Here is a 72,089-nt window from a genome sequence, read left to right as displayed (position 1 = left end):
GATTTTGTCAAAGAAATGATCTAGACACAGATGTAAGTAAATCAACAAATAAAACGGTATTAAATCAATTCAGAATAAATTAATGAGCTTCTGCCAAATCAAAGGAAAATCTGGGTCCCAGAAAGAATGTCCTCCCAAGAAAACATGCTTGATTAGGCACACAGGCTAATCATACAAGCCAAGACCTGGTTCAAATCCAGCAAATTGCTTAGCTCAAGGTGAACCATGTTGAGGAGCAATATGTAGCAACATGAAACAGCTCTTACTTCAAAGGAAATATGAGTCTATTCTTGAGAATCTATTCTTGAGCTAAATATGTGTGACCATGGCCTAGGAACATGGGTTCAGTTTGCCCCCAAACAACAGGTTTCTATATGGAAATGGTTTCATAAACTTTTATAGAACAAAAAGATAGTAATAAACCAAATTATTTTTCAAATACATAGGTGGGTATATCATGCATGTAAATGGAGATTGCACATTCATTTCCCAGCAACCCAGACCCAAATAATGACACAGAAGCTCTATTAATTACAACACTGTTGGTCTATCAACTCAGGCACTTTATTAACTTTTATATCTTAAATTAACCCATTTCTATTAATCTATGTATCACCAGGAGACTGTGGTCTACCAATAAGGTTCCAGCATCCTTCTCCTTCAGCAGATACATGGTGTCTCCTTTATTCTGCCTTCTCTATCCCTACATTCAGTTTAGTTTTCCTACCTAACTGAGGCCAAAGCAGCTTCTTTATTAACCAATGGCAATAAAACATTCACAACATACAGAGGAGAATCCCACATCACAAGTCAGTAGTTATAACAAAGTAGGCCAGCTCTCCTTTAGGTCTCAGAGCTATTTGACAACATTCTGAGATGTGGGTTGGTAGATGGCAGATGGCTAGTTTGATTCATTTTGAAAGATGTTACATGGAAATCTCAAAAATGTTAGGTCAGATGTAGAAATCATCAAGGAATGGCTTTTATGAGGGACCATAAATGACCCATAAGATAATTTGGTTGTGGCTCAGCCATACTAGGACTCTCCATATTCATGAAGTTTTAATGTCAATCAGCCCTATGGAAACCTTAACACGGGTGTGACTTTTGCTGGGGTTTGGTTCAAATTTAGAGACTTTGGATGATGAAGTGAATTATATGAAGAATGATTCACATCACCATCAGGAACAGGAACAGGAGGTGATTTGGGCATCTCTGAACTCAGGTTTTCAATTAGCAGGGAGTTACTTTACTGTGCCTATTGAGAGCTTGCCTTACAGCAACGCAAATGTATTTTTTTATAGTTTTGATGATATCAGTGTATTCCAATTAGTATGACCATAGACCTACACTTTTGGAACTCAGATATCTGAAATCGGATTCAGTGGATGATATTAAAGCAGTGGTCAGTGTGTGTTCTCTTCAGGACCTCTACCCTCTACCTCTACCATACCCTTGCTTTTTGTAGTATATAGAGCATTGCTCATGATGCTCCTCGGCTCTGGGCATCAGCTACCAGCTTCAACATCAGTAGCTACAGAATCCAGACTCTTTCTGAATTTTTCGTTTTTACCTGGCTTTTTTTTTACTTTCTTTAATCTATGATTACCTGTACTCTGTCTCTTTAAAGACTTTACCCCTTTTTAAGCATTAACTTTATTTTTTTTAAGTAAATTTTATTAAATTATAAAAGTTTCCATTTCCGCCCCCCCCTCCCAACACCCTCCCACTCCCCCCACTCCCCCCTCCTCCTCCCTCTTCGTCCCCCAGGGCAGTCAGGGTTTCCTGCCCTGTGGGAAGTTCCAGTTCCTTCCCCCTCCCTCCAGGTCCAGGAAGGTGAGTGTCCAAACAGACTGGATCCCCAAAATCCAGTATATGTAGAGGAAACAGGTCCCAGTGTCATAGTCAATGGCTTTTCAGAAAGACTTCGGGCCAGCCACAGTCAGAGAATCCGGCCAAATTCCGAGAATCTGGCTAGATCACGCATTAACTTTATTTTATGACTCTGTATACTCTTTATCTTTTCTCTTCCAAGCCTACATACATTTATTCAACACTGTGACCCATTTAGAGGTCTTTTATGTCTGAATCTGTCCTATTGCATTGTTTTTAATTCTCTACTGCATTGAAGAGCTTTTGAAATGCTAACCAGCTTGGTTGCAGCTGCTCTGGATGTTGGCTCCACCTCTCTCCTATTTCAAAATGGTGGACGTACCATTTCTGCTAGCTCTGGGGCTGCCAGGTAGGAGCCACACTCAGCACTTTAATTCTGAGAATGAGCGTGCAGCACATAAACTCTTTTTATCTGAGTTACAGTCAAATCTGCCATGCAGAGCACTGCCCGCATCCTGGAAACATCTCTGTGTATGGTGTCGGGAATCAGCCATGCTCTCCCGCCTGCCCAAGCCTGATCCCACCAGTTAGTTGCCCAGGCAGGAATTGCTGAGCCACAGGCATGATCTCAGATACTTTCCTCTCGACCCCGAGTCGGCACAGAAACACCCGGGTCCACAAATATCATGGAAATGCTTAATAGCTAGCATTCACACTGGCATCACAGCCCAGGAAGCCATGTTTTAAAACCACTCAGCTTTTGTTGTTGTTGTTGTTGCTGTTTTTGGTACAGCTGCTGAGTCAGGAAAAACTTTCTGTGGCACACCACCAGCTGTGCTAAACTCTATATTTGTGTCTAGAATTCCTTTGCAAGCCCTCTCAGGTTTTACATGGAGTTAGTTTATCACATTAGAGCACCAATTGTTACAAGGAGAGAGGGCCTTCTTTTGTCCCAGCTGCCCAGCTAGCTTATACCTGAAATAATCACACAAAAACTGTACTAATTAAATTACTGCTTGGCCCATTATCTCTAACCTCTTATTGGCTAACTCTCACATCTTGATTTAACCAATTTCTATTAATCTCTATGTCACCAGGAGGTGGTGGCTTACCAGAGAGGATTTAGCATGTCTGACCTGGTGGCGCCATGGCAGCTCTCTGACTCTGCTTTATTTCTTCCAGAATTCAGTTCTGTCTTCTCTGCCTACCTATGTTCTGCCCAATCAACTAGGCCAAGGCAGCTTCTTCATTCATTATCCAATGAAAGCAACACACAAACAGAAGGAACTCCTACACCATTTGCTCTTTTCTGTTTAAACAAAAAGGAAGGCTTTAAATTTAACACAGTAAAATTACATATAACAAAACAGTTATCAAGCAAGAATTACAGTTACAATATTTATAACTATTTTATCTTTTATCATAACAAAGGAAAACTATATCTATCTATTCTTCAACTCCATCAAAGACTTCAGAAGGATATAATATTACCTATGTAAACTGGAAGTGCATTATAAACAGCTTCCAAAACTCTAGAATTGACAGAGACATCTCACTGTCTGGACAGTCATCCAAAGTTTTTCTGTACTGTTGGGGCATCCATCTTTTGCCTACAGGCCAATAGTATCCAACAGACTTTTCCATGAAGCAAGAAATTTTAAAAATAGTTCAGTCATTTTCTTCTGTGTCCTGTAGACTCTAGGCAAGTTCAGCAGTCATCTCTCTGTGGGTTCTTCATGTCTAGTTTATGCATCAGTCCAGGAAAGAGCAGTTTCTTACCCAAATGGCTAACCAACTCCATAAGGAGTCTCTTCAATGTTCATCTTCCTCTTGAAGTAAATTGGTGCTGCCAGGAGCAGACATGTCTCATTGTCATGAAAAGTCCTAAGTTATTAAATCAAACATTTAAATGCCATGTTTTGTAGTCTTTGAAAGATATGAAGAATGCCTGTCTAACTGAAATATATCTCTATATATCTAGAAAATCTTACTAACATGACTACAAGCTTGACTATTGTCAATGATTATCCATTAACAACCTATATTTCCTAATTATACATCACATATTTAAATGAACTACAAAATTACAATACCTCAATCAAGATCAGAAATATACATATAACAAGATTGATCTTAAATTTATATCAATAAGGCAAGATCCATACAAATGCAAATTATTCATATCTATAACAAGTAGCACAGCATGTCCCTTCACTGGTAACTTTGCCTTTCCCTGTTGTAGTCAAATCTCTGCCTCTCTCTTATCAATTATATAATGAACACTCAGGAATATCATCTTAAGATTCAGAATCAAATCTGAAACTTTGTTTACCATTTAACATTTCAGTGATACCTTTGGAGTCTTCATTCAATGTAGGAAAAATATTAAGTAGATGATAGATAGATGGGTAGATAGATAGATAGATAATAGATAGATAGATGATAAATCATACCATTTTAATCATGCATAATTTCAAGACATCAGAATTAACATTGTAATAGTATTTCTTATCTCTGTGATCCATATCTGACAGAAACTGATCAAGGTCAGGAATTATTTACTTCGGCACTAGGATTTCAAAGCAAAGTTCTTGGTTTCATTGATTCTGGATGCTGAGGGAGAATATCAACATAGCAGCAGGAATGTGGCAAAGGAAATACCTCACCTTTTGACACAGAGAGGAGAGAGGACCAGGGATCATTCCAGAACTTCCTGCAGTCAGACTCAACTTACTGAAGTTTTCAAGAACTGCCAGCCCCCACACACGGAGCAGTGTCAGCACCTGGAGACTAAGCGCTCACTGCACATACTTCTGGGAGACAGTTCATACCCCAAACATAGCACACACTGGAGCTGAATTTCAACCACGTGATGCAACTTTACATACTGGTTTTTAGCTAATTTTTAAAATGCCCATGGCATTGGAGAGATGACTCAGTATTTAAGAGTGCTTACTATTCTTCCAGAACATGAGTTGAGTTACCAAGCAGATCTAATATAGAGTGACTCAAACTCACAGGCATAAGGGCCCAAAATTGCAAGGTGTTGGATGAGAGGACCTGTAATGAGAAATGAAAAAGACAAAAAGTTAAAAAAAAAGCAATACCTGGGAACAAGAGGCCTTGCATAAGTTGATGCCTTATGCCAAGCAAATTTATTAATATATATTATTGCAGAGAGTAAATGTCAAAGATTAGCAAAGGACTAAGTTAGACAATGTTGGAAAAGAGGACACAGAATACCTCAGACATCTCTGCCTAAGGTCTGATAACCACAGCCCAGACAGAAAAGTTGGTTCCCCAAAGCCTCCACTCCTCTGAGGCAGTTTCCAGTCAGAGAAACTGGCCTTGCCAAGTCAACTGGACAAAGACACAGAACTCAAGTTTCCTTTATCCTTTCACCAAGGGTTCAGAAAAAAAATATCCAGAGCACCATCAGGGGAACTAAACAAAGGATTTCAAATAAAAAAGCAGAAGTCAAATTATTATCATTTGTGGGTAACATGGTTTTGTAAATTTAAAAATATAAAGACTTCACTCACATACACACACACATATGTATACACACACAGATGTACATACACAAAAACACAATGAAAAACAAATTCAGTCAAATTACAGGATAAATTACAGGATAAAAATTCATATGGCTATCAATAGTAACTTTATATTATAATGAACTTTCTGAGAAAGAAATTATATTTGAGTTAGACAATATCAAGCCTTTTCGAAAACCATCTGTATCCTCGTCACTTCCTGCAGTCATTGGTCTCTATAAAAAGCACCATGGTTTATCATCCCACCTGTGCTTGCCAGTGTCAGTTATGAGGTAAATGTTCAGCAGTGCATGTGAACATTTATCAGATGTACTTTTGTGCTCTCTGGTCAGTACATAGACTCAACTAACCTTTATTGTAAAGGTAATTTTAAAAATAATCTATTTTAACATAATCTTTCTAGTATTACTCTTTGATAAATTTATAGTCCCTAGTAAATATTAACCAAAGTTGTCCACTCACCCATTTTCTAATTTGTAGGTAGTAGGGATGATTAATTTTTCCTCTCAAAGACCTTTGAAAAAAATCAGCCTGGGATTGGTTCACAATATGTTCACAAATCTCCGACAGGAGATTGCAGAGGAACTTGGGAAATAAATCCATTAATGTTAATTGCCTGCAGTATCATGATGATCTGGGTGGGGAAAAGACCCAAAAGAAGCTTATGATTCTGAAGCTTGAACTAATCCTCCAAGATCACAACATTGATGAGAACTCTTTCCATCAAATGGTTTACTGTGAGATTTGTAGACCTAATAGATCTTTATGAACCCATCTCCATGCCTGAAATTCTTGTAAGTTTTTTCAGAACACCATGCTCATCATGAAGTCCTTGCACTCCTCCCTAGAAGTTTGCTCTGTTCAATGGGTCATGTGATTCCTTTTTAAAATCCAACTCTGGGATGTTAATCAACCTGACGAGTAATTTCCAGAGGTTATAACTTCTAGCAATCTATCTCCAGGAAATATTTATTAAGGTAATATATTTTCATGCCATCTTTAATACAACATATTCTTTTAATGACACATGCCACATATCATTTGACCATAAAAGTACATTTGTAAAAAAATCATGAAATCATATTGACCTATAGAACATGCAGTATGTGGCTATGTATTACAGTCTATTGTATTTTATTTTCAAAACGCTGTTCTTAACCCATTAGACTTGTTCAATCCTTTGAGAGAAAACGTTTCCTTGATAATTACTTTGATCATTGAATTAATCAGTTAAACATGGATGCTCTGTGAAAAAAATGCAATTATATCCAACAATCTCAGGATAAACTAATGGTCTCTCTAACAAGCAAAGGCTAGACCCCCAGAAACAACTTGCCATCACAACACCACATGAGAAGACAATGTGTTTAGCTGTATACAATTGATTCATTTTTGTAACTAAGTCCAGATAACTCTTATGGTCAAGATAAACTGCCTTAAGTTATCAAAGCTGTCATCCTAACACATCTCTCACTTCAAAGGCTATTCTTGAGTGAATCATGAGTGATCATGGTCAAGGAGCATGAATTCCACTTGCCCCCAAATAACAAGCCTTTTTTGGAAATATTTGCAGGAACTTATAGGTATATGTTGTAGAGAGTCCATGAGAGATCATGTAGACATCACCGATGTCCAACCTGGTGAACCATTGGGTTTCATTGGATTCACATATAGGAATGTGGTGGGAGGTTACATACAAGAGTATAAATGACTCACAGACAGCTTCATCACCAAAGTACACCATAGCATGGATGCCAGTTCTCCAAGCTGGAAGCCTAGAACACACCGCATGGTCCATAGCCAGTTTAACACAATGGAAAGTGCCCTTTCCAAATGACTCAGTCGGTCTTAATCTCTTCCAAGAAGCTCAGTTGGTATTTGCTTCTTCTAAGCATTTGGGTTTGTGTCAGAGTCTTCTTGGCAGCTTAGCTTGTCAAAGAGTGACTGAATGTTGTATTGTTAACTCTTGGCAGGGAGGAGTTTGGTGAATCTAGTGAGTTTCAGGGACTTCCTGAAGATATCTTGAGTGTTTTTATCTTCTATCTTAAGGAGATTCCTCGCAGGATGGGATGTTTCATTCATGAAGGAGACTGCTACAGAATAATATAAAATAAAGTCACAAATCAAGGTATTTTCAAGAACATTGATTGGTGTGCTGTTATAACAAAGGGGGAAAGCTCTTCAATAGGTCTCAGAGCTATCTGATGACATGCTGAGATTTGAGTTGGTGAAAGATTTAATCCATTCTGAAATATTACCTCAAAATCTCAAAGCTATCAGGTCAGACTAGGAGGTTGATAGCATATGGTTCAAAATATTTGATATGGCTATGCAACACTGGATTTCTCCATGAACCATTTTTTTTTCTGTCAATCTGTCCTATAGACTATTTAACATGTGGGTCTTATTTTTGAGTGTTCAGTTCATGACTTCAATGATATTAAGAACGACACATATCACTATCAGGGACTGGTGTCATTTGGGCATCTCTGAACTCCAGTTTCCATTTAGTAGTGTGTAATTTTCCCACTGCTATTACAAGTTTGTATAAAACCAACATAAATGTATTCTCGTAATTTTTTGGTTATATTGGTGCTCTAAAAGTGGTATGACAGTACAGTTTAAAATTTTGGAACTCTGAGACCTAAAATCAAATTCAGTAAAAGATACTAAAGTGGTGAGCAGCATCTGTTCCCTCCAGTGGTTCTAGGTGAGAAACCCTGTCTTTACCTCTTCTATATTACACCTTTGTGTTTTGTGTTCATTTCACCCCTTTGCTCTTCACTCTTCAACCATCTTCAAAACAATAGCCCAACATTACCTACATTGGTCATTTTGCCTTTGTTTACAATAGTTAAATCTCCACCTAACTCATATTAAAATGTTTGCAATTACATTTGGGGCTATGGTTGTTTTAAAAGACATGGGCCCGTAGGCTCATATATATGAATTTGGTCCCTAGTTGATGGGAAAGATTAGGAAGTATGGCATTTTGAGGAAGCATGTAGCTTGGAGTGGGCTATGAGGTTTCAAAAGCCCATGCCAGTTTTCTTTAGTTCAGTTGCTTCCCCCAACTCACCCACAGCCAATACCTCATAGTTGTTGTCTCATCATGTGAACTCTCAGGCCATGCTCCAGCAACATCTGAACTTTATTTTAGTGGGAAGTTTCTGTCCCTCCCAGTCCCCCAGCTATTTAGTGCCAAAGAAACACACAGAGGCTTATATTAATTATAAACCATTTGTCCTATAACCACAGCTCATTAATAACTAGCTCTTACAACTTAAATTAGCCCATAATTCTTTTCTATGTTTAGCCACATAGCTTGGTACCTTTTCTCAGAAAGGCATTCTCATCTTGCTTCTTCTGTGTCTGGTTGGTTACTGAGTCTCTGCCTTTCCTCTTCCCTGAATCCGCCTAGTCTAGTTATCTCTTCTATACTTCCTACCTAGCAAGTGGCCAGTGTTTTATTAAACCAATGTGAGTAACAAATCTTTATATTATACAAGAGCATTATCCCACAGCATCTATAAATTGTCTGTGTAGTGGTATTTTACACAGCAAACAAAAAGTAGCTACTACAAGGTTTTACTCAGAATACCCAGGAATGTCATCTCAAGATGCTGACTCACATTTGAAAACGTTCTTTTACTATATAAAAATCACTTTACAGGGGACGGGGGGAAATAACTTTGGGCCCATCATTCAACTTGTGGAATATATATATATATATGTATATATATATATATATATATATATATATATATATATATATATATATACTTTTGTTGTAAATATATATATTACAACAAAAGTAAATTCCACTATGCACAATTTCAAGATACCAAAATTATTATTATATTGTTTGTTTTCTCATCACTGTAACCAAGTATCTGACAAAAGAAATTATTTGTTTTGGCTCATGGATGCTGGGACTTCAGATGACAATAATTGATGCTGTCCAATTATTCTGGTCCATGGGAAATGAGATTAACATACTAGAAGACGTGTAGCAATGGCGGTTCTTCATCTTTTCATATGGAGAGAGGAGGGACTATTAGCCAAAGATCAGCCTTCTTCCTTCAGTTAGACTTCAACTGTTAAAGTTTTCAAGTACAGCGCCTGGGGAACAAGTATTCAACCCATGTGTTTTTGGAAGACAGCTTACACTCAAGTCAGAAGAGACAGTGAAGTATAATTTCAGTTGGAATGAGAGGTAAAAACATAAATAAACCACCAAGTTTAATAGATTTAAACACTCACTTTGGGTTGAGTTTAAAATTCGGCTATGCAATTCTACCATTTGAGTTGTATATTATTTTCCACTGATTTTGTTGTAGATGTTTCTTCTGATGTGTGAGTTTAATGGTAACTGTTGTCTAATTTACTTTTCAGAATTTGAAGGCTGCTTCTGACTAAGTATTGACTCTTAGGACTCACCTGATGTCAGAAGGCTCTAACCTCAGATGCACTAATTCAGCCATTTTATGAACAGCATCTTCTTTAGTTATCTCTTTAGTTATCTCTAGTATCTGAACCCATGACTTGAGTTTGCTGACCTTTTTTTCAGTTTTCCAGTGATAATGTTTTCTGGCAAATGCTACAGATCAGTGCTCTGAATTTGTGAGTTTTCTGTACTTGAGCTGGGAAACATCACTTGATATAAACACAAACTGCGTGAGCTATGATTCTGCTTTTTGCTGAGTAACTCATCATCCATCTGTGTGAAAAGGACTTTTCTGTGATAAAGCTAAACAAGAATATTAAACTGGAGCCCACACTTTCCTGGTTGTAGACAGAAGTGGCTTGTTTGTTCCTAGCTGCCCAGACCACAAAATAATCACACAGAAACTATATTATTTAAACCACTGCTTGAACAATCACTAAGCATATTGCTAGCTAGCTCTTATCTCTTTGGTTTACCCATTTCTATTAATCTGTGTATTGCTAAGTGACTGTGGCCTACCAGCAAGGTACCAATCCATCTGTCCCTGGTGGCACCTACATGGCTTCTCTCTTACTCTGCCTTCTTTGTCTCAGCATTCAATTTAGTTTTCCCTGCCTATCTCTATTCTGTTAAGCCACTGGCCGAAACAGATTTATATTCACCAATAAAAGCAACACATAGATTGAAGGACTTCCCATACCACCTGGCGAAAATGTTCAGATGTATATTTTATTCATGACAAGTCAAATAATCAGAGATTAAATGATTGGATGTCTTTGAGGTTAGAGTGGAGGTAATTTGAAGGAATGGGAAAGGGTTGACAATCCCACGTGAGGACAATAAACTGTGAAACTCTGACAGGCTTCTGTGTCCATGTGGTAGTTATTTTCTTTTCTCATTTTATAGCTTCTTACTGGTCTGCAGTCTCAGGGCTTTTAAACATTCTATAAATGGCACATTTACATATTAAAGAGTTTGACAAATCATAAAGGATGGGAAAAGACCACTATTTCTACCATGTCTTAAATTCTCATTTCTGACCCAACACTGTTTCCTAGGCTCAAGCCTGATGCCACAAGCACTCAGTACTTCACTCAAATGACTGCAAAAATGTGATTTAAGTTTTGAGTCAACTGGAGAAGAAGAATTGTTTGTAGTAAAATGATAAGCATGTTGAAGGGCAATCTATGCATGACATAAATGTAGGAAGCATTAAGCAGGGCAGTTGCCAAATATCTTAAAGTAGTTCTAAGCAGAGTGTGCCCAGTGTTTTTATTTTCAGTCTCCACTATCAGGAAACAAAGCAGAAAGTATAGACAAAACACCAAGTGCTTTGTTGGCAAGCTAAACCTTATGGGCCAAGGATCTTATCTTATAAAGTCTTTAATCCACAGTTAATTTTAGAGAGCTTACTATCCAGCAAGTGCTCCGGTTGCATCAAATGCCAGGGCTACATGTCATACCTTAGTTGCATGAAACAAACAGGAAAGCAATGAAGAGTATGCAAGGAGCCTTCATACCTTGTCACTGTGGGCTAGGATTTCAGCATGTTCCTTTTGAGAGCAAGTCAAGTTTCAGTCAATTGAAGAAACTTTCATCTCATCATGCAGTTCATTTTTGTTACCTGATCTCAATTTTATTTGAATTATTCATATTAGGGAAAGGTTTAGCTACTCTTGTCAGGAAGAGATTTTCATCTTATCTAGAAGTCGTCTTGAATGGAGTCATGGACAGATATGCAGTCAAATGAAATTGGTTTCAATGATGGCAGATGTTGTAGTTGGTACATTTCTTGGGCTAAGAACAGACTTATAGACTGAAGATATGGCTCATTGAACTCCAGCACCAAGGGATCTGTCACTCTTTTATGATCTACTGCAATAACTGTACTCATGTACACAACCTCCCTCCTAAACTTTCACGTAATATTTTTTGTTTAAAAATAAAACCAAAAGAAGCAAAAAACAAATATTTAAAATAAAACAGCCTTGTGAAGAGCTAGAGGCAATCACGTAACTATTATCTTTTTATTCTCCCTCAGTATATGTGTAGGTATATTTGATAAAGCAATTTTACTTGCCACAGAGGAAGAAATGATGAAATATTCTCTGCTGAGGAAACCACATTAAATCATTAGCTCTGAAATATGTTGAAAATATCCAACTGTGACACTAGTCTAGACGTAGCCCTACCTAGAGCCCATCGTCTTACCAAAGCTAGTTTTTCCCTTATAAATGAAAGAGGGAAAGAATCATCTTTTACTTGTGATTCCATTCTGAGAAATGAGCATTTCTAAAAAACCAAGCCTTCAAAATACATCTATCAGTCTTGTGGTTTCGGGGGGGAAAAAGGTTAGCTCTGTTGATCTGTTGTGAAAACTTAAGAATGGCTGGTGCACATACGCTGCTTAGTAAATACTTGGGAAACTAAGTGGGCAGGCACGCTGGCTGTTTCCAAAGTGCCCTTTAGCTACCCGTATAATGCTTGATTTGAAGAGCACATTATTACATAATTATCCAAGAAAATACAATGAATGATGTTGCCCATTCAGAGAGTAAGGGGGATGGCATGTCAAGTATGTTGTGCAGTCTGTGTTTTTCCCTTTCTAGACACCAAATGAACCAGTTTTGAATCCACAAACAACTGTGACTCGGCAAAACACAGCTGTTTGGGCTTTGGCCTGAGCACCACTCTGTGTGTTATGTAATAGCTGTTGAGCAATTGAACCTTTAACTCAAAAAAGCATTAGTGCAAGAGAAAACAGTTCAATTTTTTCAAAAAAAAATCTATAAGGAGAGAGAGAGAGACGACAGAGAGAGCGAGAATACTTAAAGAACACAGAAGTTCTGATCCAGATTCAAGCAAGATGAACAGAATACTCAAGGACTGCTGAACCTGGGGAGGTGGTCGGTGTCATGGATCTGGATGCCTCCTTATTAACATGTGCAATTCCATTTTGAAAAATGTGCATTTATTTTCTTGGCATCTGTTGCTCATTTTAATTGGCATAGAACATATTGAAACAGAATTGGTATGTTCCGGAAAGATGAAAATCCTTCCTATCTGTTCCATGAGGGAATGTTTGCCAATGCCAGGATGAATAAAGGGTTAAACATAATTTCTGCGAATGTAACTACTCAGAGACACTAAGCTGATCATCAGCCTATGTGGGGATCATCTTATGGTTATGAAGGTAGAAATAGAAAGGAGGAATAACAGACCGGGATGCTTTGCCTGGAATGAGATTTCAACCTTATACTGTGAGGTCTATGATTACTCTCTGATTACCAAATGAGAAGCTCGAGTCAGGGTCAAAAGAGAAACAGATTCCCAAGCCCCTGTTCCTGCCCCTAGCTAAGTCCCCATGCAGGGGAGATGGCAACTTTACTACAAAGAGATTATCACTAATTCTTAATAACCAGAGCATCCAAAGAATGTTATCTAGTTCCTTCCATATCTTGTGCTGGAGCGTCTACACAGAGAAGCATTGTCTTCAAAATGAAAACACTAGAGGTCAAAATGGTCCTTTACAAAGTTCTGGGCCCAAACCCTTCCAAATTTAAACTCTTTGGGAGTGATATTTACATTCTTTCCTGCTGCACTGCTTAGAGTAATGACTTACAAACGTAGCCATTTCCCAAATCAGATGCTACTTTCACTTTAAACAAATTTTCACAGAAGCCTTGGCCATAACGCTCTTTGAGGTTCTGTGACAGTGACCTCTGATTGAGACGTCCTTCACAGTGTGGGAGTGTTCTGTTCCCACCGAAAAGACATAGACAAATTGAGGATTCTGATATGAGATGAGGTTGCTGATTTTTTTTTTTTTTTTTAAGTCTAGAGAGGTGGCGTTTCTCTTTAACAGCACCCAGACCTTCTGGGACAAGAACAGATTTGCTAGCAGCCATGTCCTGCAGATTCATGGTCTCCTGGACCCTAGGGAGAACAGATGTTGTTTTAGACTCTTCTTCATTTCAAAATCTTTGATATCCAGAATGTTAGAGAAGAAAAAGTTACATAATAGCATAACAAAGCATGAACAGGCAAGGAAAAAAAATAATAACTGACTTCCAGCGTCAGGAGCAGCTGAACACACACCCTCAGCACAGGTTTGGCTTTGTAAACTAATTCATCTGTAAATAGTGAATAGTCTCCAGATGGAACCTCAGGGCTAAGGTGCAGGTTCCTTAAGGATTCACATTTAAAGGCAAAGGCTCCCTCCCAGCCTTAGTTGTTACAAGAGAGTAGAGTCCTTTCTGCCCTGCTCCTAGTCTGCCCATCCAATCATATCCTAATATGCAAATGACCCTTAGTGCATGCAGATAAAAAGGAGCAAGTGCCCTAACAGAATCAAATTGCTGAGCCTGTCACCTGTGTTCCAGGAGCCAAACCAGCAATGTCTTCCCCTGCACAACCTGAAATCCCTGCCCCGCTGGGCAACTTGAAGATTCAATATACCAAGGTAAGAAAGACACTTGCTGGTGGGGCTTTCCCTGGGGACCTGGTTAAAGCATGGTCGATTGGGGCTTCTTTGCAAACACAAGACAAAAAGCTTGCAAAGCCAGTGGCCTGGTTCCGTGGTGAATTTTAGATCATATCAGACAACTTCTCAAAAGTTTGTATCTTGACATACATCCAAGAGAAAAGAATTTTGCTCTGTGTGAATGGTTCTTGTGCCAGATTGCAGTGAACCAGAGTGAGCAGCAGGTTTATTAACTCCGTCAAGTGAGCACTTATGGTGAGACAAACAGAGGAACTTACGGGAAGGAGCCAGGCATGTAGAAACAGCTTTTACCCTCGCTCCCTCCTCCACTCCCTCTCTTCCTTCCTGTTTCCTCCCTTCCTTCTTTCTTTCTTTCTTTCTTTCTTTCTTTCTTTCTTTCTTTCTTTCTTTCTTTCTTTCTTTCTTTCTAAAGGAGACAAAGCACTCTAAAACGGAATAACATGACCGTATGTTTGATAACAGAGTGCTGACATTGGAGGACTTAAGTCTGAGCATCAAAGAGAAGCTGTTGCCAAAACCTCCAAATGGACTTGAATTATTTGTTTATTTTGAGATAGAAACTCTGCTTATTTATTTCTCCAGGAATGCTTGTTATTGTTGGAGTCTTTTGGAGAAGACATGTGATTGTAAGCTGATAAATATTTAGAGAGACATGACTTCAAAAACTTCAGCTGGGGAGCGTTAGAAAGTGATCAGGCTAGGATTGTCCTGAAAGATTCTCTTAATTTTTCCTACCACACAGTTTCATGCTTACTTTTGTCACAGATCCTAGGGTTCCAAAATTAAGATATGTCACACGCACACCACACACACACAAGCTATTTAAAATAGCTGTGTGATATGATTCAAAGAATAAAGTGAGAGACATATTGCTCAGCTCAGTGGGGAGTCATGTTGACTTCTGAATTAGAAAATGCCAACCAAGAGTATTAAAAGAGATGACAAGGGCTCAAATTGTCCGTTTTGTGCATTTATTTCCTTATGCATGAACTGGGAGGAGTGGCTTTGAAACACGGAAGCCTTTGAATTTTTCTAAACACATCAAGTGTGGGAGCTGCCTGGTTTATATATGCTTTTTTCTTAGGACAAGGTCTGCAGAGAGGAGTGAGCCTTGGGTATGGCTGAGTAGGAGGTAGAACAGCACAAGCTTGCTTTCACAAACTTTTAAAAGAAAGAACATGCTTTACAATTTAGGATTTTTTTTTTGTTTTTGGATTTTTTTTTATGTTTTATTCCTCTCTTTTTTTTTTTGTTTTGCTTTTTTTGTGCAAAAGTCTAGTGAGTTCAGAAGCTCCAGGCCCTTATAGATGTCAATTTGTGTACATACCACCCATTTCAATCTTCCTGCCTCACCCAGTTTTTCTTGTTTGGAAGAAATTTTTGTCAAATCTGTACACCCAGTGTTTCATAAAGATTGGTTTCGTTGACACTGTTTATATTGTTACAGTTTAATCATGATGAAGAGTTTAGTTTGCATGATCCCACTGGGAATAGATTTTGTAGTTGTGATGCCCTATCATTCTTTACTTAATTTGTTTTTTATGAACTTTACTGAGCCTTTGTGTGTGTGTGGGTGTGTGTCCCAAGAAAAATAAATTTTAAGTATTTTTCCTCTGTTTTAAGTTTAATAATACTTATTAAGGAAGCATGCAAACGAAAGGACTAGAAAAATGAGTTATTCCTTAAAGTCTCAAGTACAAGGGACAAGTACGGGACCAAAAATCCCTTAACACAGATGTTTCCAGATGGGAACTTCTTCACTGCAAAGATTGCATAAGAACGTCTGAGGGAGAATGGTGGGCCTAAGGATTTAAGAGCCTAAGAATGCATTTGTTTGATGTTCATATACTTCTCTAGTTAGTAATAAGCAACACAACTCAGTGAATTTTGATTTTTTTTTTATCTTCAACATAAGTCTGGTCTACTCAGTAAGCATCATACCATTTGATGTGCTGGTTACAGCATTTTCACACTTGGGAGGACACCAGTTATGTATGCAATTAAACCTCCATGGGAGCTTTCTCTACGCCTGTGCATGTTCCTTTACTGTGTCCCACTGAAGAATTGTACTGGATTTGCACTCCCTAGAGATTGAAACAATGACTGTTAGTTCCTGGTTGCAAAGAACGAAAGGCAGGGGTTTGGAGTATTTTCAAATTACCTTTCCTTACCAGTATCTCAATTTATGTATTATTTTCCCAACTGCTTCTTTCTTTATCTTTATTATTATCTAAAGCCGGTTGATGGTTGGGGCTAAGGGAGCAAAGAACAATAAACAATAACAAAAATAAAACAAATATCAGCTATAGCTGAACAGCTGCATAATCTTAACTTCAAGAATATTCTTAGGTATATATGTGTATAATTGAGAAATAATAAAAACAAAACAAAATTATTTGAAAAAAATTCAAGCCAAACAATTCAATGATACATCTAGGACTATTCTCTAGTTTAGTTCCTTTATGATGAAGTACATAAAATGAAGTTTGGAGTTTATGAACTATCTCGCAAGGAGATACAAAAGCCCCCATCACATCCCTATCTTCGTTACCCCCTTGGGAGTTGTAAGCAAAAGCCACATGTTCCCCAATACTGCTACAGAGCTTTTGCATGAAGAGCTCCTATTAAAGTTACAGGACCCTTTGTCAAACTTAGTCACCTCCACCTACCTCTGCCTTCTGACCATTGATATGGGGTGATGAGGAACCCCTTTCCTGAGGGGTGTAAGCCATCCCAACATTCAGGTGTTACGAAGCACATGAGGCAGAAGCTGGCTCCTGGGGAGTGGCTAGCATTAGCAATCACATCCTGTGCATTTCTTTGGTCCATTGCCCTGGTCCGTTGCCCAGGTCTGTTTTAAGAGTACCAGTCCCCTCCTTTGTCTCTCCCACTTTTTCTGTTAGTCTGTCTTACATTATTGTTCCACCCGAGCATCAGTATAAGCCTCCCTGGTGTACCCAGGCTTTTGAGGGGGTCTAAGATTTTTCTCTCATAGGATTTGTTAATTCCAAATTTTCTTTCTCATGTTACACACCTTCCTTTAAAAACAGATGATAGGAAATTCAAGAAGACAAACATCTTCACATATAGTTCAAACTTTATTAATAATTAGCATAGTTATTGAACTTAACTCCTTAACTTACAGTTCTTTAATGCTCAAAAGACATTTTCACCTGCTACTGATAGTTCATACACACACTAAATAATAGCAATGAAAGCGAATGATAAGAATTTTATTTATTTGTTCATAGAAGCCCTAATGGAAACTATAATTTTTTTTACATAGATAAAGAAACCAAATGGTTGAGGAATATAACCTTATACAGCTTGTAAACAGGAAGTCTAGATCTTGAATGCTGACTAGTCAAGCCCTCATGCTACAATGGTCACTACCATGACTTAGGGACATAGAAATATCACAGTGTGCAATTTTTTGCTTTGACTTTTATCTACCCATTCCTAAGTACTGGAGGGTGTTAACTGTGAAATTTGTTGGATGCTTCTTTCAGAACATAGGAAACTATTGAGTACCAGTTTTGAGACAAAGGAAGCAATAGGGAAGGCAGACGAAAACAATTCTGTTCACTGGAATGAAAAGCAAGGCTTGGGTTGGGAGAAATTGTGAGGAAGAAGTTGAGACATGGGCGCACACTTTATATGTGAACTATATTACTTCAAGCACTATGGATTAAATCTTGGCTATAACAGGTGATTTCATTCTTAGGTGTCTGGTTTCATTAACCTCTATCTCTCATCAGTGTATATGTATGTGTATTTGTGTGTGTACGTGTGTACAAAAAAGTATGGACAATTGAATTTTCTGTGCTAGGCACAATTTGAATATTGAGATTTTTAGTAACCCCTACCTTTTATCTCTTTTAAATTTTTTAAAATTAATTTTTATTGAGCTCTTCATTTTTCTCTCCTTTAAAAGTCTTACAATTTACAGAAGCAGGCTACTTGGGATTTCAAATAACTCCTCCCTGCTTTCCTTAACTTCTCCCATTTTCTCATCTATTCTCCAATGCTTCCCTTTCCTTTGTTTAATCAGTTTGTTGTATGATTGCTCCATATCAGATAATATAATGTTAATATGACTATTGTCTCAAGAAATTATATTCTTAATGGATTTATTGGGCAGCAAACAATAAAGACAGAATACATTAAATAGAAAATTGTAAAATGTTCTTAAAGCAAGAAAGTGGAAAGCTGAGAAGATATGTCAAAGTGATAAAATGGAATAGAAAAGTACATGAACTCTGAGAATGCCTGCTTGAACCACACTGGCTGATGGAGCCTGGTGGAAATCTTGAAGATACTTAAAGGAGGGCAGAATTACCTTTATGGTACAGCTGACTGCGCTATGGTTGCCTTCATTTGCATAAATCTTTTCTAACTTCTGACTAAAACTATATTTTATTTTCTCAGGGTTTGGAAGCAGTTGAACAAGTAGCTGAATTTCTATGATGTATGGTTGTTTAATAAGACAGACCTGAATTCAATGTCCAAAGTTTGTACTTATTTCATAACCTAACTTGGTCAAGCTGCTAATCTACATGGACTTAAGTTTTTCTATCTATCTATGAATGAGCATTTCCTAAAGATGCTAGTTGGGAAGTGGCTATGAGAATTAAGTAAGTACTTTATGGAAAGTGGACAGTGTCTAAAATTATTATTTGGTATGCATAAGTCTAATTTGGTACTTAGAAATCTATCACTTATTATTGGTACCTTCCTAAACTATGCTTTCAAAGATTAACACTAGAGTCCTGAAATAGTTCAACTTTCAATGCTAGTAAAATCTGTAATTTATTACTTAAAACAGTATTTATCTCATTTGAGATTAATAAGTAACTAGTTTACAGAAACTAGATAATATTACTATGGTCCTATTTTCAAACTTTGGAAGCTGAGCTCACAGAACATGCAAAGGTTACACAGCTCTTAAAATACAAAACCAGCCAGGCAGTCATGGTGCTTGATTTTAATCTCAGAATTTAGGAGGCAGAGGCAGGCAGAACTCTATGGACTTGAGGTCAATCTGGTCTACAGCTGCACAGAGAAACCCTGTTCTGAAAAAACAAAAAGAAAAAAAAAAGAAAGAAAGAAAGGAAGGAAGGAAGGAAGGAAGAAAGAAAGAAAGAAAACCAGAATATAAAGTTGACAGATTATACCATTTTAGACGATGTGTTTCTATATGCCATTCTTTTCTCCTTGATTACTAAAGACAGTGATATTACAATCTCATTCAAGGAAATCTCAACACAAATCCTAAAGTAAATAGCACAAAACCTTTGAAAGTTATTGTTCCCATTTCTTAAAGTCTGTATATTCACATGGCTTTTCAAGCATAGAGCATACCTATTGAATTTTTCACCTTCCCCTTTCCAGAATGACAAGGCTATGTAAGAACATTCAGAAAATGTGGTGGACCCATCTGAAGAGCAATCCAACTTGGGTTAATGACTTTGCTCTATATTGGTGTTTTCTTTAGAGCGAAGAGGGCCTAATACTGCTAAAGAGAAAAGATAGAAAGAAGCTTTAGTGCTTCTACAGATAAATTCTGATCCAGAACATATAAGATGCATATAATATATATTATTCTCACCCATTGGACTTAGAGATGATGTAGCTCAAAGTAAATGCAGCATCATCTTTCCTTTCTCCTTGACTTAAAGGGCTTTAAAGCAAGGGCAAATGACCATGCAGTTCCATAACTGGTAAGGGAATAATATAAAACAGAAATAACAGGAAGTCTGCATTTCTCCCCATATCTCTCACTTTGTTTCCACTGCCCCATGACTGTAGATAGTTTCCTATCCTATGGTATTTCTTCTCTTATTTCCTTTACCCTCTTAGTTTTGAATCACAAGATTTTGCTTTGTTGACTCAGGACTTAGGTTAAAACTAGTTGTGAGTAATCTAGTCTTGGTTTCTTTCTTTCTTTCTTTTTTTTATATCTTTAAGATCTACGTGACATGTTCCATTTCTCATACTGTTACCTCTGCCCTGACTTTCATCTTATTTTAAGGATTCCCAATAGTCTTGGTATATTTTCAGGTTTCTAATGATGAGAAAATATACACATTATTATATATATCATTCCCAACATGTTGTCACCATCAGCCATCACTCTCCATGCTCTGTCCCTGCCATTCAGAGTTGGTAACATGCACAGCTGATCTGGCGTTAGGACTGACTTTTTTTCAGCGTTTCTCTCCCTTAGAAAATCTTAAAATGCTTTGTATATTGAAAATGTGATTCTTACACACTCTTAGCAGCTAAGAAAACATTGACATCCATTATAAGAACTTTGAGCTGATAGCCCAGTTACACTGTGCAGAGATAATTTGAATTTGGGATACTTTATTGAAAGGAATTGAAACCAATAGGTCATCAAATCTCATATCACAGATAAAAAGAGAAGATATTAATAAAACTCATTTTGTTCTAAATCAGAAATGTTTTGAAGACATTTTATATTTGGTAAAAGGAGAAAATTTTATAAGGTAAGAAGAAAAACCAGATTGTATAAATTTCTTATTTAGAATTGTTTATCACCAAATACATGAAGACTTAATAACTTTGACTCTGAATAGGAATCTTTGTTTTTCTAACAATTGTAAGTTGGTAGAGTAAACTACACCCAATAAACAGGAGGGTAGTATGTATATCATTTTTAATTTGAAATATAAAAAGTGCAAAAAGCAGAAGTCAAATTTAAATTACCTAAAAAGCTATTATTGGTTGTTTCATCAGATTGAAAAATACTAAAATAAAAAACCTGAAATTCCTAGATTAGAAATGATATCTTAAAAATTGCAGTGATTTCTGTGAAGTTCGGATTAATATCTATGTCTAATACATACAAAATATTCTAAAGCACTGTGAGTGCAATCATAATTATAATACAGTTAATGACTAAATGTGACAAAATATTTTATTTTAATAGTATCAGCCCTGTCCCCCAAACTTGTCAACAGCAAACAGCAAACGGAAAGCATAGTTCTCTTCATGATAGGGCATTCAGTAAGCTCAAATGAGTTTAATAATTACTGTAATAAACATTCATTGAACTAATTTTCTCCATATTCCCATTTAATATAATTATAGGAAAAGTAGTTATTCAAATATATTTGTTCTTACAAGTAGTTATAAGCCAATAAGAGATGGCATAAGAGAGGTGAACAAAGAGTCTGGGAGGATTAGTGGAAGTGGAGGTTTTAGAGAAGTGAGGAGAAGCACTAATCAGAATATCTTTAGTACTTGTACAAAATTACAAAGAAAACAACTCAATAACAAAAATTTAGAGTGCTTATTCCGGAACTGGTTATGTAAATAAAACTAAACAAACACTGGGTTTACAGTTTTCTTTGGTATTAAAGGTTAAACCTGAATACTGCTGTGTCACAGTCGCTCACAGGGTTATCCAAAGCCTACCTCTGCAGTCACCTGATGCCTACCAGATAATCCTCAATATATTCTGAAGCTTCTACTGCCTTTAGTATGAAAGAGCAGTGTACAGGTTACCTGCACAATTCTAATATCAAAATGACATGCACATTTTGTCATTGCTCTTTCACCAAAAGAAATCTTGGGCCATAAGTCACATAGGGCAGGGATATTACTGAGAACTCACAAAGCTAAGGACATGGGGACTCAGGCAAGAACTAGCTAGTTTTTACAATAGCATAACAAAATGTGGTCAGGTTAGTATCAAACTTTTCCTCTCTTTCTAAGTGAAATTACAAGTTTCAAAATTATGATACATTTGATCTCTTGGTTTATCTATGAAAATATGAAGTATAACACAATTCCTATAGCAGAAATAAGACAGAATTATTGATGACGAATAAATTTCTTGATAATTTTCAAAGCCAGTTATAATATGTAGGATGATTTATAATCTCATAGACTGTGAGTAGCTAGTTTTAATACAGAGCAGAATACACTAATTTTGTAGTAGGAGACGTGTGTTATTTGGAACAAAAGAAAGAACTTTCAGTTGGAGCAACCACTGAGCAGGTCATGAGGAGATGCTGCTTAAACTAGTTAGAAGTAAAACACAAAGATGCTAAGGCTGCAGCAGAAAAGAAAATTGGAGCAGAGGAGGACCTGGTAAATGAAGCATAGAGTGTGGGGAACTCATGGGCTGAGCTCAGGGACTGTAGGACCAAAGGTCAAGATGAAAAAAAAAAAAAACACTTGTTTTTTTTTTTTAACTTAGAATGCACAAATGTTTGTGTTTATGCTTATTACATGTTAACTGAAACAAATGATGGCATTTTGAGACAGGGAGAGCCATGCAATATGGAGACATATCATACCTCAACTCTAGTTTTAAAAAGCCTCAAACTTAATACATATTTATATTTAAGTACCTAAATCTGCTTTCTCTGTATCTCCTCAGATCTTCATCAACAATGAATGGCATGACTCAGTGAGTGGCAAGAAATTTCCTGTTATTAACCCTGCAACGGAGGAGATCATCTGCAATGTGGAAGAAGGGGACAAGGTAAGTTTTCCAACACCCACAAGTCCAATGTATACCAAGATTCTTTGCTTCTCACCATCATGAGCTCAAAACCCAGTGTAAGCTCAATGAAAGACACGAAAACATGGCTGCTCTGGAAGTTGGGTAAATATTCTATTGTCCTTGACATAAGACACCATCAAAGGATGCCTTGGGTGAGGTGCTAATTTTTTTTCCAAACTATTTTTCCTTGAATTCTTTTCACTTGGTATAGTATCATGGTTTATTATACAGACAGACTCATAGAAAAACGTTTATCAGGATAAAGGAGAGAGAAGTCTTTTATAAGTTTACAGTTGTTCTTTCACATCTGCTAAGCAAAGCAAAAGGCTGATATAGAACTCTTAGAACAATTTATTACCAAGTTATTTTATTGAAAATCATTGATTTGGGAACAAGGAGATCAGGGATCTTCATGCTATACTGAATATTGGCAAAATCGTGTTTCCACTGCACTACGGTATATATGGATTTCTTTTTCCTGCAGTCCCAACAGTACTGTACACATTTTGATTTTTGTTTAGAATGCTCAGGAGCAGAGTAAGAGACTATCAGTCAATTACCATTTTGTTTGGAGTTTGTTCAATAGCTAGCAAAGGAAGGAAGTTTCATATTCTTGCCGGCCATTTACACATCTTAAGCAATGCTTTTTGAGATAATTTCTATTTAAATTAGATTATTTTGAATATTTTTCATTATATTAGTTCCATATAAAATCTGGAAACAAAACATCTGTCAGATGAATAGTCTAATGTTTCCCCCTGTAAGACTGCCTGTACACCCATTTGTTCCATAAAATAATAATTTGACACTACACTGATTTATTTTTTTATTTGTTTTAATGATTGCGCTTTGGGAACTTCTCCAGTCACTGTCTAATTCAATATCTTGAAATGAGTTTTGCCGATTTTCCTTCAGTAATAGCATAGGTTTGTACTTTCCTTTAGGTCATTGCTCCATTTGAGTTAATTTAAAAAAGAGAAGGATCCTTCACACTAACTTTTCTTTGTGTGGTGGTTCGTTTCTCCGTAAGAATGAGGCTGGCTCTTCTCCAGTGTATGTTTTGATGCATTTGTTGAAATGGTTGCCGGTGTACAACGGGAAATATGGATCTGAAGTAGTATAAAAGTAGGATGATTGGGACAATTGACTTGACCGGAGCATCTCGATGAATTGCTAGGAAACCAAACTTAGGCAGAGAGATAATTACCATCCAAAGCTATGTGCCACAGGTGACCCAAAATCCTCTGAATTAATCTCAGAAGAACGTAAAAATGTGCTTACTACATTTCCTTTTTTTTTTTTAGAAAAAGGAGGAATAAATGTTTTATACTTAAGACTGAGATACAACACACAGAATGGCTTTACCTCAAATGCCAACCTCATTCACTGAGTATCTCCAACAAGACTAGGAAGGAACAAACAGAAAAACAATTCACACATGCAGTAAGACATAGATATACACAAACTAGGAGACCATCCACTGCCTATGCCTTCTCCATATAGGTAAAAATGTGACTCAAGAATATAAACCATTAGATGACTGTGAAAAGAAACATTGTTGCTGCTTTAACAATGAAGCCTTGAACATTTAGCTCCAAGGGAACATCTTGCTCTGACAATGGAGTTAGTCCCAATAGGAAAACAAAACTCTCTGCCTGGGTTCAGTAGAAGCCTTCTCAGGCAGAACTTTACCAGTAGAGTCAGTGAGGTTTACCGTCTTCCTCAGGCACAGAAGAGAGAGCCAGTGACCATCCCAGCACCATTGTCCGTGAGCACTGATCTGCTCTGTGCTTAGTGACAACTGCCCCTCCCGTAGAAAGATCAAGGAGACTAATTCATACCCAAGCAAGTTGCAGGCTAAGTCTCTGTGCCAGTATGGTTGGCTGAACAAATGAGTCATCTAAAGCAATTGTAAGTCATATAAACTATTTGTGATAAACCAGTGCTGGCTTCATGACTACATTCCTGTCTCTGTTTCCTTTAAAAAAAAATTAAACACTGTCTTTTTAGAATTATTTCTGTTCACACAATTTGTGAGGAATCTAATGAGGAGCTACTAGCATAGCTTAGCCACGCTAGCATAACCTGTTTAAAGTTCACAGTCACAAGAAACCTGATAGGGCTGGAGTGGCTCCTTAGGTCAAAGGCTAATGGTCTTAAAGATTCATTCACGAGCAGAATGGGGCTGCCAACTGGCCCTATCCTGCCTAACATGGCATCACAAGTGTGGGGCAGCGGCCAGAGCAAATGCATGTTAAAAAGCAGACTGCCCGTGGGTGGGAAGTGTTTTCTTTTCACTTCAGTGGCTCCTTTAGGAACTGCTCACTAATCCTGGGCAGGAGCTAACAGATAATCAGAGGGATGAAACTAAATGTCTGTTAAAGTAAGTGCTTCAGAGAGGTGTGAAAGGAAACTGCTCTGATTGCTATTTTCTCCATCTCTGACTGAATTTAAGGTGGGGCACATAATCCTGGAGAGATGGAAGCATTGGGACCCTCCCTCACTAGTCTTAGAGGTCCCTGCTTTCTCACGTTCGTTCAAACCACCTGCACACATTCAGCCTGCAGGCTCCAACTTCAAAACTGGAATATCTCACTGTCCCTAAGCCATAGTATTTGGTCATAGAAAATTCCAGTTAATCTCGTGTTGTAATTTAAACAGTATATCTTGCTAGTCCTTGAATAAAAATATACAAAATAATAACTTTTTGACAAAACACATTAAAAATGTGATTAGTATATTGGGTAATACAAAAGTTTTATAACATAATGCAATTGGCTAAACCATAATTATTACATAAATATTTTAAAATAGATTACATAAGGCAAAATACACACCTCTCTATGGCAGTAGCATAGCCTGTCAGATTATAATAAAACTAAAAAATGTTAATATTGGATGTGTATTAAAAGACTAGCAAGAAATCTTGCCGTCTGTAATACAGTGAGCAATGACTATGCTACTCAAAGCAGCTTTGTTAGACTGTCTGTCTGAGATACAAAAAGTAAGTATGGCGGTAAGATATATAGTATCAAATGTCTCTACTTTCTGCTGTGTTTCACACCCATAGTATGCTTACCTACAAAACAAGGTCCATGTTACTTAATTGTAGTAGTAACTTGGGGTATACAGATCCTGTCTGCCTTTGTGCTGGGAGCCTAAAGCCTCTCTTTTTCGTAAATCACTTTGTTAAAATGAATTTACAAAGCAAAACATCACACAGCTAGATTAAGAAAGTCCGTCAAATAAAACTTGCCTGCTCCCACACTGTGCATCTCAATGAACTTCTATACAATGAGAAGGACTACTCTGAAGCCCCTGAACTTCACTTGAGGGTTCACACTTTCACTATCAACTTTATTTTTGTGGCCTTAGCCAATACAACGGACAATGACAGAGTTGAAACTAAGAAAAAGACTTAGATTTTATCCTCTTTCACAAGTCCTGTGTTCGGTGCCCTCATTCACTGCATTACTCTTCCTTTGTCTCCTTTATCAATGTTATTCTATACAGGCACAACAGCCTGCATATAAACATTAAAATTATAGGCTAGGATCTGTACATGAGGAGGAACATTTGATTCTTTGCTGAGCCTGAGTGACCTTGCTCAATATTATACATATTAAGTCCATTTCTTTTCCTGAGAATTTTTTATTTCATTTTTTTTACAACTGAACAATATTCTATTTCTATGTGAACCACATTTCCCTTTATCTGTTTGTGAACACAAAAGTTTCTTCCATTTCCTTGCTATCATAAATAGAAAAAGTTCATGATAACTATCTATAGTAATAACTTATGGCAATAAAGAACTTAAATTCCATCCAGGAGATCAGTAAGAAGCTCTTAATTACTATATACCACTGAGATGTGGGCCTGGTGATGATTGCGGTAGGTTAACACATTGAACCAGGACTTTGAACGTAAATGGACATGCTGTTAGTGCATTCTCTATCAGGAGAATTTCAGGAGCCAAGATAAGAAGGGAGGGCTCATACAGAGCAGGTGAAAGGTAAACTGGTAATCTTAGCAGGTAAAGTGGAGCCAGAAAATGCTGAACTTTGAAACTGAACAAAGAACCTTGACCTTAGGATTGTGGATGAAGCAAGCAGGGGTAAACATGAGAGGGAAAGTGGTAATATTAATTACATGAAGGATATGGGCCTTCCTTCATGTAAGGAAGGCTTAGAGAGACAGTGGGGAGGAAAGATGAATGGGAGGCTGGGGACAGTATGCAACGAGAAGAACAGTGTAGAAGAGGACAGAGAAAGGTGAAAGAACTTGCTAGAATGGACTAGGCTATGTAGTCACTTTGATGTTGGTCTCGTTTGGACCACAGCTGTCTCCCTCTAGTGAACATTCAGCATGTCTTTGGCATAGAAGCTGTGAGACAACTGCTCTGAACAAGAGGAATGACTTTACTTTAGCACAGACTGGACCATTCGCGTCCATGAGTCCCATGTTGGTAAATTAAACCGCCCTGAGATAAGAAGGTGTAGCTGCTGACACAGGCAATTTGATGTGATGTGGTGTATCACGGCCAGATGGACACTGAGTTCACAGGCTTCTTTTAGCCCTTGTTCTCTAACTACTATTTACCTTGTTTTATGTATCAGAAATAAACTAGATTTAACCTAAAAGGTCTGTGGGTTAGATGCAAATTCTATGTCAATTTGACACCTATGATTTTTGGTGTGCTTTCTAGGACTTGGGAACTGGTTTTTTCCTGGATACTGAGAGGAGGCTGTATCTATAATAGGATAAGATGCTGTTTGGTTGAATGTTCCTCCAACTTAGTAAATGCTTCCAAGCAAAATCTTTACCTCAGTGTCCTATCATTAGCTGACCTACAGTTAGAATGCTGTAAAGACACACAGATGCTTGCGTCCCTCAAATCTTACATGGTTAAAAGGAAAAATCAGGATTCAAAGCTGGGTGTTTTGTTTCACTAAGAATTCGTAATCCCATCTGGGCGGTGGTGTCACATGCCTTTAATCCCAGCATTCAGGAGGCAGAGATAGGCAGATTTCTGTAAATTCTAGGCCAGCCTGGTCTACAAGAGCAAGTTTGAGAAACCTTGTCTCAAAAGACCAAAAAAATAAAAATAAAAAAAAAGAATTCACAGTCCCTACTCTTTCTGGTCTTGCAGGATTATATAAATGCTGTAAAAGAAGGAGAGTCATGGCTCCAAAAGATATAAACATTAGAACAAATTTTGTTTATGATAGCTCTGTGTAGGAAAGGCAAGATTTGTTTCAAAACCATTTTCTATCCACCCTTAGGAAGAGGGAGAAGACTCACGACAGCTAATATTTGACGAAGGCCAATGATGCAATACACAAGAACTGCATCTCACAGGTCTATCATAGAGATGTGTGTATGTGCTCGCACACGTGTGTACATGTATGCACACGCTCATCTGTGTGTTAAAGTAGCCATAGATCACATGGGAAAACTCAGACTTTTGAGGTTTGCTTTTCCTTTTCTTCTCCAAAAGTGCTTCTGGAATTTCTTAGGTAAAACTTAGGAAAATCTGTTGTGAAATGAAATGAAGTCCAAATATAAGCAATACAGTCTCATAAATGCAGAGGCATTTGCACTATGACATGGTTTATTTCCATCTCAGTTTACACACATGTAGACTTCTTTGCTATCTTACGGAATGCTTTCTGAAGAATACGACCTTCCATGCCTCTCTAAGGTAAAGGCAAAACTGAAGTTCAGCTAAGTGTAAGCAATTAAAAAGTATAGGGTATTCTCCTTCCTGACATTTTAATTCTCAGACAAATTCAATCTCCTACATAAAGATGCAGTCCACTGACCTGTAGGATTTATGGTGTTCCACACAATGCCAGTCTTATAAACAATATTTTGAAAAATAATTATATTTAAAATATTAATATATGAACCAGGCAGTGATGGCACACATCTGTAATCCCAGCACTTGAGAAACAGAGGCAGGTTGATCTCTGTGAGATAGTTCAAGACTAGCCTGGTCTACAGACCGTGCCCTAGGATAGCCAGGGCTACCCAGAAAAAAAAAAAAAAACCTGTCTTGAATCACACATCCGTGTATCAGGGCACCCATGTGAAGGTTAAAGGACAGCTTGCCATGAATGGTTTTCTACTGCTGCCATGTGAGCTTTAGAGTGGGAACTAAGGATGTAAGGCATGACAGTAAGGGCTTTTGTTCAACTGAGCCATCTCTCAGGGTTGCCCGTTTTAGTGGTTGTTATTTTATCCTACCTTAATTCCACACGAAGTATTTTATTTAAAATAAAGTTCTCATACATTTAAACATAGTAGCCTCTTTTATCTCAAATAAAAATATGGGACAAATAAATCTTTCATTTTCCTGACATAGAAAATGAAACAAAGAGAAAGACCTCATGGTGAATTGTGGGGTAACCTTAAGGGGCTGAGGGGTTCTAGGGAGCCTGACTGGCTGGGGATGTCTTGTCGGGCATGGAATTTCCTTCCTTTGCTGACGGGGAGAAAAATATTTAACGGCCTAGCTCAAGCTCCGCACTAACAGACACCTTCTGTGCCTCTGGAGAGTCTATAGCCTGTCCAGTCTCACAACGTGCCAACAAAAGAGTAAATAACAACTTTTCTGTTACTGTAAACATGCACACATTACTTTGGTGTGGGAAGATCAAGCTGGTCAGAGAAGGAAGGGTCTGAATGCTAGTTTCTCTTCTCATCCTCCTGACAAACCAGCTGAGAGAAGCAACTTTAAAGAAGAAGGGTCTGTGTGTGCTCCCAGTTTGGAAGGGTACAATCCATCATAATGGTCAAGGAAAAGAAGAAAGCCCAGTGGCAGGAGGGTGATATCAGGGCCCCACTAGACCAGAAAGCAGAAAGAGATCTCAAGATGCCACTGGATTCCAGTTATAAACCATGTGCCATTCATGTCTTGTGTCTCCACTTCTGCTCCTTAGTCCCCATGTCCAAAAGGTCTCACAATCTCTCCAAACAGTGCTAACACCTGGATAGCAACTGGTAAAACATTGAAGTGTATAGTTAACATTCCACATGCAAACCAATGCACCATGTATGCCATAAACTCTCTTTTCCAACTGGATACATTGTAAGTGTATCATAATGTGGTACTTTAGGTCCCATTTGGTAAAGGAGATGGTCTTCTTTATTTCTGAATCAAATGAGCTAATGCATGTAAACAAACTTGAACTTTTTTCAAATAAAGTAGATACTCAATATCCCATCACAATAGGATAAAGTAATAACTATCCAAACATAGTATCTATTCTAGGAGTTTAACTATTTGATAGGCTATTGGAGCTTATCATAAATATTACTCAAGAGAAGCCATTCCTGCAAACTGCAGTGCAGAGAGTGTGGAAGGCTCTGGACTTTGGGCTAATGAAGCTCTAACTTCTGTTTGTGAGGACTGTGTCCTGCTTTATAAGGTTGTTATATTGGTTTTGTTCATCTAGTGATTTGATTTTCCTGAGTAGAACGCTCTGTGTCTTCCAGGCAGATGTTGACAAAGCTGTGAAGGCTGCACGACAGGCTTTTCAGATTGGCTCCCCATGGCGCACCATGGATGCTTCAGAGAGGGGGCGGCTGCTGAACAAGCTGGCTGACTTAATGGAAAGAGATCGTCTGCTGCTGGCTGTGAGTATTAACTGACACCAACAGCAAGATACCTAGGTGTAGTTGGACATTTCTCTTCCTACCAGTTTCCAATTATCTGGTGGCTGCTTCCCAAATAATTGACTTGGGGGCTTAGTATTACTTATAAATGCTCGGCCAGGAGTTCAGGCTTATTACTAACTGGCTCTTACATTTTAAACTAACCTATATTTCTTATATTCTGACACATCACAGTACCTTTATTAACATAAATAATAATGTTATTTATGTTAATAAATATGTCTCCTGCTCCCTCTGCATCTGACTGACGACTCCTGACTTCTGCCCTTCTTCTTCCCATCATCCTTAGTTTGGTTGCTCCTCTAGCTTCCTGCTTGGCTACGGGCCAATGAGCATTTTACTAAACCAATTTGAGTAAAAAAATCTTTACAGTGTACAAGAGGATTATTCCACAGCACATAGGAGAGTTCCCAAGAGGACTCACTGATCGAAGTAGCCAGTTGTTTGGTTAAGAAAGCACACAAACATCCTGCCTTTTCTCTAGTATTGTTGAGAGTTCTTTTCATGGTCAAGTGTTCCTTTAACAATGTCCCAGGTTTCTCCAATTTACTGTTTACTAAAGTATTTTAGAGCAAATTTATGAATCTTTGAAAATTGCCAAAACATTGCTGTAGTGAGGAGCTGCGGGCAGGCCTGCTTTTCATCCTGCCCAGCTCCTGCATGGCTAGCTTAGCCCCAGAAATAATAACACATAAGCTGTATTCATTTAAATACTGCCTGGCCCATTATCTCTAGAGAGTTAGTTACTGGCTAACTCTCACATCTTGATTAACCCATTTCTAATAATCTGTATAGCACCGCAAGGTGTGGCTTACCGGGAAAGATTCAGCATGTCTGACCTGGTGGCTGGCTCCATGGCATCTGCCTCATAGCCCTCTTCCCAGCATTCTGTTCTGTTTACTCCGCCTACCTAATTTTCTGTCCTATCAAGGGGCCAAGGCAGTCTCTTTATTGACCAATGAAAATAACACAGTAGACAGATAACCCTCCTCCATCACATTGCTCTAAAATAAATTTATTTATATCCACGCCAAACTTTCACGTTTCTTTCTCCTGTATGTTGACATATGCCTGTTGACAATGTTGAAACAAAGAGAAGTGATTTTCATTTTCATGAGTATAAAAGAATTAGCAAAATAAGTCCAGGTTTAATTAGCATAGGATACAAATAGGGAATGTCTATTTGTCTTCTGAATCACACATTCTGAAAACAGTGTGGTACCCAGTAAGATAACAGACTATATTTTATTATCTTTATTTTACTGGAAGCATTACCAAGTTTTTTTTAAAGGATCACCCTTTCCTCAAAAATGCTGAATTTTTCAAAATATGAAAACAATTCAATCAATAGCTGCTGCACCAAAACCACACCACTCTCAGAATTCTACAAGAAAGAAGGCAGTTTTTAAATCCACATCACCCTCAGGATTCTATGAGAAAAAAGGTAGTTTCTAAAACCACATCACCTCCAGCATTCTATGAAAAAAAAAAGGCAGTTTCTAAAACCTAGCTTCTCTCATTTGTCAGTGGTGGGGAAAGTTCACTGCCTCTGCCATCTTGTGCGGTTGCACAAGAACAGACCTACCACATCACATGGGTGTAGACTCTGGAGGACCGCACAGCATAAATCAGAGGAAGGAGAGCTTTAGCTATTGGATGATCACCTTGTAAAATATAGAATTCCAAGGAGACCTTTATAGTCTGAATGAAAAGAGAAGGAAGAGAAGATAATATAGTCCCAGAAAATCTAAGACTATGACTATTTAAATAGTTATGACCTTGTTTCCTAAACAGTAGAATTATCACTGATAACTGCTTAGGAAAATCTACAAATCCATGGTGAAAGATACAAGTGTTTTTTATGTTAGGGTGGACATAATACAGAATTCCTATCTGTGAAGAATATGATCAAGGCATCAAAAATCATTTCCAACACCAAATTTTCTCTACAGTTGGCTGGCAAATAAGATCCTGTTAGAACTCTCATTTGACAAGGAGACTGCCAATCATTTTCACAGCTGTTTACCTATGAAACTGTGCCTAGTGGATAGACCTAGCTAAGCTACAAGGAACTGAGACTGTGGCAGAAAGAGCACAAAGTCAGGTGATCCAATCTCATTGTTGCCCCTACCAGGATTTTGTTATGTGATCATATGTTATGTGATCATAAACAAGTTATTGTGCTCTGATTTAAAAGCAGTTTTATTGAGATGATTTGCGATTCCTTATAATTACAAAGCACTCTTACATAATTCATGAAAATGTTGACCATATATTCTTTTAATTTATTTTTTATTCTTATAACAGTCTGTACATTTATAAAGTGGACAATGATCATAGCCATCCACAACTACTTCCTATCAACTCCACCTAGTGCCCCTCATGATACCAAGCACCTACTTTTTACATCTCTCTTTACTCTTATTAGCAAACTTCTGAGTCCAATTATGCTGCTTATTCATACATGACTATATAATTCTTCATTTTTATTTTAAACTGTTTCATGTGTGGGGGTATCTATGTACTATGTGTATCCATGTACTATGTGTGTGATTGATGTGCTTACAGGGAAGAAGGAACCATAATATTACATGTAGCTGGGATTATATAATATTACATGTAACAGATGATTGTAAATTACCTTGTGCATGCTGGGGTTAAACTGACTTTTCTAGAACAGGACTCCACTGAGCCCTCTTCATTGAGAAATGTTCTTGTCGGGGGTATAGAAAGTTTATTAGAAGGTATTGGAAGAGTATGGGGGAAGAGAGAGACAGGGGGAGAGAGAGAGAGAGAGAGAGAGAGAGAGAGAGAGAGAGAGAGAGAGGGAGGAAGAGAGAGAGAGAGAGAGAGAGAGGAAGAAAAAAGAGAAGAAGGGAAGGGGGAGGAGAGGGACAGAGAGCTGCCTCTTCAAAAAATGATGGAAAGATAGAGAGGGCAATGTTCTTAATCTAATGTTCTTTTTGTGATTGTAAACTGTGGTTTGTGTTGGCTTTTCAGACAATGGAGGCACTCAATGGTGGAAAAGTCTTCGCTAATGCATACTTGTCAGATTTAGGAGGCTGCATAAAAGCATTAAAGTACTGTGCAGGCTGGGCTGACAAGATCCATGGTCAAACAATACCAAGTGGTAAGTATACCTAGAAAAATAGCAAGAATGGTGGGAGAGGCAAGGCTAACACCATAGAGATGATAACTTAAAACTCTGAGAAAGATGTCAAACAATAAGGCAATAATTATTTCCCCCTTGACTTTGGGAATTAAAACTATGAAGAGTGTAGGTAGCAGTAAGGTGAGAGCATTCTCATAGAAGCCAAGTGAGGTGTCTAAATGCTCAAACGTTCAAAGCTGGCCACTGAAATCACTTATTTCTGCTTCATTTCCATAACAACGTCGACATTCCACCTTAAATGCAGTTACTTAAGGCCTTTGGTCTAGAAAGAGGCAAGGATGCTTATTTGTGCTCCTTTAAGTTCAATTTATTTAAACCAAGCTAATTCATATCAACATGTTTCAAAACACACAAAACATGATGAGAAAGTATTTACTAGCTGAGTTAAAAGGATTTCATGGGAGAATTTGTATAAATAATTACTAAGGGTGTATATAGCGAAACAGATACATGAAAAGAATTTCCAGAGGAAAAAAAATCAAGTTGACAATACAACAGGGGCTGAACTCCATGTCTATAATCGGAATGACTTCAGGAATTTAAAGTCCACTTCTAGTTCTGACACTAACGCACACTTCCACCAACTGAAGGATTCAGTTTGAGAGGTGGTCACTAGGAAGTAAGAAGACAGAAAGGAGACAACAGAGGGAACAAGAATGGGGACGTTTTGTGGCTCTCACTCCACTCTTTGGGAAGATAGAAGAAGCTGTTGAGAGTAGTGCTAGGACATGACAGGAAAGCACTGTGGCAGTAGGCCCAGAACAAAACACAAAACAGCAAAATTCCCAGGGTAGATATACCAAAGAGTGGTACAGAGTTGACCAAACCCAGATGGAAGAGAGCCATGTTCACTTCAGATAGTTTTCTGTCTGTTTGTTTTGTGGGGTTTTTTGTTTGTTTGTTTTTGGGTTTTTTTTGTTTTTTTGGTTTTTTTGTAAATTGAAAGACATTGTATTTATGTGTTATAGGCAGGAGAAAGACCTGTAATTTCAAGTCAGTAGAAAGACTGCTTACTCTGGGAAGACAGTACTGCTGAGCGATTAGAAATGCAGAAAACATTTGCATGTGGCTCCACCCTTACCCAGAGAGAGGTGACCTCACCTACCAGCTCCTTTCTGCATCACTCCATGAACACGGGTGCTGCAGGGAAGGCAGCCATCTCGGAATACTAGGAGTGGAGTTAACTGCCTGTCAGATCTTTGCCCGCCTAGTCACTTATTTTCCTGTATCCCAGCCTTTCCATTCTAACTGCGGCTTGAGAGCTCCGTTGTTTACATTATTAACCTTGTAGATGGGATACTTTGTTTCCCTTTGTTCCTCACTGTGCAACTCCTCTCACACCAAGGGCACATCACCCTGCCCTGAGTGGATCCCACATTTGCCTTTGCTGGATGGTGTGTTTGCTCTGTTTTTCAGATGGAGATATTTTCACTTATACAAGACGTGAGCCTATTGGAGTGTGTGGCCAAATCATCCCTGTAAGTTCTTCTTAACGACTCCCATGGGGGGAAAGAAAGCTGTGATTCCATTTGATCTGAAGGTCATACCCGCACAAGTGAAGCTTATATGATGGTTTTGTGTGCAGTAAATTCAGTAAGCCTGACTGTCTGAAGCTCATATTCCTGTAGCTGAGCTTCTTGGATATGAGCTATCTGGTCCAGAACCCCCTGAAAATACTGCTGTACCATGTGAGGATTTTTCAGTGTTGCCAAATAAGCCCTAAGTGTTTGCTGCACGGGTTGTTTTGGGAACTGTGCTCTGTTCTGGTTCTCATGAACTGTGCTTTATAAGTGTAAGACAAAGTTTGACATGGCTCATCTGTGTTGGGATATTTCAGTGGGACACAGCAGGGTCCATAGCTCCCAGCACTTCTGTCTGCTCCTTGAGACTTCCTACCATAGACAATAGCAGCAGCAAGATTGCTCAAGTCCTGGAAAATACCTTTTGATTTAAATGGAAGGAAAAATCTCCAAAAAAACTGGAACAGTTTGTGGCCTGTATTGCACCATTAGTTAGCAGGGATTGGTACTTAAATTTATTCAGCCAAAAATATCATGTTCCGGATGTAACCAGATTTCCTCCAAGATTAACAGAGAACACTGGCCAGATACATCTGATACAATTTAAAAGGCAAAATTAAAACACAGTGAAGTTTGTCCAGAAGTTTTCGGAATGACATTGACTCTCCTTTAGTGAGATGAATACATTGATGTATTTCATGGATCTGCCTAGTACTTCAAAGACTTAAAAAACTGTTTAAACATATTTACATCACTCTAACAGCTAGGACTATTGGATAAGTTTAAACATTAACTTCCTCTGTGTTGTTCTTCCATAGCTCTGAATTTCTCAATTAATCCTGAAGACAACATCTAAAGTAGAGAGGACTATTTTCAGGACTCACAAGTGGAAAATGCTTCGAAGAGAGAAGCAGTAGCAGATCTTATTTCTTATAGGTGGCCAATGGTTTACTGAACTGAAAGTGATCTTCCTTTGCCTTCGATGATATTGTTTGTCTTGGGCTGAGCAAAGCTCTGTATTATGGAACATACATTCAATATGTCCATGACTTGGTTACAGTCTCCAGGATCCAAAAAGAAAAAATAAAATCCCCTAGACATTAACTGTGCTTAAAGATCTTATAATTGGGTAAATTCACAAATGCTCTCTAGAAAAATATATGGAGAGAATGTCATATTTTTAAACTAACTACAACATTTGACATACTTAATTCTTAAAAAAATAAAATAATATCATCCTGGTAGAATAAGAATTCAAAATAACAGTACTTGATTAAATTTGGGAGTGTTTCCCCACTCCCTTCTATGTGGCTGGTTCAGAACATTTGTCATTAACAAGTTGCTTTTAGCAGTGAACCTAAATAAGATATGCCTCATAGTTACACAGAATTTACCGGTTTTTATTCAACATCTATCAAAGCAGATTGTTTTAGAAATTGTGTTTTGAGACAATGTAAAATTGCTCAATTTTGCTTTCTAGTGGAATTTCCCATTGCTCATGTTCATTTGGAAGATAGGCCCTGCCCTTGCCTGTGGGAACACAGTGATCGTCAAACCCGCAGAGCAAACCCCTCTCACTGCTCTTCATATGGCATCTTTAATAAAAGAGGTAAGTCTCCAGAGTATAAATGTACAGGCGATTTCAGGGTCCCCTGTTCACTTGCAGCTTGGTTTGCACCTCAGTCAGCTTCGCAGATCACACATGGCTTTTGCCCAGTCATGGAGAAGAAAGCAGCAGAACTACAGGCTGTGACTTTTGTCAGCCAATACAAGTGTGTTTCCACATAAATAATAACAGAGGCTTATAGCCAGTCACCTTGTAATCCATTACTTATATTGCTCCAGTCTCATGAACGTAATTCCTGAGGACATAACGACATTCTTTCCATTGCTGAAATGTGTGTTGCCACTGCTGCACTTATAACCGGCTCTGTTGTTGCTGTGAATTCCTTCTGTTATTTTAGTTTGAATGTAACTGAAAGTTAGAGGCCACATATACCAGTCGGTTTGCTGTAACATTGGGTCTCTTGTCCATCACAGCTTCAGATAAAGTTTCTTTCCTGTTCAAAGTGCACAGAGTACATTAAAAACACTTTAATTAACCAAAATGAGTGATTTCACCCTTTAAAAACAACTTACTGGTTTCTTCCCTAAACACCAAAACCTCAAAATTAGAATTTTGAAATCTGAAACAATATCCTTAAGATATTTTTTACTTCAAATTAAAATGGACAAAATTCATCAAAATAATGCATTTTTGATTCAATTACCTTGAAATTTTAGTATGTTCATCATAGTGCCTCTGTCTCTGTTGCTTTCAGTGGACCAGGAATCACTCTGTACTATTCTGGGAAGAGAGGCTTTGCTTTATTATATCTTCCAGATAAACAATACCTCTAGGTATTTGTAGCTTTGCTGCCCTGCTTCAAATTCAAGAGTGAAAAACTGAAAATATGCCCTCTCTTTAGACTTTTAGCTTTGCTGATGATACTAAATACTTTCTTTCTGAGTACATACTTTATCTTATTTTTCTAGCTCCTTTCTCAAGGAGTTTCCCTATCTGACAGTTGACACAGCTAATCATTGCAGCTACAATCTATTGATGAGATATTTGGCTTTGGAAGAAGGTGTTTCTCAATCATATCACCTTTGAGCACATTTTCATATAGAAAAGGAAAGGAAATTATAATAATAAAGAATAAATACTTAAGTGAAATTTTCTTCATTGAAAAAACTTTATAGGTTAGTTATGTAGTCACCTCTATTGTGAATTAAGTTTTCAATTGTTGACTGCCTGCCTCTTAACTTGCAGGCAGGGTTTCCTCCTGGCGTGGTGAACATTGTTCCTGGTTATGGACCAACTGCAGGGGCAGCCATTTCCTCTCACATGGACATCGACAAGGTGGCCTTCACAGGATCAACACAGGTAGTGCCAGTCTCCGGGTGCCTCATCTCTAATGAGAACAAGCCAGACCTCAACAGCTGTTCCTCAGCCAACACTTCTTCAAACAAAAGCTGTTTCAATGATTTGTTACTTACTCTGTCCTTGAAATATGTTTATCAAGCACAAAGTGGGTGAATTTAGGATAAAAGAAAATCCCTGCTACTAATTCAGAAAGATTGCAATTTTCAAAGTGTTTCTTGTTATCTCTTAGAAATATAGCCTCTGGGCTGTCAGATGATTGGGAAAGTAGATGGTAAAACATATAAATTAGACCACAGTAATTTATATGAGTGAATGTAAACCTCTAGATTAAGAAAGTCAAATAGTAGAGTCTCAACCCAAACATCTTGTTTGGGACTGTCTACCAAGCACACCCTGAGAGGGAGACAAATTCTACTTCCTTCCATGTTTCTTCTGGAGAGCCTTAGTGTTGTGCTCCTGGAGTCACCATTCAACTGATACCAAGTTGAAAAACAGGAAACAGCCCAAAAACACTATGACAAGAAGTGACAGGTGGAGGGAGAGAAAAAGGCTTGAATATAAATTCTGGATATTGCATGAGATTTGATTATAAGCAAAAAAATGTAGAAAATATACTATTTCAAGCAAAGTCATGTTTGAGTCACTCTACTTGGCCATCACTTATTAGTTAGTTACTCAGTGGAAAAGATACTGCATGCTTCATTGGCATAGGTGATAAATAAGCAAGAAAAGACTATACCAAGCAATCCACACCTACAAGAAGCAAATAGGATGGAGAAGGCAGAAGATCAAGGAAATGAAAACTCACCTGAAGCCAGATAGGTACAAAACTTGCTGAAGGTGTTGAGGAATGGTTTCTCTCTTAACTACCTGAGGACTGAGAAGCAAGAACAGCTTTCAAAATAAGCAGAAGTTAAATTTGATTTTCTTGTAATCATAGTTAGTTGCTTCAATATTTTGTTAAAATTCTCAGAGAATGGAATTGATAAACATTAAATTATATTTTTATTCTTGTTTTGATCTTCTAAAACACATTTTCATTTTTTCCTTCATGGACTATACAAAAATAGTTCATGGTGCAAAATCTATGACTGAGATTTTTTTTTTAATTGCTCCTTTCTAGATTTTCTGTGGTGTAAAAAGATATGAGGATGTCTAAGACGTGGTGATAACTTCTGTAATGGTGATGCTGTAGGTTAATATTATATCAGGAAAGGAAAAGGCAGGCAGAGAGAATTTTGGAATCTCCACTCCTCTGCAGTCGGGAATCAATGGGCATATCTGGTTCTGAAACCTGTGCTGGCTTCTGGCCATCTGTGCTGAAGGCTTCTGGTCCTGACCCCAGAGTTAGCATGAATGCTCAATTATCATAAGTGATCTGAATTCATGCACCATTTGGAGGCCTCTTTACATGACCCCACCCCCCAGTAAGCATGGAAATTAGGAGATCAGGCAACCTCGGGCCCAAATTCCAATCTAACTCTCTTAATACTATGTCTCTGAAAAGTTAAGTATCTTTGCCAAATTTGAATTTCTTCATTTGAAAAGTTGAGTGTAATATCTATTTTTCTCAGTTTTACATAATAAAAATGAGAGCCTGATGAATAAGACATTTAACACCCCCCTGAGAACTCAGGAACTATCCTGGTCACTGTTTCCTTTTCCCAGGTTTTGGTTTGCACGTGGGCATCTGCACCTCTCACCTAACCCCCAGTGTTCCCACAGTGCCTTGATGCTCCTCTCTGAAGTTCCAAGAAAATCACGAATTAAACAATGTCTCTGTCTGTGTTCCCACTGTCTGAGATTGATAGTCCAGAGCATGTGTGTCCTTGTGGATTCATCTCTTTTTCTTGTCTGGCTAGTCTCAAAGACTCTGTTGTTCAGGGTTAGCCACACAATGGTGGCCTCTAAATAACAGAATGATAACAACACCATTTTAGAAGCCACAATGAGGGGAAACATAACATTAGTCCAACAAAGCACTCTGTGGAAACTAGTTTATTCATTTTTCTCAAAATTTGTTATCTGATTTATACTAAAGGTCCTGAGCCATTTTTAATTCAGAATCAAATGATAGATTGCTTGCATCTCTCATGGTCACAACAATGAAACGATCTACCAAAAATTTTAATGTAATTTAGACATTAAAAATTTTAAGGAACTCATTATTAAAAGAACTGTAGCCATGCTGTGGAAGACATATTTTTCTTTTTTTTCAAGGTTTATTAAATTATGAAACTTTACATTTCCGCACCTCCTACCAACACCCTCCCACTCCCCCCCTCCCCCTCCTCCTCCTCCTCCCTCTCCATCCCTAAGAGCAGTCAGGGCTTCCAGCCCTGTGGGAAGTTCAAGTTCCTCCCCCCTCCCTCCAGGTTCAGGAAGGTGAGTATCCAAACAGACTGGATCCCAAAAATCCAGTATATGCAGAGGAAGCAAGTCCCAGTGTCATTGTCAATGGCTTTTCAGAAAGGCTCCAGGCCAGCCACATTCAGAGAATCCGGCCACATTCAGAAAATCTGGTTGGATCACATGCTCCTTCAGTCCCAGTTCAACTGGCCTTAGTGAACTCTCATTAGATCAGTCCCGTTGTATCAGTGGGTGATCGCACCCCTCGCGGTCCTGAGTTTTTTTTTTTTTTCATGTTCTTCCTCCTTCTGCTCCTCATTTGGACCATGGGGGGCTCCATCCGGTGCTCCAATTTGGATTTCCATCTGTATCGCCATCCATCGTCAGAAGAAGGATCTGGGACTCTTGTCTTTTTACAATCTCCAGGAGGATAAGTACATGATTTTCTTCAGGTTCACCTTCTAATTTAGCTTCTCTACGATCTCGAATAATAGGCTCAAAGACCTTTAATTATGGCTAGAATCCACTTATGAGTGAATACATACCATATTCCTCTTTTTGGGTCTGGCTTACCTCACTCAGTAAAGCGTTTTCTATGTCCATCCATTTGCATGCAAAATTCAAGATGTCATTGTTTTTTACCGTTGAGTAAAACTCTAGTGCATATATGTTCCACACCTTCTTTAACCATTCTTCTATTGAGGGGCATCTAGGTTGTTTCCAGGTTCTGGCTATTACAAATAGTGCTGCTATGAACATAGTTGAACAAATGCTTTTGTGGTATGATAGGGCATCTCTTGGGTATATTCCCAAGAGTGGAATTGCTGGGTCTTGAGGGAGATTGACTCCCAGTTTCCTGAGAAACCGCCACACTGATTTCCACAGTGGCTGCACAAGTTTGCATTCCCACCAACAATGGATGAGAGTTCCCCTCTCTCCACATCCTCTCCAGCATAGGCTATCATTGGTGTTTCTGACTTTAGCTAATCTGACCGGTGTAAAATGGTATCTCATAGTTGTTTTGATTTGCATTTCCCTGATCGCTAAGGATGTTGAGTATGACCTTAAGTGTCTTTTGGCCATTCAGAGTTCTTCTGTTGAGAATTCTCTGTTCAGATCAGCACCCCACTTTTTAATTGGGTTAATTAGAGTTTTAGTGTCTAGTTTCTTGAGTTCTTTATATATTTTGGAGATCAGTCCTTTATCTGATGAGGGGTTGATGAAGATCTTCTCCCAGTCAGAAGGTAGCCTTTTTGTCTTACTGACCGTGTCCTTTGCTTTACAGAAGCTTCTCAGTTTCAGGAGGTCCCATTTATTCATTGATTCTCTTATTGTCTGTGCTACTGAGGTTCTACTTAGGAAGTGGCCTCCTGTGCCTATATCTTGTAGACTATTTCCCACTTTCTCTTCTATCTGGTTCAAAGTGGTCCAATTAATGTTGAGGTCTTTAACCCATTTGGACTTGATTTTTGTGCATGGTGATAGATACGAATCTACTTTCATTCTTCTACAGGTTGACATCCAGTTATGCCAGCACCATTTGTTAAAGATGCTTTCCTTCTTCCATTGCATACCTTTAGCCCCCTTGTCGAAAATCAAGTGTTCATAGGTTTGTGGGTTAATATCTGGGTCTTCTATTCGATTCCATTGGTCGACTTCTCTGTTCTTATGCCAGTACCAAGCTGTTTTCAATACTGTAGCAGTGTAATAGAGTTTGAAGTCAGGGATGGTTATACCTCTAGAAGTTCCTTTATTATATAAGATTGTTTAGGCTATCCTGGGTTTTTTGTTTTTCCATATAAACTTGATTATTGTTCTCTCAAGGTCTGTGAAGAAGTTTGATGGGATTTTGATGGGGATTGCATTGATTCTATAGATTGCTTTTGGTAAAATTGCCATTTTTACTATGTTGATCCTCCCAATCCAAGAACAAGGGAGATCTTTCCATTTTCTGGTATCCTCCTCTATTTCATTCTTCAAAGACTTAAAGTTCTTGTCAAATAGGTCTTTCACTTCCTTGGTCAGAGTTATTCCAAGATATCTTATGCTATTTGTGGCTATCGTGAAAGGTGAAGTTTCTCTGATTTCCCTCTCTGCTTCTTTATCCTTTGTGTATAGGAGGGCCACTGATTTTTTGGAGTTGATCTTGTATCCTGCCACATTACTAAAGGTGTTTATCAGGTGTAGGAGTTCTTTGGTAGAGTTTTTGGGGTCGCTCATGTGTACTATCATATCGTCTGCAAATAACGAGAGTTTAACTTCTTCTTTTCCAATTTGAATCCCCTTGTTCCCCTTATGTTGTCGTATTGCTATTGCTAGAGCTTCTAGCACTATATTGAAGAGGTATGGGAAGAGTGGACAGCCTTGTCTTGTTCCTGATTTCAATGGAATGGCTTTGAGTTTCTCTGCGTTCAGTTTGATGTTAGCTGTTGGCTTGCTGTAAATAGCTTTTATTATATTTAGGTATGATCCTTGTATCCCCAATCTCTTCAACACCTTTATCATAAAGGGATGTTGGATTTTGTCAAATGCTTTTTCAGCATCTAATGAAATGATCATATGGTTTTTCTCTTTCAGTTTATTTATATGATGGATTACATTGATAGATTTGCGTATGTTGAACCAGCCCTGCATCTCTGGGATGAAGCCCACTTGATCATAGTGGAAAGTTTTTCTAATGTATTCTTGGATTCGGTTTGCCAGTATTTTATTGAGTATTTTAGCGTCAATGTTCATGAGTGAGATTGGTCTGTAATTCTCTTTCTTGGTTGTGTCTTTGTGTGGTTTTGGTATCAGGGAAACTGTAGCTTCATAAAAAGAGTTTGGCAATGACTCTTCTTTTTCTATATTGTGAAATAACTTAAGGAGTATAGGTATCAGCTCTTCTTGGAAGTTCTGGTAGAATTCTGCATTGAAACCATCTGGCCCTGGGCTTTTTTTGGTCGGGAGGTTTTTGAAAACAGTTTCTAATTCTTCGCGACTAACAGGTCTATTTAGATTCACCTGGTCTTGATTTAACTTTGGTAAATGGTATTTATTTAAAAACCAGTCCATTTCTTGTACATTTTCCAACTTTGTGGCATATAAATTTTCATAGTAAGATCTAATGATTCTCTGAATTTCCTCTGTGTCTGTTGTTATGTCCCCCTTTTCATTTCTGATCTTATTAATTTGAGTGTTCTCTCTCTGCCTTTTGATTAGTTTGGCTAGGGGTTTGTCAATCTTGTTGATTTTCTCCAAGAACCAACTTTTTGTTTCATTGATTTTTTGGATTGTTTTCTGTGTTTCTCTTTTGTTGATTTCAGCCCTCAGTTTGATTATTTCCAGTCTTCTACTCCTCCTGGGAGAGTCTGCTTCTCTTTTTTCCAGAGTTTTCAGGTGTGCTGTTAAGACTTCAATATGTGCTTTCTCCGTTTTCTTTAAATGGGCACTTAGTGCTATGAACTTTCCTCTTAGCACTGCTTTCATTGTGTTCCATAGGTTTGAGTATGTTGTGTCTTTATTTTCATTAAATTCAAGGAAGACTTTAATTTCTTTCTTTATTTCTTCCTTGACCCAGGGATGATTCAGTAGTTGACTGTTCAACTTTCACGCGTTTGTAGGCTTTCTGGTGTTCGAATTGTTATTGAATTCTAACTTTATACCGTGGTGATCCGACAAGACACAGGTGGTTACTAAAATTTTTTTGTATCTGTAGAAGTTTGCTTTGTTACCGAGTATGTGGTCAATTTTCGAGAAGGTTCCTTGAGATGCAGAGAAGAAGGTATATTCTTTCCTATTTGGGTGGAATGTTCTATAGATATCTGTTAAGTCCGTTTGATTCATTACCTCTTGTAATTCTCTTATTTCTCTGTTGAGTTTCTGTTTGATTGACCTGTCCTTTGGTGAGAGAGGTGTGTTGAAGTCTCCTACTATTAGTGTGTGTGGTTTGATGACTGCCTTGACTTCTAAAAGATTTTCTTTTACATAAGTCGGTGCTTTTATATTAGGGGCATAGATATTCAGGATTGAGACCTCCTCCTGATGAATTGTTCCTGTTATGAGTATGAAATGTCCATCTCCATTTCTTCTGATTGATTTTAGTTTGAAGTCAATTTTGTTAGATATTAGAATGGCCACATCAGCTTGTTTCTTAGGTCCGTTTGCTTGGAAAACCTTTTCCCAGCCCTTTACTCTGAGTAGATGTCTATCTTTGTGTTTGAAGTGTGTTTCTTATAAACAGCAGAATGTTGGATCCTGTTTTCGTATCCAATCTCCTAGTCTATGCCTTTTTATAGGTGAGTTGAGTCCATTAATATTAAGCAATATTAATGACCAGTGGTTGTTGATTCCAGTTATTACTTTTGTGTGTGTGTGTGTGTAGTAGTAGTAGTAGTAGTAGTAGAGTTTGTGTGTTTCTCTTCTTTGAGTTGTGTTTGTGAAGGGTCGCTAGATGTCTGGGTTATTGTAGGTAGTGATGGCAATGTTGGATTCCTTGGGTTTGCGATTTTCCTTCTATTACTTTCTGTAAGGCTGAATTTGTGGCTACGAATTGTTTAAATTTATTTTTATCCTGGAATATTTTGTTTTCTCCGTTGATAGTGAACGATAGCTTGGCTGGGTATAGTAGTCTGGGCTTGCATCCATGGTCTCTTAGTTTCTGCAGTACCTCTATCCAGGATCTTCTGGCTTTCATGGTTTCCATAGAGAAGTCCGGTGTAAGCCTGATAGGTTTACCTTTATAAGTTACTTGACCTTTTTCCTTTGCAGCTCTTAATATTCTTTCTTTAATCTGTATGTTTTGTGTTTTGATTATTATATGGCGAGGGGATGTTTTTTTTCTGATCCAGTCTATTTGGTGTTCTGTATGCTTCTTGCACCTTCATAGGAATATCGTTCTTTAGATTGGGAAAGTTTTCTTCTATAATTTTGTTGAATATATTTTCTAGGCCTTTGATCTGCCGTTCTTCTCCTTCTTCAATCCCTATTATTCTTAGATTTGGTTTTTTTATTGTGTCCCACAATTCCTGAATGTTTTGTGATGAGTATTTGTTGGATTTGCTGTTTTCTTTGATCAGAGCATTTAATTTCTCTATGGTGTCCTCTGAGTCTGAGATTCTCTCTTCTATCTCTTGTATTCTGTTGGTTATGCTTGTTTCTGAAGTCTCTGTTCATTTACCTAGATTTTCCATAGCCAGCCGGCCCTCGGTTTGTGATTTCTTCATTGACTCCATTTCAGTTTTCAAATCTTGAACTGTTTCCGTTACCTGTTTGATTGTTTTTTCTTGGTTTCCTAGAATTTCATTTACGGATTTACTCATTTCTTCAAACTTTTTGGTATATTTCTCTTCCATTTCTTTACTCATTTCCTCAATCTTTTTGTTATACTCATCTTCCATTTCTTTATGGTAGGTTTTCACCTCCTGTTTAAGTTCCTCTTTTATTTTCATGTAGATCTGCTTAGAGTCGATTTCTTCTATTTCTTCTGGAGTAGGGTGTTCAATTCTTCTCATTTTGTGCTCCCTAGATTCTGGAGATGTCATGTTGCCTTTCAGGTTGTTGGAGGAATTCTTGCATTGGTGCCTGCCCATCTCCACCTCTCTGGATGAAACTCCTCCACACTCTCTGGATAGGGCTCCTCAGCACTGCAGCTGGGATAGCTGGCCTTCCCAGGGCCCAGGAGACAAGAGTGCAGGGCAGTGGGGGCAGGGAGGGGTCCGGTGAAACATGGAAGACCAAGACATATTTTTCTAAACACAGCTCACCTCTACTTCACACATGATACCACAAGAGGATGCGCAGTTTGGGTTTTCGCCATTCTCATTGTCCTCTTTGGGAAAATAAAATTTTATTGTTTTAAAGTAAGGGGATAAAATAATGGGATAAAAATTACTTGCTCTTTTCCTGAGAAAATTCAAGCAAGTTTCAAATTGTCCACCTGAAACGGCAGCATATGTAAAATCTTTATTCCACCCTTATATTTCTAACCAGCTTTCTTACTCATTCTTTGGCATGTGTAGCTTTAGAAATACTCCATTAACCAAGACAAACGTTAGCTGTTTTAGGAGAACTTTTCTACTAAACTGATTAGGTAACTCCAGAAAGGTAAAATTTGTTATCTAGAAAACAGCAACTTCTTAAATGAAAATAGTCACAGAGACTGTGCTGCAAAGACTCTGCGTGGTAGCACACACCACTACCCACACCTGGGAAGGGAAGTAGGAAGATCACAAGTTTGAAATAAGACTAAGATATGCAGGGATACACAGTCAGGAATTAAAAGAAGGACAAAAAAGGAAGGAAGGCAGAAGCATGAAAGAGAAGGAGAAGTAGGGAAGGCAAATTTCAGGTAGGGCTTCTCCAGAACATGACTAACTTTTGTTTATTTTTGTTCATCTAATTTCAGGAATTAAATTTAAGCTTATAAAATTAGTAATAATATGAAAATCTTAGTAGAATGAATATCTTTTCTGTAATGCAGTATCCACATAGAAATGGTCTCAACACTCTGATACAACAGAAATAGTTATTCAATATGTGGAATAGCACAAGAAACACAGAGGATTGAAGAAACAAAATATAATGAGTACCTCTAGAAGGCAGGGCAAAGATTTTTTTCATTAGCATGTGATTGTGTTGTACATAATGAAGTCCAAGTCATTATAAAAGCTGGAGTTAGGGATGGAAAAGAAAAACTTTTGTGTAGAAAATAGTTTTCAATCAAACAGATCTAAAAAATAAAATAAAATAAAATAAAATTAAAGTCATCTTTTAGATGAGGGAACTAGAATTAAGAAAGAAAGTAGAATGGGAGGATTACAGATAAGGGCAGGAGGAACGCAGAGCTCAGTGCCCAGTCTCTTTCTTCAGTATCAGTTGTGCAGAGTGAACACATGTGTAGGAGAAACGGAAGCACAGACCAGAGTGAAGAGGGTACTGAGATCCATTAACAGTGAGCATACTGTGAGAAGCACACAGGGACATAGAAAATGGCAGTCTGGTGGAAATTTTTTGGCAGATATCTATGATACCATTTGTGGTATTCCAGATGCATTTTCATGTGTTTCTTTGGGAGACTAGCAAACAAGAATTATGCCCATCTAGAGCCATCAGAGAAGTGTTCAAAGAGAATTTCTGCTAAGAGATGAACCCAAACTAAGGAGGAACTGAGTTCTTTAAATGTCAGCAGAGGGATAAGAAGTCAATATGTGATGTGTTTAGGGTATTTCTGATCATACACAGAAAGAAAGTTATGATGAAAATGAAAAATAAGTTTACTTGCCTACATATGAAGTCAGCTCTTGTAATTACAGTGTCTGTGCTCTTGTCCACAAGCGTTTTCTGATTTGCCTCATATTTGTAGACTTGATAGTGGAGACCTTTTCACGTGATGGTGCCAAGTCTTGAACAATGCCATTTCATGTTTCTTCCAAATGAAATTACATGCTGGTATAAATGTCCTATAAATTGAAAGTATTAAATGAACCTACCTAGTAAGAATAAACTAAGTGTGTTCTGTGATGTTTGATTTCAGGTTGGCAAATTAATTAAAGAAGCTGCAGGGAAAAGCAATCTGAAGAGGGTCACCCTGGAGCTGGGGGGAAAGAGTCCTTGCATTGTGTTTGCAGATGCTGACTGTGAGTACAAGTCCCTGTTAGTGTCTTACTTGCTTCCTCCTGATGCCTGATGATGTCACCCATCATCTGGAGTCTCACAGGTGACTTTGCTTCAAAGTGTAAGAAATAAAGTCAAGTCTGTGGTGATTCTGCAAAGCCTTTGAATTGTTCCATACATTAGATAAATTACACTCAGATAAAATTTTGTCCTGGGTTGGAATAGTTTACTCCTTCAAAGTGTCAATCCAAGGTAGTATAAATGAGCTGCATCTAGAATCTTGATGTGATTTTGATAATTCTATATCTTCATATCTTTAATTGTGCATAGGACATGAGATACTTGAGCCGTTTGGAGCCAAAAGTTTTGCTGTCAGAAATTTCATAATTTCCTTCTGCCTTCACTCAGGACCATTTAGAAGAAGAATAAAAAATATTAGATTTAAATGATATTCTGTTTAAATAATTTCTTCCTTTTTCCAATTAATGTTAGTGAAGTTGAAATATATTGAGTTTATCATTTGTTTGTGAACCCATCCATAAAATTCCAAACCATTCAGATTTAACTAACAAATGAAATCCTCAGGTTCCTCATTTAGGAGTAATTTCACTAAAATTCATGGACTAGCATTCCTTCAATAGTTGCATACTTACAACGAGACTATAAACACAAATAGTTCATGAAGTTTGCCGTTGAAACTGTTGTGGTCCTCACTGGAGATCTTAGAACTTATTTTCTGGTTACTGCGCACCACATGGCATGGTCCCCAGTTTACCATTCTCTAAAACCTCCTCACAACCACTGAAGCAGTAACTATTGGCTCACGTGTTGCTTCCGAGGTCCTGAGGAACTAGTGATAGGAGATTGTGACCCATCTCTCATGGGCACTGGGAATTCAACTCCAGTACACTAACAGAGCTCCAAGTGTGTTTAATCACTCAGCCATCCCTTCAGGGTGAGTGCATGTGCACACATGCATGTGTATGTGCTTTAGAAAACATTTCTGCTCTAATATAAACGTTTCCTTTGCAGTGAACATGGCCGTTGAGTTTGCACACCATGGTGTGTTCTACCATCAAGGCCAATGTTGTGTCGCAGCATCTAGAATTTTTGTTGAGGAGTCAGTTTATGATGAGTTTGTGAAAAGGAGTGTTGAGCGAGCTAAGAAATATGTTCTTGGAAATCCTCTGACCGCGGGAATCAATCAAGGTCCTCAGGTAAGTATACAATAAAAAAAGACAAGCATTTCCAATACAAGTGTAAAGAACTACTAGAATTCATTTTGATAGCATTGACTTTACCTCTTAGCTATGTGCTTTGCTAGTTAAAATTAATGAATTTTAACTTCATTAGGTTAAAAAGGCTAATTCCCAATAGTAAAAAAATCATTTTAATTTTGTATTGCCAAAAAACTTTTACGTATCTAGAAACAGTTTAGGAATAATGCTGGGAATTAAACATGTACAGATGTAAAGACCTGAGAAGATATCCCAGTGGAGAAAGCACTTGCCATACAAGCATTAGTTCAGAGTTTGACTCCAGCAACCAGATAAAAACGGAATGTATGGGGTAGTTGACATTTAGCCCCAAAGTTCAGGAAATAAGGCAGGAATTTTCCAAGGCAAAGTGACTAACTAGAAAAGTCAAACTCATAAGTTCTGTGTTAAGGGAGACAGCTTATACTATTATGCTTGCCAATGAGTGCACACCACATACACATAACACACAAGAAGAGGAAAATTTGCCAATACCATCAGCTTCTTGCCTTCTTCAATCTGTATGCTTTTTAATTCCTATTACAGTTCACTCCAATTTTAGAATACTTTAGTTAGACATATCCACATAACACCGCAACTTGGCTTTATTGCCCAGTATGTAGTCATATCAGTGTTTTGGCTTTTAAAGCAACCCTTGGGATTCCACAACAGAACACCAATGATGAGACGATCTTTGAGGAATGTTCTTTGGAATATTGCACACTGAAGATTTTGGGAAAGCAGGTTGACAAATACCATGCCAAATTTTCTCAATTAAGGGCTAATAGCAGCTAGCATTTACTCTAACAAAGTGTAGAAACTGAGTTAAGTGTAGATAGAAAGCACATCTGACAAGTTTTTCTGATCATTTTAATACTGAGAAGGTTAGCAGAGTCCAACAAAGTAAAGATTGCCAGTTGTCCATTCAAGACAGAGAAATAAATCAATACCAAACATGACCCCCTCTTTTTAGCCTCCTTGTCTCTAATTTTCCATTCATTTGAACCCAGTCTCACCTTAGACAGACTGTTAGCTCCAATCTCTTGAATCCAAGATTCATCATTCACCTCCCCGTACTGTGAAATCTTGAGTAATAGGCAACTCACATATCTCAGCAAGTACGTTAAGTGTTCAGTGCTTCTGATTTTGTCAAACAGAAATCTGATCTCTTTTTAATTCTTTATAATGCAAAATATTATTTAAAACAAGATACCTCTGTGATAATGGCCATATAATTTAGAAGTGGTCCATTTAATGAAGTAGGAGGATGATAACCATTTCTTGTTAGAAACTGGAATGCAGCCTACTGCACTGAATGGGGCAAGACCCAAACTTGTTGTTTGAAAGGGCATCCTGAACAGTAGACATGACACAAGAATAGCCATATTTCCTGTGTATGCGGGATTCCACTGTGTATGATGTGAATACCATTGGTTAATAAAGAAATTGCCTTGGCCTGTTGATAGGGCAAAACTTAAGCAGTGAAACCCAAACTAAATGATGGGAGGAAGGGCAGAGTCAAAAAGAAGCCATGGAGCCCTGCCAGAGACACACACTGAAACCTTGCCAGTAGGCCACGAGCCTCGTGGTAATGCATAAAATAATGAAGATGGGTTCATTCTAGATATAAGAGCTAGCTAGCAATACGTTTAAGTAATTGGCCAAGCAGTGTTTTAAATAATATAGTTTCTGTGTGATTCTTTTGGGGTTAAGCGTACAGGAACCAACAAGTAGCCTCTCTCCTCACTAAAATTCCCTCTCTGAAGTACAAAGGTCTCTTATAGTCAAAAATACCTGCTTCTCATGTGACATATTCACTGGACCCAGATCAAAGTTCTCCTTTACCCATAACTCCTTTATCTCTGTAAGGACAAAGTTTTCAGGCGTATCTGTTAAATGATTAACACATTTCTTCCAAGGCGTATACAGGACAGATATGTGAAAGGTCCATGTATTTCCACCTTGCCAGTTGCTGTGCTTAGTAAATGTCCTAAATTTACAAACCCTTACACTTTTCTTCCCAAAATATCCACAGGAAAAAACACACCTGAGAATAGGTAGAATGAGCTGAACCTCTGCTGAACTGACTTGAGGGTATCCTGGATGTTAGAGTTGGAGAATGTAGCGATTCTCTACCTGTGGGTCGCGATAATTGGAAAACACATATTTCTGGTGGTCTTAGGAAGTGAGTCACCATTCAGTAGCAAAACTGCAGTTATGAAGTAACCAGAAAAATAAATTTATGGCTGGGGGTTTCTAAGACTATCAAAAATACGTGTTTTCCAATGGTTGCAACTCACATTTAAGGACCACTGATAAAATGATTTTCATTTACTTTCTTCTCCCTATGATTTCTTTCAACTAGATTGACAAGGAACAACATGATAAAATACTTGATCTCATCGAGAGTGGGAAGAAAGAAGGAGCCAAACTGGAGTGTGGTGGTGGACGCTGGGGGAACAAAGGCTTCTTTGTTCAGCCCACCGTGTTCACCAATGTTTCTGATGAGATGCGCATTGCCAAAGAGGAGGTAATAGTTCTACTCTACATGATTCTGTTTCTCAGCTTGTCATTTTCTTCTGTATTTAACCTATGTTCCTCTAAAACCCACAGCTTCTTGAATAGTGTTCCCCTGAAATGTTTGATGGTAAACCCTTAAGTAATTTGAGATCAAGAATGATCAGTGAGAAATCCAATGGTCTACAAATAGTTTGTGTCACACACAGAACAAAGTCCACAGCAGCTTCTCTAGGTGCTTCATTCACAGCCTTACAGGAATAGGAAATGGCTCTGTCATTTATCAAAACAGAAACAAATGTGCACACTATTACATTACATATGCTAGGCACTGAACAACATACTCTGGATGATCTCAGTCATGCAAAAAATGGATAAATAAACAAAGAAATAAGTACATAAATAAATGAAAATAAAAAGTCAAACTTTCAGAGACAGAGTGGACTGACTTTCTATAGGGAAGTGAAAGTGAGTTCTGGGTGGTGCAATCAAGTAGCATCAATAAAGATGGTACCCAGGTATTCAACGAATAATTAAGAGGAACTAGTTTGTGACTAACATGGTAACTAATAAACATCATGAGTCTGAGGACTTTTAATATATACAGAGATATGAGAACTTGTCTTGGACAATGACATGTACTACACTACAATAAGAAGATACAGTGACTCAAAGGCAGTCATAATTTAAACATATGTCCTGATATGGTAGGGGATCTGAGAGGCTATTGTCGTTACCTACAAAATGTCAGCAAATAAGAAGAAAAGGGAACTATTTATCTGTGCCAGAAGAGGAAATAAATATAAAGAACAGAATAAAAACATCATATGTGTATCATTTAATACACTTAGATTGTTTGCATCATTTCACTCCTCAACTGCATTTGCATTTCTGCACTAAATGACCAATCCTCTTTGGTTAGAGCTATTGTTCTTGGAGACCTTGATTAACATGGATGAGAAGGACAATAAAGCAGAAAATAATCTTCATGCAAGAAGCATTTACTGTGCTCCTATAATGTGCTCACTAGAATAGCTCATCTGCTGCTTCGAAATAGGAGCCCAAAGCCTAGACTGTGTCAGTTAAGTTGCTACAACTCGCAGCGAATCTACCATAGCCCTGCTCCAGTTGTTTTCCCTTTCCAGTATTCACACCATTTTGCTTCCCAGTTACAGAGTCATGAGAGAGTTTAGAACCCCAGGGTCTGCCAAAGCCTTCAGGGAGATGTCGCTAACTTCCCCATGGCACTCCAATAGACTCAGAACCAGAAAACCTTTTGACACCTCTGAGTTTTTGCCAACCATGCTCATATTTCCCAGGAGAGTATACTAATATTCCAAGAGCTCTCTCTGTTATTTAAGTTTGATTAATAACTTTTCAAAGCACAAAAGCTTAATATCTTTCAGAAAACACAGTTGTTTCTTCTTACCTGTGCGGTATAGACTGAGTTGTATGGGGGATTTATTAACTAGATTCCAGAAAAAGTGAAAGACTGGCTCACACTAGATTAATCAAGTGTGGTGGTGGCCACTGCTAGGGACCTCTGGCTTTAGTGTAGATTAGTTCCAGAGGTAGGCTTCGACTAAGGAGTCATTTTGTTCAGTACTGGTGTATAGCGTTGAGTGTGACACTTAGGAATAAAAATCTGTATTATATTACACAGCATTTATAACCATGAAATGATATAAACATAATAAAACGGATGATATTTAAATCAATGAAACACTGGTGTTCAAAGCATAAACACTGCTCTCAATCATTGTCTATTTGTTACTCTTAGAACACAGGACTGCTTTCTTGATCATGCTGTCTTGTAGAGTAACTTGAGCAATGAAGAAAAGTAGGCTTAGATGTATCCAAAGAAATAACACACTTAGTGATTTGCTGTTTGGTCCTTACATTTTGGGCCACTCTGTCACAGCATGTAAGAATAAATGCTGCATGATGATTGGTGTCTGCTCCACAGAGACAGTCACACATGATCACAACATGTTTCCATGTTCTCTGACCATGGTCGTCTGTTTTCATCCTTACACACAGGTCTAAAGTGAGAGACCTTAGCCCGTGGAGAACGGCTTCTAGGGAAGCATATGTAGTGTATTTAAAGCATAGATACTGTGTATGGTGTTAATCTATTTTTTGTGTTATTTTTGTATAGATATTTGGGCCAGTGCAACAAATCATGAAGTTTAAATCTATAGATGATGTGATCAAGAGAGCGAACAATACTTCCTATGGCCTGGCAGCTGGAGTCTTCACAAAAGACCTGGATAAGGCCGTCACTGTGTCTTCTGCTCTGCAGGCCGGGGTAGTGTGGTAAGTGCATCTGAAGTAAGCTGTGTCCTTCTTGTATTAGGCAAATGGGCAGGGTGAGTTGACCTCCTTCAGACTTGAATACTCATTTAAAATTTTTAGACCAACTAGCAAAGTAATTGTCTTATTTTTTAAGCCAAATTAACTTTATCAAACTTTTTCAAGTTACCTCCCTAAAACATTTTATGCATGTTACTTTGCACATTGTCAAAATTAATAGATAATTTTAAGGTATGGAGTACTATCTATTTTGAACAATGGAGGTAAAAATTGTTGTGTTCAAGTTTAACTATCTTAGATAATGTTCTGGGGCCTTATGCGTGTGGAAAGTTATTACTGTTGCTGATGTTGTCTTTATGATATTCCACAATGAATACTAGACCTTGTGCCCTGTGTAGTCTAGGCAAGTGCTCCAACCTTCAGAACTGTCTCCAGTTTATATATATATAAATATATATATATATATAAATATATATATATAATGTTAGACACTAGACACACGCACACACGCACACACACACACACACACACACACACACACATATATATATGTATATATGTTTAATGTTAGACTTGAATTTATTGAGTTGTTGAGTCTGTCTTTGAACTCACTCTTTAGTCCAGATTAGCTTTGACCTTATCATGTTCCTGCTCCAGGGTCATGAGTAAGTTGGATCCTGGGTCTGCATCCCAGGCAAGGTGGTGTTCAGCTTGTATATTAAGGTATTTTTTTGTATAGTAAATTCTTATTCTAGGATTTTTATGTCATTTTTAGAGGACCATAATAAATTTGTGAAGCAATTTTCACTCACTTTTGACCTAATCTGTCTTCAGTGTTTATAGTTTAACTTAGATGATGCTCAGCTGTGCCTCTCAAGCTGCTGCTTTGCCCAGCCAGCTCTGTACCCTGGACTGTTTCCTCGGCAACCCTTTTTCTTCTCAATCCTTCCTTCCTTCAGTCCTAGCAATAGTTCAGGCTTATTTCCGTTCTCTCACCTAATCCAGTTAAGGAAAATCAAGCATCAAAACGTATTCCAAAAACACAACCAAGCAATTCTTTACCTGCTTTCCCGCTTGAAAAAATCTTTCCTTCCATTAAAGGGAGTCACCAGTTACTCACTATTAACTCAAAATTGCAATCTATTTCTTAAATTCATCATTTAAGCTTACCTGAAAGCTGTTATTTACTAACCATATCTTGATAAAAGCAGGAACTTGCTGAGGTTAAAGAACTCTTGGAGACCTTGCAACACCTAGCATAGTGAGAACCAGGCTATCATACCCTCTAATAAGTCCTCTTAAATCAGGCACACAATCCTACACCTTAAATGATAGATATATAGATGATAGATAGATAGATAGATAGATAGATAGATAGATAGATAGATAGATAGATTTCACAGAAATAAAGAAGTGGAGCTAGAGAGTTGACTCACAAATGAAAAGAAACTCCTGCTCTTGCAGATGACCCAAACTCATATCCCAGCACTCAAGTTGGGCACCTCACAACCACCTGGAACTGCACACTTATTTTCCTGGCACATTGGCTTCTCCCTCTTCTGTAATTTAGACAAATCTATTTTTATAACTGTTTGCACTAATAGTGGTACCATTTATTTGTTTCTAGGAAATATACGTGTTTGTTTTCTGCATTGTAAATTACAACACTGCTCCCCCCCTTATCCCAATAAGTAAATGATACTGAATAACAGAGTTTTTAAAGAGACCTCTGAGTCTTTTTATCCCAACTTTGTAATTATGGGGTAATTTAAGCATTATCTTTAATATCCTTTTCTTGCTTGCTTAAGGGTAAACTGTTATATGATCTTGTCAGCCCAGTGCCCCTTCGGTGGATTCAAGATGTCTGGAAATGGACGTGAACTGTAAGTAAAACCTTGTATTACAAACATGTTTATGAAAAGGATTGTCACTCAAAGGAGATTGATCCATTTTCACCACCTTAAGTGAAGTATGCCTGCATTCTTCCTTGGAGTTTCTTACTACAGAATATCATTTAAAATTTTGGAAGTACTGCCAAAGTGCAGAAGAGCAACTGCAGAAGGAGTATACTTTATTAAGCCCTTTCTGTTCATAAGGGACTGTGCTAAGTACCCACCATGATAGCTGAATTGTTGCATGGTTTTAGTATTGTCTATGATGTAAGTGACTATATACCATTAGGGAAACAATTTTAGAAAGTAAAAGAATAAACTTGTAATCTAGGAATGTATTTAAATAAATGTGGGAACATTCTAGGTCTTTAAATATAGCACTAAAATGAATTAAAGTTGTCTTATCCCAAATAATATGCTTCTGGTGACATTTACCTAAAAACTGGTGCATGTGTTAAGGAGTTTGCAGAAAAATGTCTCCAGAGAAGTGACTTTCACTAATGACTCCAAAGAATTAGACTGGGGATTTTTCTTTAATCTTAGAACTTGAGAGACCGAGGCAGGCAGATTTCTATGATTTCAAAGCCAGAATGGTCTACATAGTGAGTTCAAGTTGTCATCAAGGATTATATAGTGAATCCCAGGCTCTCCAGAGTTACACAGTAAAATCTTGTCTCAAAAAAAGAAAAAGAAAGAAAGAAAGATAAAAAGAAAGAAAGATAAGAAAAAAAGTAAAGAAAAAGAAAAAAGGTAGAAAAATAGAAATAAATCAGATAAAAATAGGGCCCCAAAAAAGCCAAAATTAGGGGTATGCAGTTCCTAATACGGTCAGTGGTAATCCAGGAAGCCCAAGACTTGGTTTCTGAATCTGTGGTCATTGCTGGCACTGGAGTAGGTGGCATGGCAACAATCTAACTCTTCGTGATTCTGCTCACCTCACATTTATTTACTTTATCTTGGCAATGTTCCATATTTAACCTCTCTGTACTTCATGGGGTATTTCTTTTTTTTCAGTCAATCAATAAAAATGAGAACAAGGATACATTCTTAAACAACGTGCCTAAAACAAGAACTAGAATTTATTTTATTTTATTTGATCATATTTGTCAACTCAAGAAATTTCCCCAAGTCATTGTTAATTTCTTGGCACAGAAGGAAGAGCAGACATGGCCTGATACTAAAACCTTTTCATGTATTACATGATCTGTGATGAGGAGCATGAGGTCATGCAGAAGTTTAGTGGAAATGCAGTCACAGGTGTCATCCAGAGCTGGGCGTGACGATCAGCAGCATCTGATAAAATGACCAGCTGATGTGTGCAGTGAGGATTTAGAAGCCCAAACTCATGAGGCCTGGAAAGCAGAGAACTCATAAGGTGTAAGGCATAGGCTTTCTGAGCTAAAAAGAACCGTAAGCAGTTATTCTTATGTTCTGTGTTGGAAAATGTATGAGTACACAAACCTAGTAATGTCAACCTCAAGATAACTAATATTACACATATGATTCTCCAGTGAGGGCCAAGTGAGATTGCAGCTCTAAATAGAATGAAAAACAATTTGGCCAAAATAATGGGCTAAATTATGTGCCTCTTTCAGATAAAACACTTATGAAAATACTCTCTTTTAATAGAATTTAGAGAGTTGAGTTGAAGTCCTTTAATTACTGTGAAAAAGCATTCTCATTGAAGCCTTCAAGAATCATTTTCAAAACTTTATTCAGAGTAATCATTGCAGGGAGATTATGATTGTAGGCAGGATGAGACATCCTCTATATACACAGGAGAAGTCTTCTGGAGCAGTGCTGAGTAAGAAAGACCAAAATCCTGCTCCTCCACAAACCTGTGTGTGCATAGATATTAAAATATAGAGAATGGTCCTAAGAGTATGTAAATTATCTTCTTACCAAAACAATGCAGAGTATAGCTGAGCGCAATCCTCCAAGATAAATCATCCACCAGGTGGAAAGAAACCAAAATTTCCAAAATTGGTCTGGGGCAAAACTCTGAGTAAAAGTTACTATGGTACCTACAGATTGACTTATCTCAGTTGCTGTTCACTTGGGGTTGACTTAGAAGTTTCCAGGATTTATTATGTAAAATTGATTAATAGATAAAGTCAACCTCTGCTAAAATACCAAGAGCCTGACGCAGGACACTCTTTAGTTTTTTTTTCCCCTAAAATTATACACAATCAACCCAAAAGGTAGAAATACTGGGTGGTTGTTTGGCCAAGAATCAAAAGATCTTTTTAAAACTATAGCTTCAGAAGAGAACCCAGGAAGAAAGTAGATCTTGGTGGTTTTCTGCCTGCTCACCACTTCTGTAGCAATGCACATGGTGAGTGTAGGCTCTGGTATAGCTGGCAGTTTCATCTGCTGATCTTCAGGGATCATACAGTACAACGGCAGCTACACCTCTCTTACTTGGTAATCTCATAAGATCTGACAAGGTTGAATTACGATTTGGAAAATTAGTTATGTGGTGAAGTAGAGTATTGGGAACAAAGGATATTTTCTGTAAAAATAAGCAGAGTTCTGAATTATTTAAAAGAAAAAACATTTAAAATGCAGTTCTCCAATGTGGAGTTTATATTTGGTCATGAAGCTTATGGTAATCTAACAACTATATGGACTATTCTGTAGATAGTAAATATTTTACATTGTCCCTACTCAGATAAGGAAAAAAAACTCTTGCACCAAATTACCAGGGAGTATATTTGACTTGCACTGTAATAAACAACCATGTTTATATATACAATTTTCTTTCCTCTCTAGGGGTGAGCATGGCATTTATGAATACACTGAGCTCAAGACAGTCGCAATGAAAATTTCTCAGAAGAACTCATAGAGTAGCCAGCAGAGTGAAAAGAAACCCTTCAGCCACATCTCCTATAGTCATGAGTAGAGTGCTGTTCTCCTTTAACTCTTTCTTCTATTGATTCTTAAACACAAGCGATTCATCAGTATTAATGTCACACGTAGAAAACATGTAGCTTAGTCTGAAAGAATCATTGGCCTTCTAATATGTGACCCCAATTCTTACCCCATATGAATAGGATAGATTTAGGTGCACGCTCTCTGTGACTCTGTCATGATCAGGTGCTTTCCAGTGTAGATATTTGTTTAGAATATTTACTTGGTAAGGAGAACCAGTAGTGATTTAAACTCTGTCCCTCAGTGACCCCCTTGAATTACTCAACACACATAATGACCGCAGAGTAAGTTACTCTGTTCCCTGTGGTTATCCCTGCTGAGTGTGGTGAAAGGTTTCATAGAATGTCATGCCTGCTTGTCAAATGAAATGCCTAGCTGGCATTAGAATGTAAAACTTAATAAAGGCACCCTTGCATGATTTTGTTTGTCTGTGATTATTTTAGTATAAGTTTGGTTTATGGTGATAAACTCCACTGGTCAGTCAAAAGCAGTATTAAATTGAGTAAAAGCATGCAATGCAAAACAAAAAACAATAAGTTTATTTCTCAGAATCATTCTTGAAATAATTGACATATAGTAGAGACAAACATGATTAATAACTGATTTCCAAATGCCTTCAAAGTTCTGAGAAGATGTGCTGTTCCACTATAACACTTAATAACTGTAATCTCAAGGTGGTTTACTTCTGGAAAGCAAACACATATATCCTGGCATAACAAAAGAAGGGAGTGTATAATGAAAATGAGGTTTTTGAAACCCTGCATTCAGTAATGTACAGAAACGTAAAGATGAATTCTGAGGGAACAGGGAAAGACTTCAAGAAGGAATTCAACTAGATATGAATCTAACAGCAAGCTAATTTTCAGTGCATAAATGGAAATAAATATCATTTTCTAGTATTATTAGTTATAAAAAAAGAGCAGAAATATCCTCTAACATGCTCTTTCTTCTTCAGTTTCCAACTCTATACTGAGCTTAGAGCACAGATCCAAAGAAGTCCTCGAACTGCTTAGGTTTGTTTTATGGTGACATTTTCCCAAACCTATTTTAGCCATGAGCTCTCCTTTCTGCTTGCCTCCTTTAACACTAACTTATTCGGGAAGCCTTGTAAGAAGGTGCTGTGGGAAGCATTGCTGCTGGAAGGAGCACGCTGTGGATCATAAGGGCCTCTGGGATGGTGCCCTCTTTGTAGTCCCACGTGCCCATTACGCCGTCAAAGTCGGACCTTATCCTTCTAGCCTGTGCTCCCATGTGGAAAGAAAGGTGGATTCAAATAAAATCAAGAGTTTTGCGTGCTTTGGTGTGTGTATTCTAAAATGCTCTTAGTTTAGTGGCTTAAATTTGAAGTTTAAAAAAATTAAAATTTAAAGTTTAAAAGTTAATGATCTCTGGACCAGCACTTTCCAGATTCTGATCACAAATAAAATAGTTTATCATGGCCATGGAGCAGCCGCCCTGACAGCGACGTTGTGACACTTTGATAGCTGCCTTCACGTAGTTCTGTGAGAACCAACGAAATCAGTGGTTCCCGACACCGAAAGTTATTTCAACTCCAATTGTGAGGTCTTCAGACTTACATAAACTTACTAGTTTTGCCATCAATAAAATTACAGTGTAAGATTTGCAACATAATTCCTGCCACTTGGAAATCTGAAGAAATGGAAATCTTGGGAAAACTGAACGGTGTTTGATCATTGAAAACAAAAATAAGTTAGAACTGCAGACGAGTGGATGTCATTTTCTTATTTAATTTAATCTAATTTTTTTAATTTTCATTTTCTTAAAACCAGAACAAATGCTCTATTTTCACAAGACATGTTGAAGCTGTGCATGCATTAGTTAGCAGGCAGGTGCTTGAATACCGTAGCACCTCGCCAGAACACTCTCATACATCCTAGAGAAGGCTGAGCACAGAACAAGACAAAAGCCAGAAGCAGGTTACAATATTTGGAAAATCAAACCTTCCTTGTGTAAATAAGACTTTGCAGGATTAAACAAAAAGCTCTTCGCTTTGTACCGGCTTCTCTGAAGTGTCTGAACGTTGTGTTTTACTAATTGTATGAAAACCACACCAGCAGTAATTTTTAAAACCTTTCCTTATTAATTTGTGTGTGGGCGATTTTAAGAAGAATTTAGCTTTGCTGTTGTAAATATGACTTCATTATCTACAATATTGATACAATAAGAGATTTTTATTTTCACTTAAACCAAGCTAATTGGCAGAAATTGAAATGTTCCATCCAGGGAAGGAGAGCACCAAACCTCAGATACAGGTTATCAAATGTCTCCTCTTGCAGAAATTTTTCTCTTACCCCTTTTGTATCTTTATTTCTCCTTCATTCTTTTCTAAAAGACATATGCTTCTGAAACTATTTTTGAAATAGCCTCATTGAAAATTGTAAATGGTGGTGACTTAATTAATTCTTAATATTTACACAAAGCAGAACAGGCTTAAGATAAAGATCTTCCTTGTTTTTTCTGCAACTCAGAAAAAAAAAATTGGTTACCTAAAGATCACCACTCATTAAGCAATTGAGTCCCCTTCCCATAGTATCTGCTTATCACTTCTCTTATCTTTATTATAAAGCACAGTAGCCTATTTTTCAGTGTTTTGAATATTTCATTGTTGAAATTTACCCACCCCAAAGCAGTTTTAAAGCAGGTTTCTGAACTGGTTCTTCAATTCTGGTTCATTCCAAAGGGAAAAATGGTTCTCAATGATAGTTGGGGAAAACAATTCCCAATCACCAGAAACTCAGATTTCTCACCTCATGTAGTGTCTACAGCAAGGCAAGAGCGGAGGCCCTGAATATCCACCCCAGCTCAGTGTTCAATCATTTCCTGAGATGGATGCACTGTAAACCATTTCACCTAGTGTTAGGATTTTAGTTTGGCTTTTTTTTTAAAAAAGTTATTTACTCAAAGATTTGTTAGCCCTAGGAAAATATCAAAAGGTGCAGAAATGGCTTAAGTGAGTAACTTAGTTTCTAACTTAGTTTTAAATAATTTCAAGCTTGCAGAGGAGCGGCAGGAGCAGTGAAATGAACTCTCCTACACCATTTCCTTACTACTCTTAGGTATTTTCTAGCCTTGACTCCATCAGTCCCATTTTCTACACAGAGACCTATTTCCCTGTAGGAACATATTGTAGGTATCAGAAATTCAGACCAAGTTACCTCTCCAGTTCTATATATACAGTTGTTCTTTCACGAAAACACAGTGACATTACCTCCCACTGAAATAATTTAACATTGACAGTATTAGTACTTAATACCCAGACTTTCACAAAGATTTCATAATTGTCTCATCAAACCTTTATAAAAGGTACATGATAGAAATTGAGGGCAATCCCATGCTGTGTTCATCTTCCATGTTTTGCTTTACTTTCCTCCTCATTCTCAACAAGGAAACATTTCAGCATACTTAGCTCAGTCAGATTGACGATAATCTCTTAGCCTGAGAAGGAAAGCTAAGAAACATAACTGACTGAGAAAAGAAAAAGGAAATGGATAATTTAAAGCATTTGTAAATTAAATGTTTGACTATTTACTCTAATCCAGACAAGAATATTTATATTAAGAGGAAAACCCTGTGTTTTTCTCCTTAGACAACTGTAGACATAGCTATATTCCTTAGAGGATGTCTCTCTCATTTCTTGCTTTAGTATACTCATTTGAACTCTGTCCCTTAGTCACAAGAAACTAATGATGCAAACAACAGCTCTCACCTCAAACAAACAAGAGAAGATGCATTCTGGCCTAAATATGAAGGGCCATTACCCAGGAACATGACTCCCCACATAATCTGTCTCAATAAGACAGCAAATGCATGGGCTTTATAGTAATAGAACAAAGACAATTACAAAACAGTACACTTTTCAAACACATTGGTGGGTGTATCTTAGGTAGATTATAGACAGTGGGAAATCTCTATTCTAGGCCTCAGATGCTATTGGACAACCTCCTAGGCTCTTTGGTTAGTAGACACTGGAGATATGTTCTCATGTTTCAAAGGACTTGCCCCATAGTTACAAAGATGTTTGGTTTGATCATGTTCAGAGGAAGGGAAAATTGGTTACCAGGGATCTAAAGATGTTTTCAGAGAATTTGTCTGCAGATTTCCAAATTCCAATCTATCAACATTGTTGATATCGTAATCAGTTGTTCAGTCTTTGAAGTCATGAATTCCTTTCAGAAATTCTCCAGACCACCAACTTTCTGGAGACCTGAGAGAACACAACTTAAAATGAAATGGATAAAAGTCTCTTAGCTGTAGAGAAATTTTGCCATCTTTTCAAAGTGAAGTTACACAAGACAATATAACTTTGGAATCATACTGTTGCTAACTTATGGTTTCAACGCTCACAATAGCCATTATTTTGACTAAGACTCAAATCTTCCTTATATAGTCACCATCCAGCAAATGAGAAAGACTGTTGATCGTCAGGACCTTGAAACCTAACTACAGAATTTAGATAAAGTCTTCTGAACCAATGGAACAATGGAACGTGGACTTAAGGCAATATTGCTCCATGTTTCTAAGTTACTATTTATGTTTTATTAAAAGGGATTAATGATAACTATACACGTGAATTATTCTAGTAAATGAAATAGCATTTGTTTGGTAAGATCATCAGATTACAAGTGCTTAATGATAAATAATACAAATTACTAAATTATTTAATACTTAAATACTAAATTACTTAATAATAACTTAGAACAAGTTTTCAACAAAAACCAATTATTACTCAAGATTCCAAGTCTTCCTCTTGACCTTGGCATTGCATTTTTCATTTCTGCTTGCTTATTTTCTCATCCTTCCTTTAAAGTGTTAGGTAAATTCAATTAAACCCTCCTGAATTGTGTTTTATTTGCCTGTTCTTTTTAAACTGCTTGCTATTTCATTGTTGTCTTCAGATAAACAGGAAGATTAGCTATCAAAGAAAGGATAGAGTGCAGAAGAATGTGAGCCCCAAAGTTGGTTAAGCACACTTTGTTCTAATTAAATGAATTCCACTGCCTTTCAGCACAGTCAAGGGGATTAATCTTTAAGCTAATAGAGACAAGAGGAGTAAGGGAACAACAAATAGAAAAGTCTGTTTTCAAATGTGGCTTGCAGCTATAGTGATGCTGGTCACCTGTTGTTTAATTCAGGGACTCAACCTCATGAAATTAATGGGGAGAATTAGAGGACTGAAAGACAGAGGGCTTAGCATTTCTGCCCACTGTAAAGTCATCCCTTACTCATGGAACCCTGTGTGTGTTCAACTTGGAAAGGAGTCTGATGTTCTTCTAGCCCAGGAACCAGTAACTTTCTATTTTAGACTAGTGACTAAATCAACATGGGAGAATTTACCAAGAAATGAGGGGGCAGAGCTTGTTGAGCCTCCTGTTAGCTCTGTATTAGTCTTTTTGTCCCATGGGACTCTGTAAATATGTCTCTACGCTTGATGAAATGTGCAACATCCATCCACATTTTGTTTGTATTTTATTTTTATATTTTATTCACTTGTCTAAGAAAGGAAACAGTTCTATAAAGTCCAATTTTTTGTTTTACCTTTGTATTTATTAATCAGTATTCATTGATTTTTGTCTAAAAAAGAAAAGCTTAGGGTCTGGAGAGATGGCTCAGAGGTTAAGAGCACTGGCTGCTCTTCCAGAGGTCCAGAGTTCAATTCCCAGCAACCACCACGTAGTGGCTCACAACAATCTGTAATGAGATCTGGTGCCCTCTTCTGGCATGGAGGTGTACATGCAGGAGGAACATTGTATACATAATAAATAAATTTAAAAAAATAAAAGCTTAAGTATAAACATTAGTCCTAAGTTCATGCAATTAGTTCTCATTGTTTCCAAAGCACCCCTAATAATTTAGGAACAAAAATTAAAGATAATGTTTTTTTCAAACAAATAAAATGAAGTTGAAGAAAAATGTGAAAGTGAGAAAGTCCTTAGAGTTAATAATTATTTTATACTAAATTATGGCTAATGGGAAAAACCAATGAAAATTTTGGAAAATAAAAAATCAGGCATGAGACAGTTATATGCAAGTACTGAAAGGGAATAGAGATAGAACCAGGTATAATGGCTGCACTTCCCCACCATTTATTTAATTAACACAAATGATGTCTTTTATAAAATACTTTTTTGCAACCATGTTAATGAGACTTCATATGTGTAGTTTCTCTTTTAAAAGACACAATCTCTCACCAAGCATATTGTTGCTTTGGTACTTACGTTCTTACTCCCACCCCACTCCCCGCTCTGTAATAATCCCTGAGTTTTGGGTTTGAGAGTCATTTTGTAAACGAGTCAGTTGGCACTGGGCTCCACAACTCTGTATTTTGATCATGGACAGTTTTCTATAATGGTCTCCACCTGTTGCAAAGAGAAGCTTCGTTGACTAGGGCTGAGAACTCCTCTTATTTGTAGGTATAAGGAAAATCATTTAGAATATAGCTAGGGATTGTGGTGGTTTAATAAAGTAGTGGTTGGAGGTTCTCCTCCAAGATAGAAGGACCTCCTATTCCATTTCCCCTTTTCTGTTTAAACAAAAAGGAAGGCTTTAACTTTAACATAATAGAATTACATATAACAAAACAGTTATCAAGCAAGAATTACAGTTACAATATTTGTATCTACTTTATCTTTTATCATAACTAAGAAAAACTATAACTGTAAATTCTTCAACTTCATCAAGGACTCCAGAAGGATATACTGTTACCTAAGAAAACAGGATGTGCATTATAAACAACTTCCAAAACTCTAGGATTTACAGAGACATCTCGCTGCCTGGAGAGTCATCCAAAATTCTTCTGTACCATTTGGACATCCATCTTCAGCCTACAGGTCTATAGTCTCCTGCAGACTTTTCCATGAAGCATGAAATTTCGAAGACAGTTCAGTCACTTCTGTGTCCTGAAGAATGTCTTGCAGACTCTTTCATAAAGCAAGAACCTTGGAGGATCATTTCACCTTTAGGCAATTTAGCAGTCATTTCTCTGTGGGTTCTGTATGTCCAGTTTAGCAGTTCAGAGGTCCTTCTGTCTTTGCATTTCTTTCATTGATCAACAAAGAAACTGCTTTGGGCTTCTTGATAGGGCAGAACTTAGGTAGGTGGGGAAAATTAAACAGAATGCTGGGAGGAAAGAGGCAGAGTCAGAGAGCCGTCATAGAGCAACCACCAGAGTAAGACATGCTAAATTTTTGCTGGTAAGCCACTGACATGTGACGATATACAGATTAATAGAAATGGGTCAAACTAAGATGTAAGAGTTAGTCAATAAGATGCTAGAGCTCCTCAGATGAAATAAGAAAGCCATGATCAACTTGAACTTTTCAGGCAATACCTACATCCACAGAAAAACTAAGTATAAGTAGGTCAGTGATTTTTTTCTTAGTCAACCACCAGTAATATTGTCTCTTCTTTACCAGTCCCTATCTTTCTCAGTGTATTTATTGAGCCCTAACCTTTACCTAGATTCTTACCATGCCAAGTTCCTTTATCTCTTTGATCTTTGTTCTTCATTGGCACTAGGTTTATCATTGCAAATCCTGCCGTACATGTCAGAGTTCAATATTTTGAGAAAAGTGCTCTCTGGTGTGTGTCTATGAGGTACAATTACAGGGAGTTTGTTTTCTTTTTTTCTTATACTCTGAGGTACTCAGTTAGCTAGATGACCGTGAGGAAAGTGTCCCACATCACTTTGAGCCCCATTGCTAACCTCTGATGTTTGTTCTATTAGTTCCATTTGTATAATTTTATTTAGAGTCCTTTCCATTTTCAATGTGCTTATCAATGTGTAACACTATAGTAAATCTAAGGGAAGCCATATTTTGATCCATGTTATTTCATCTGCATTTGGACCATTACAGTTGACTCTTAAGTTGAATTCCTGTGCAGTCACTGAAGACATGCCCCCAAAAGGGATCCTGAGATTCTGGTCCTTTCATCTCCCTCTTGACTTCCTGGCTACAATGAAGCAAAGAGGCCTCCTCCCCACTGTGCTCCCACCAGGATAGTTTGAACTATCATATACCCAGAAACAAGCCTACTATCCAATAACTGCCATCTCTGAACTGGGAGCCACACAAATCTTTGCTCTTTTAAGATGATATTTTTGGACTTTTTGTTGTAATGATAGAAAGCTAAAGCTATGTTTTCCAACTCAATGTGTTGTTAAGAGTAAGTCACTTTTAATGTATACTGTTAATTCTGTGTAATATATAAGAGGATGGGGATTTTGATCACTTGTATCTATCACCTAAAGAAGTTCTGTATCTGTGAAAAATAACAAAAATTTTTGAAGGAAGGAATGGGAAGAAGGAAGAAAGGAGAAGATGTAAGGAGGCAGGGAAGAGAAGAGTCTGAAGAGGAACAGAAAGAGGATGAAAAATAAAAGAAAGAAATGTAAGAAGACTGCATGTGATATCAGTAAGCATAACTTTTCACTCTTTGAAATATACTGAATTCTAAACTCTTACTGTCAGAAAACCATCCTTTTCCTTTAGAGATCCTCCCCCAGGTTTGGGCACAAAACTCAAGGCAACACAGATTACATTCTAAGTCACATGCATGAGCCAATGAAATGGATTTCTCCTATCAATCTGTCTGTCTGTCTGTCTGTCTATATCTATCTATCTGTCTGTCTGTCTGTCTGTCTGTCTGTCCGTCCATCCATCCATCCATCCATCCATCCATCCATCCATCTATCTATCTATCTATCTATCTATCTATCTATCTATCTATCTCTATATATATCCATCTATCCATCCCCATCTATCTATCACCCAGATGCACACATTCAATCAGGAAAGATTTCCATATTACGTGTGTGAAACTATAAGCTCTCAACGTCTATTCTCTCCCTTTCATTATTATATATTTGACAAATATCTTTTCTCAATGTGAGAGCAGCCTTATCTATGAGTTACCCTAATGGAAAGGGCAGGAGATGATAGTAATCCCATTCATTTCAATTTGCTTGTCACATACAAAGGTACATATATTTCTGGGATCTTCTATTACTTTTAAGACTGGTCCAGAAACCAAAGTAAAGGAGATCAGAGCCTCCTCCTGTCAGAGAGGCTGCAGGAACAAGAGCACACACACCTTGGCTACCACAAAATTTAATATCATCTTGGGCTTTAGGAAGAGTTTTAATGTTTTCTTTGACTCCTGATTTCTTTTGCTTTGCTTTTCTTTTTTTCTATTGTGCTTTTGTTTTGTAATGAAAGGGCTAAGACAAGAGAATAGAACAAGAAGGAGATCTACTTTCTTGACATCTGTCACTGAAATTTGAAAGTCGCACCACCAATAGCTACTATTTGTTAAATCTTGCTCAGTAGATCATGGTTTTTGTTAATCTTTTTAGCACGGCAGGAAGACCTTACTGATTCCATTGTTTGAGAAGACATTGACTGAGGACTCCGCAGCATGGGAAGCTGCCTACTGTCACGCATGTCCTGACTATTGGAAGTGGTAAAAACCAGCCAGTTTGCTGAGCTGTGAAAAGCCTATATAATTTCCAAAAGACAGAGGCTTAATGTTAAATCAAGGCAGAGTTCAAATTTCAGCCCTCATTGCAAAGCCCAGGCTCTGCTTTTCGTGCCATGAGCACTCTGTTCTTCCTTAGTAGAACTGCGCTGAGTCTCAGTTCAGAGTGGTCACTCCCCAGGGACAGGTCTCCAGGACAAATTTAGCCCTTTGCTGATGGGTTTGAAAAAAAAATTAGAACATACTTAACAACTCTTTTTTGTTGTCCTTGAATTGGACACTCTAGGTATGGTCACAGTAGTGATGTCTGTGAACTCACTCCTCACTGAGCTCTCAGTCCAGAATGATAGGAGGATGGATAAAGAGTGGACTAGAACACTAAAAAGGTCACATCCTTGCACAGCATGTACTTAGTAGAAAAGAGCTCTACCAACTTGTAGAGTTGAGTTTTCGGACTATGTAAACCCTTGCCGAAACAAATGCTGGTCATGGCCGAGTGTTTATAAATGCCTCTCATTTCTGGTTACTGCCTGCTATTTATACTCATCAGTCACTATGACAACCAAACTGTCTCTCAGTACTGATGAGTGTGGCCAAGAGCTAGGAACAAGGTCACCAGCAGCTGAGAATCAGTGCCTAGAGTCATATCTTAGGAAAGAGAAGCAAGCCATCAACAGGCTATTAATAATGGGATGTGATTTTAATAAGGGAACATTTACAGACCAATTGCTTTAGAAAAACTCATCTGTTCCAATCTCAACAATCTCCCGAGCTTCACAAAATGGAATGATTTCAATTTTATAGGTAAGGACATTGAGGAAGAAAGAGTTGAACTGACAACTTAAATATACCGATGATGAGAGCTGAAGCGTCAATCCTACCCATCCCGTCCATCAGGCCCTGAGACATGAGGAGTGTTCCCAACATGTTTCTGTGCTTGTTCATTTTCTCTACACATCCCCCGGGGGACTTTCAACAGAGAAGGAAAATTTATGCTTTATACTTACTTAGCTAAAGCCCCTCATAAATACTGTAGTTAATCTTCAGAGACTTCATTGCTGTAGCTTATTTTGAATGATGTAGTTTGTGAGCCTTGCCTAGGTGCCCAGAAGAAATATCTCTTAATTCTGAAGGCTGAAATAAGTTTTGAAACTTGATTAATCTTATTTCCTGACATTCAAGCTGCTTTCTAGGCAGGCCCTAAAAGAAATTTCTCAGGGTAAGAAAATGATTAAGCTGTGATCAAGTACAGCTAATTATTTCTACTAAAGTGTTCTCATAAGACATATGTAGAGAAAGCAGGAGTGACAGAGAGAGGGGAAGGAGAACATAAGGTCTAGGTGTTGTCTCCCTTTTTAACAAGAGAAGAAAGGTGAAATCTAAGGACAAGAAGCCTGTCTTTTCTTCAAAATTCTACACTTGGTTCAGAAAACCTCAATTAGAATATTTCCTTTATAAACAGGGAATGGTATAAATAGCCCATCACTGGGACAACAAAGCCTGTGTTTTCTATTCAGTCCACTCTGCAATAAACCACTAAGTTCTGCTTCTGGTCACCCATCATATCTGTGCTCCTTTGTTTCTGTGGTTTTTTTCTGTTTATACACCAGCCCCACCGGGAAAGCATGAAGACCATCACAGTTACCAGACCCATCGCCGAGGACTAGTAAATCAGTGTGTTTCCCTGTAAACGGTCTGTGAAGTGAGAAGTGCTGAGAGCACCAACTAGAAACAGGATCTGGGCGGCTGACACACTAATTCATAATTATTAGGGGACATTTGAAGGAGCAGAGAGAATCAGCACTGCATGGCAGATCTCTCAGAGTCAAAAATGGATCAGCATGCATGATTAATGCACTGGTACTCCTTGGGGGTGTGCTGCTGTTTCCAGGACTGGATTTTAGAGTCTCTAAAAGGTAAGATACTGTTTACATGCCTGACTTAAGTCTCTTGTCATTCTGCCGCTTGAGTGGGGGAGAAAAAGAGCCTGATCTGCTAGTAACTGTAACAAACAGAGAAATCACTTAACAAAATGCAAAGCAAGTAAGTTCTCGTTATGTACTTACAAACAACATCAGAAATTAGTGTAGGAAATATTGGCTTGACAATGAATCTGTTTTGTTTACTCCTAAGTACTGCATAAAGCAAAGATAATGGCCAGATCTCAATTTAAGCAATTTATATTTTACAGATTTCAACAACATTGCTTCTCGGCCTTTTGGTTAAGATCATAGATTGCTGCAGCAAAGCTAAGATTTCTTCCATTTACCTTATACACACACACACACACACACACACACACACACACACAAATGTGCTATGCATACATGCACACAAACATTCAGACACAAATATGCACACATACATTCTTTTCTAAATCTCTAAGTATATATTTACTCCGTATTTTTTTAAGTTTTTAAAATAATAGTACTAGTAATACTATCTGCATATGAAACAAATCAATTATTTGTGGTTCGGCCACTTCTAAATAACCAAATCTGTCAAATTCTGAATCTTACCAACTCCTATTCATGTTGTTAGGTCTACACTTAAATATTATTTACAAATTTCATTCACTAAAATTTTAATATCAGGTTCCCAGATCCCTTGTTTTTTAAAAAATGTATTTATTGTTTTATAGCACTTAGAGATCTTATGTGTATAATGTCTGTCTCTTCTATGTGTCCAGCTCCCATGCCATAGTGGATAATGGATGGAACAAATGAGCGCAAAATGTTTTTTGACAATGACTATGTACAGAGTCACTACTGTTCCTGGCAAGCTCTGGATACATTTTGTGTGTTTGTTTGTTTCTTTGCTTGCTTCTATTCTAAAATGCCTGTGATGTTCTTATATATATTTAGTACTTTTTTTAGCCATATGGAATGACTCTTTCCTTGCAGCAGAAGTGTTCTAAGTCATATCTAGAAATGAGGTCACAGGTCACATTGACATAACATTCAAATACGATAACAAACTGACATTTCCACATGAACTTTCCAACCCTTTAGTAAACTGGTCTCTGACTCCATCTGGTGAAGATGCACTGACCTGCAAAAATAACCCACATTTAGTGAAAACAGAATTCTTAAATCTAGAAGTAAGCAAAGAGGAGTGTGTGGAAATATTTAGAGAAAGAAATGGGAAAGGAGAAATTATGTAATTATCATCTCAAAAAACAAAAGAAATAATTTTTTTAAAAAATTTAAAACTCGCAGAAGCTCCTCAGTAGCAATACTTTGGGTAGTCATTTGCATTTTGCACTCAATCCTCATTTTCTGTATTCTCAAAGATAATTTTAAGGTCCTTGAGTATTCCAAGAATCTGAGTCTGGATATGGCTCACACCTTTAATCTGAGCATGTGGAGGCATATATGGACAGATTTCCCTGGGTTCCTGGCCAGCTGTCCTGTATAGCAGTTCCAGGCCAATAAAGGCTATTCAGTAATATAGGCAGGGGGAGAGAAACAGAGACACAGAAACACAGAGACATGAAGACCTCATATATTGTATTGTCTGGCTTGACTTCTTTTTGTTTGTTTGTTTGTTTTGTTTTGTTTTGTTTTTGTTT

The 72,089-nt window shown here is 37.7% G+C and overlaps 1 protein-coding gene across 1 annotated transcript; it reads left to right on the top strand.

The window, feature by feature from the left end:
* The first annotated feature begins 14,140 nt into the window (after positions 1-14,140).
* On the top strand, positions 14,141-59,441 carry LOC148121360 (aldehyde dehydrogenase 1A1). The gene is made up of 13 exons (XM_087908038.1): positions 14,141-14,299; positions 22,752-22,856; positions 30,375-30,515; positions 33,555-33,684; positions 35,143-35,204; positions 36,727-36,855; positions 38,059-38,172; positions 48,035-48,137; positions 49,147-49,331; positions 51,736-51,900; positions 54,046-54,203; positions 56,009-56,083; positions 58,865-59,441. The coding sequence occupies exons 1-13, from the start codon at positions 14,234-14,236 to the stop codon at positions 58,935-58,937; spliced, it is 1,506 nt and encodes a 501-aa protein (XP_087764164.1). The 5' UTR covers positions 14,141-14,233; the 3' UTR covers positions 58,938-59,441.
* The last annotated feature ends 12,648 nt before the right edge of the window (positions 59,442-72,089 follow it).

Source organism: Myodes glareolus, chromosome 7 (assembly GCF_982192425.1).
Source record: "Myodes glareolus chromosome 7, mMyoGla1.1, whole genome shotgun sequence".
Taxonomy (NCBI): domain Eukaryota; kingdom Metazoa; phylum Chordata; class Mammalia; order Rodentia; family Cricetidae; genus Myodes; species Myodes glareolus.
The sequence above is the reverse complement of the archived record's forward strand: the minus strand, read 5'-3'. Positions and strand labels throughout refer to the sequence as shown.

Coding starts and splice junctions, on each gene's coding strand:
- LOC148121360 (XM_087908038.1), top strand. CDS start 14,234: ATGTCTTCCCCTGCACAACCTGAAATCCCTGCCCCGCTGGGCAACTTG. Junction 22,857..30,374: donor ATGTGGAAGAAGGGGACAAG/GTAAGTTTTCCA, acceptor TGTGTCTTCCAG/GCAGATGTTGACAAAGCTGT. Junction 35,205..36,726: donor TGTGTGGCCAAATCATCCCT/GTAAGTTCTTCT, acceptor TTTGCTTTCTAG/TGGAATTTCCCATTGCTCAT.